Source organism: Ruditapes philippinarum, unplaced genomic scaffold (assembly GCF_026571515.1).
Source record: "Ruditapes philippinarum isolate M1 unplaced genomic scaffold, ASM2657151v2 ctg3035_1_1_1_1, whole genome shotgun sequence".
In the NCBI taxonomy this organism is placed as follows: domain Eukaryota; kingdom Metazoa; phylum Mollusca; class Bivalvia; order Venerida; family Veneridae; genus Ruditapes; species Ruditapes philippinarum.
In genome coordinates this window covers 136,012-195,976 of record NW_026856003.1, presented here as the reverse complement: position 1 = coordinate 195,976, position 59,965 = coordinate 136,012, and the positions used below count along the sequence as shown (strand labels likewise).

General features: G+C 31.6%; 2 protein-coding genes and 2 long non-coding RNA genes across 5 annotated transcripts; 3 read left to right on the top strand and 1 right to left on the bottom strand.

Annotated features, from left to right (window-relative positions):
• Positions 1-2,317: 2,317 nt before the first annotated feature.
• LOC132745081 (uncharacterized) lies at positions 2,318-6,255 on the top strand. Its single transcript, XR_009627787.1, has 3 exons — positions 2,318-3,657; positions 4,687-4,783; positions 5,120-6,255. It is a non-coding gene; the product is annotated as an uncharacterized LOC132745081 (long non-coding RNA).
• A 4,192-nt stretch (positions 6,256-10,447) lies between these two features.
• On the top strand, positions 10,448-17,699 carry LOC132745085 (uncharacterized). Of its 2 annotated transcripts, none has more exons than XR_009627791.1 (5): positions 10,448-10,608; positions 11,230-11,324; positions 11,706-15,557; positions 16,987-17,084; positions 17,496-17,699. It is a non-coding gene; the product is annotated as an uncharacterized LOC132745085 (long non-coding RNA). The 2 variants fall into 2 exon arrangements; XR_009627790.1 differs by having other exon boundaries at positions 10,449-10,608; positions 17,484-17,698.
• A 15,270-nt stretch (positions 17,700-32,969) lies between these two features.
• LOC132745080 (potassium voltage-gated channel subfamily B member 2-like) lies at positions 32,970-42,037 on the bottom strand. Its single transcript, XM_060733910.1, has 3 exons — positions 41,485-42,037; positions 40,794-40,968; positions 32,970-37,099 (listed from the first exon to the last, which is right to left on the bottom strand). The coding sequence occupies exons 1-3, from the start codon at positions 41,772-41,774 to the stop codon at positions 36,110-36,112; spliced, it is 1,455 nt and encodes a 484-aa protein (XP_060589893.1). The 5' UTR covers positions 41,775-42,037; the 3' UTR covers positions 32,970-36,109.
• Positions 42,038-55,401: 13,364 nt separating this feature from the next.
• LOC132745089 (potassium voltage-gated channel subfamily A member 7-like) lies at positions 55,402-56,223 on the top strand. The gene has a single exon (XM_060733916.1). It carries the CDS (start codon positions 55,402-55,404, stop codon positions 56,221-56,223), a length of 822 nt encoding a protein of 273 aa, XP_060589899.1.
• The last annotated feature ends 3,742 nt before the right edge of the window (positions 56,224-59,965 follow it).

The following is a 59,965-nucleotide window of genomic DNA, read 5'->3' as shown; positions in this document are numbered from 1 at the left end:
CATTGACTTCTTTCGTTGTGTTCTTTGTTTGAGTTTAAATGCAAACGACATATTACTTGTCACTTTAATTATTTAGCCTAAAGTGAGTAAGTACAAGTTATAAAATAAGCCAGATAAATATTACTTCATTTCCTATAAATAATCCTTTTAAACTCATTTAAAATTTATTAATGAAAAATATATTTATATTATAAACATAAATCCCCAATACCCCACCTCCACCACAATAAACCCAACAACAACAAACAACAACAACACACACACGCACGCGCGCACACACACACACACACACACACACACACACACACACACACACACATCAACAACAAAATTCACACACACAAAAACAACAAACAATACTAAAACCACACCAAAAAACAAACTCTCCCTATTTCATTGTTTATCATTTGCGAATAAATGACTATAGGAAATGTATCGACCATGATGACTAGGGAGACTTTTAGCCCTATAGGACCTTGCCTACTGACATTATAGTCCGTATGTCATAGAAAGGCGCCTAGAATTGAGGCTATCAGTTTGTGAAAAAGATATTTTAATGTACAAGGAAATACTGAAAACATGTGATATAGACTCTTTATAAAGCGTAAACCAACCCACCAACCAACCAACCAACCAACCAACCAACCAACCAACAAAGCAACAAACAACCAATCAATCAATCAATCAACCAAAAAAAATGAATAAAAACAACAACAAAAACAAGCAAACAAGACAAACAAACTATCTAATACAGTTTCATCAGATAAGATTGTTTAATTTCCGTATTTCGTTTGTCAGGGGAATGGGGTTTGACTAATGAGATGCCTGAGTACTGGATATTTTTTGTAAAAAACAAAAAACAAAACAAAAGCGAACAAAACGAACTGTAGTCTCGCAACACTTATAGATACAGTTTTATATGAGGCGTAATATTGCATTTTTAATGGCGTCATTTGAAATATTAAAAAGAAGCATCTGTTCTGTTCTGCTTTAAAACAGGGTAAATTAAATGGGAAATCATTTTCAAGAAACAATGACCTGGTAATTATGAGCCGTTTTGAAAACTAAAAACGTTTTGCCATTTTTACCCTTGTTGTAACTGAATTGTTGTCATCTGCAATTTTTTATGTAAATATCATAGGGTTCAATCTCTTTATCTGAAATCTAAAAGCAGATCAACACTAGTTATTTTGAAAATATGCCCTATTTAACGACCTTTTTGGTTCCCATATTTAGCAAACTTAAAACTATAAAACATATTCAGCATTCAATAGCCCATTCAATCAAAGAATCAGGAACCAGGATCTTTTTAACGCGATGAATGATGATGTTGATTAAACAATACCGTCAACTACTCCATTTCTTGATTCATATATATCTAAAATGTGGAATTATATCAAAGAAGAAAATAAGAGAACACCCGAAAGAATAGATATCGTGCCTGATAAAGCAGAAATCTAAAGAAACTAATAATTGTTACTTGCTACATCACGTGTGATTGATATGGAAATGAGAAATAAGATACTGAGCAAAGATTTACTGTACATGCGGCCGCAGGCATTGCAAGATAACATTATGTTTGGTAATATTGTTGAGCCCTCTTAGGGGGAATCTGAAAATACATAATTTTTTCTTCTGTCCGAAATGAAAATCGTTACTGATTAAGTACGCCAAACGAAAAATGAAAGAATATACAATCAGATAATTAAATAAGATCAAAAGTAACTTAAGATATTTTCAAAGAAAATGAGTGAGTAAGGAAAGGCGGGAAGCGGGGAGCTTTCAGATGGTATATACTATTTAATCCATGAACAATTAGTTCGCTAAAGCGGTTTCGGAAAAGTGTTGGGAAGTCATCCCGAAGTGAATGTGGGAGAATATACATGGTAGTAGAGAAAAGTGATGAGCAGAGGAACATGGTGTGTTTTCCTGGAATGTGAATTGATTTCTGTTTGCAGAATTATTGACACTCAGTGCCATTGGGCATAAATTCAAGGTTTCATAATTGAATAATTCTTGACAGAAAATAACATTTTTACAAAAAAGAAAACTACACTTCTGGGTGTCGTTTTATCAACGGTCGCACGCCAGGTCCTAGCTAAGATTTGGTCGTACGACCGATCTTACGGCTACGTCGCGTTTTATCAACATGGTCGTAGCTAAGACGTCGTAGATACACGTCGTAACTTTAAGGCTGCATCAGACCGGTCGTAAGTAGGCTTAAGATCTTAAAAATGGCGGCCATTTTTGCATAATTCCCGATAGGAACTTTCAGACACAAATATTTGAACAATTGAAGTTTTCATCTAACGTAGGTTTTTTTGCGTACATGTTTATGTACAGTGCTGATTCTATTTAAACATCCCAGGGACGCAACTATCACTTCCTGTTTAATCTCTGGATAATTTCCATGAAGAAGCTATGGTTAGTTATATTACTTTCATTTTAGTACAACCGACATATATATGTGTGTTTAAGATAACTCCTGTCACATCTGTAGCCAGATTAGCAAATGATTCTTACAATTTTCTATACAGTTTCCTACTTTTCTGTTCGAAATATTTTAGTACGGAAATTTCGGACAGTGCAGATTTCGGACAGAACATAGATCTAACAATTGTCAATAACAATTGTGTTAATTGTCAAGCTATAAAACCACTTTGATTGGTATTATTAGTTAAGTATGTTCTTTTGTAGACATTTCAATGAAGTTGCTACAGTATCTAGGTGAAAGACAAGTGTTAATAGTGTGAAATCAACATGGCAACATTATAAATATGTCATAACCAGAAACTCGAAGTAAGAAATAATCAGTTTTAATAGAGCAGGAAGACTCGTTATTAATTCACAAAGGTATAAAATGAATAATACACAAAATTATTATCCTAAATAATTCATACTAGTTACGACAATTATATTACGGTATAACAGATAGTCACATCATGAATAACATTACTTCATCGATTAAGTAACAGTGACCATTAACAGCTAGATAACTAATATGAATACTACGAATCCGCCAGAAAGAAAGACATATAAAAGACAATACAACCTATATAATACAAGACTATACAATTATATATGAAGGCAAGCATTATACACAGAAATGATTAACCCCTGCATATACGTTTAGCAGTATACATTGAAAGCTTAAACAAAGTCAACAAATGTACATGTACATAAAGCGGAAGACATTCATTAACAAAGGACATGGCAAAAGAAACAAACAAAATACAAGCATACAATACACACAAATTAGAAAAAAGGGTGGGAGGGAGTTCAAATTTTTCCTAAAGCGTCAATCAACAAACGTGACTAACAAAACTGTAACCAAAATAGCACCAAAAACGACTATTTATAAGAAAAGGCGTATTAATACAAATACTATGGAAACTGTCAAGCGTGAAATTTTAACCTAACAAGGACCAATGAGAAAGCCTGTTATATATCCATAATTAAAAGATTTTATTTAGCAACAAAATGCTTCAGTTAACCTACAGTACAGTGCTGTAATGGGAATGCAAATGAAACTGCAGCACTGTTGTTTGGTAAAGCATGTACATGTATGCGAAATGAGCATCTTTAGATCCAATTTGGCGGATCACAGTGACATGAAAAGAGGATTGTAAACAAAGGACAAGTAACTTGTGCAGACAGGTGAGTTTGATATATAGACAGTTTTAGAGTTCACTTCACCCCTCTTTCTATGAAATCTGATTAAAGCACTACACCTCCCTTTTTGGTTATGTGTTGTTATGTGCTTTACACAAATTAAGGTGGAACATGTGAAATGCAATCAATTATGGTGATTAAAATATTCATTGTTTTAACACATTTCTTGTTATATAAGTAAGTATGGACCAAATCAAAATAGAGATACTACTTTCCCCTAATATATTTATATGATATTAATGATAATCAATTAAGTACATTATATTTTTTCTAAAATATAATTATCACAATAAAACTTAAAAATAAGTTTGCATTTATTTAAAATAACTTATTTTGTCATTTAAAGTGGGTGATCTACTATCTTAGATATGAGATATATCTTTCACACCTCATTTGTTCTAACATTGATACTGGGAAATACATGTATGTCCTAGATTGACAGTACATTGATAGTTATGTTGAAAATCACACACAATATCTTTTATCAACAATTATATAGCAGATTTTTCTTTATTTTTATGTCACATTGATACTTTAAATTGTCTTTCATGTAATGTTTCAGAAAATGGTGTAATATATCAAAGTTCCATGTTGCAAGTTAACTTGTCAGTGTTAAAAATATTGACAATTGCCCGGAGTTAAACATTTTATTAAAAAAATCCAAAAAAGAAATTTAACAAACAAGAGGTTTATTTGTTGTTGAAATATTTATTCTGGAAATAATCAGGGATGATGGGTGAAGTGTCTTACTGATTTTTGGGTGTGTAGTGTCTTCAGAGGTTAAGTGTCTTGTTTCCACATTTAAACAAATACTATTGTATTATATTATATATTGTAGTAAAGTTAGATATGTGGGAATCATTATAAGATTAACTCATAAGTTTGTTAAAGTTTATGTAGATATTATTCTAGTAGAAATCTTTTCAGATATCACTTAATTTTCGTTTATACATGTACATGCTATAATAGAGTCTATGAAATTGTAGCTGAATTTTTATCTGATTTTCCTTACAGATATAAGGCAGCATGAATAGTTAGTACTTGGTGCATCTGCTGATCAATGTGTTTGTAAAAGAGGACTTTAACAATGATGAGGCTGTATACCACCAGGGTCAGTAGTGACAAACTTATTTTAGAAACAGTAATATAAAAGTAAAATGACCTTACATGTACACTGTCAGGGAACTGACAGTTATAGAGGAATATAAAAAAAAATCAACAGTAAGAACTTCTTTAAAAGCTCAATGACTGTGACTGACAAATTTACATATTTCAAAGACATACAGAATTATTGAATAAAAACTATTCACATTTAGTGTATAAGGATTTCATTTGAATTATACATTTTCATATTAATCTGTTCATGACATTTCATATGAGATAATTTGTAAAAAAATATTGTATCATTATTTGATTTTAAGTCAGATTATTATCTGTAATGTTTCAGATTACTGCTGAATGATAGACGGTTTACAGCTAAACTTTCCTATGATTGGAATCAATATCCAGGGACAGCTCTCCCTTACAGGGGCCAAGTGTTGTAACCTTGTTATATGGCCAACAAAGGATAGTTAAGAAGAAAGCTATATAGACTATTAAACATTTCATTAATTTACCAATATCTGTAAGGTCTTTATATTGAATAAGGTACATTCTGTATAATTTAATACATTCCATAATAACTTTGTTTCTACATGCACATGAATAAAAATAACACTTAAGTATGGTCACAAAGGGACAGTCAGTGATCTACAATTATTACCCTGAATGCATGTAAGAAGCTTTATATGAATGCTTTTAATGATTAATGAAAACATATACATAGGTTAAGGTCTTTAAGTTGTTTCTGAATATATACTTTGGATAGTACATGTATGTACTGACTGTATATTCACTTGTCTTAAGTGTCAAAACTATAGCTATTCATGTATGTCAAAATCAAATATCTATATTTCTTGAAGTGATAACTTTACTGAATCATTCTCTTGAATAACATTATGAAATGTTTGATTCATGTTCAAAACTTGAAAGGAATACACAGCAAAATGATGTTCTTCTCTGTATTCAATTGGATTAAAGTGACTTTACAAAAACAAAGATTTATGTGTTACAATTCATCTGAAAGTAAAATAACATGAGATAAATCAATGTAACATATGTGTTTATATTGATATTTATTGATTTATTGTTACTTGAATGCATTAAAAAATTTTGGGATGAATATTAAAAACACAAAGAAAATAACACAAAAAGGACAATAATTAAAATAAACAATTGTAAAGCTGTGAAACTTTCTACAGAATTCCCTGAAAGTGGCATTTTATCTTTAATGTCCTCAGTTTATAATCATCTTTGTCTTAACTGCTCTTGTCTGAATAGTACTCTGTGTCTGTTAAAACATAATGATTATTTTTATATTGTTATGTAGTTTCAAGATTGTTTTCTAGTAGATATGTACATTAATTCTCAACAGGTATCATAAAGAATTAATATGAATTAGAAAAATTTGTAGCATGTCATTTCAATGTCATAATTTACTGTCTTATATTTATTTATTGTCATACTGGAATAATAATAAATGACTTTGTAACATTCTAACACTTTCTGTTCTGTAGATACCTTCTTCACAAATAAGCCAGACATACTAGGAGGACAAAATATGTTTTTTCAGTGTTATTTTTTTTAAAATAATTATAAAAAGGATGGAATTTTACCAAAATAATTTTGGGTTTTTATAACACGTAAACATTACTTTATCGGACATAAAATTAAAAATTTGAACGAAATAATGTGTCTTTTAAGTAGGGCATTATAAGAGAAAAAATCGTGTAAACAGCTCAATTTACCGGACATTGTTTTAAAATTTTTTGAAGTCGTGAATTTAAATTTATCTTTAAATAATCATCATCGAAACTATGTCAAGGTTAAGATATTTTGAAGAACCCAGGCAGCCATGCTTGTTACGAAGAGGCCAATATTTGGGGTGTAATTGAAATTAACACTATTAATTCAATTAACGTATTGCGTCTTCATGATCCTTAAAAGTATGAAACATTTTGATATTCAAATGGAATTCTGTTCTTTGTTATAAAGTTCCCTTTTGGTCATCATGTAGCATGTTAAAAAAGCCATAAAATCTATTTTTATTTACATTTCATGTAGAGTTTCCTCCCTTGGACGTAACCCGTTTCCTAATATATTTTTTAATTTACAAGACAACAACGACATACTATTGGAATAAATTTAAAATTACTTTTAATCATTAAAATCTGTCACGATTGTCTCCTGAGATAACGGTGTGAAGAATTAAAAGTGAAATTTATCAAGGGCCTCAATATTCTGGTATGCGCAGAACAGATAATTAGCCATGAAATTACTGGCATGATAGTAAATAAGAAACTGAATCAACAATATTTACCCGAGAGTGGTTTTGTTGTTATTTTCTTTGAAATAGAAATAGTGTGTACGATTCAGACCGGATGATTTTTTAATCGAAACAAAAAATAAATTACTCGGCAAAAATAGATTTTGTCCGGTAAATCGATTGTCCAGTAAATATGAAGGAGCCCAGTATTGTTTTAGCTGAAACTGCTAAGAAAGACTTTTAGGATTTTTTAGTTTTTTGTTTCATTTTTACTTGACCCTGTAATTTTTTTTAATTTTAATTGGGCATGTAAACTTAAATTTCAAAATTATGGCCCAAGAAGGTTGAACCCTTTTGGGGTGGGTATTCAAGGGATCAACATCACTTTGTTCCAAGTAAAAAAAAAATCTTAAAACAGTAGCTATGCTTCGGAAGCCTTTTGCTTTTACAAGATACTGTACGGCTGAAAGATTATAATGATGAAAACTATCACATTCTTTGACTTTTATTCAGAATATTCTTACCGATCTGCGGTAAGGGATGTAAGGGATATATTTACATAGTCATTGGTGATATTTAATAGTATCCTTAGCCGTTTTTAAGGATGATCAGAAAGATGCTAAAGTATTTTTTAGAAGTAATGTGTCTAACACGCAGAAGGCATTTAAAAAATTTGACATCGTTTTGTAGACGGATATATATTATGTCCTCTTTTTTGATGCATCTCTATATTTTTTTCTTCGCGAAAGTACCTTTTTGTTTTTACCGTTTTTTATTAAATAAAGATCAATATACAATGTATCCCATGTAAAATATTTTTTTTAAATCTTCTATTAGAAAAGAAATAGCATTCTAACTCAAAAAGACTTATTGTGTTTTTTTGTACATTATTGAGTTAATTTGGAAACAAAACGTATTAAATGTCCTCCATGCTTTGCATCTATTATGCAGTCGTGTTTACATTGACAGGTGCGGGGGAAATCACGTGACCCGGAAACGTACTTTCAACTGTATGGTAACTGTTTATACGGTCGTACGACCGAAAATGGTCTAAGCTGCGACTTAGGGCGTACGACCGTGTTCATAAAACGGTATTGCGGAAATCGTAAGCTCGGTCGTAAGTATCGGTCGTAAGATAAGATCGCAGTTACGACCGTCTTTGTTGATAAAACGGCATCCTGGTTATTCATCTCCTTTATTTCTCAACATTAATTTTACAGAACAATTGATTTATAGTGAATCATGTATAGTGAAATTATGGCTTCTTTTGAAATTTGTATACATATGAAATATTTCCTCTATTTTGTATCAATCTACCTTTATTTTTTACGGGATTTCAACCAAATTATGTGAAAAAAGGATGATTATGTACTGGTTGGCTTTTGAAATTTAATTCTTGATAAGAAGATAATTTCTCTGTTGCCTTCAGTCATATATCAGTATTATAGGGACTCGACCGAGGTTTTGAATCAACTGACGTGCATATTTTCAGATCACTCTATCACGCCGTTTTTCCACAATAATCTTTTTTATTTTGCAAAATGGCTTAACATGAAAAGCGTTGCAAATGGGCTACTGATTGCTTTAACTATCGATCTGTAAATATATCTATATTATCTTTTGTATAGTTTTACATTTCAGTACTTCACTTGATCCATGTAATCAGCATTTCTGAAAATATTTCTGCCAGTGTTTATTTTCGAAAACATATTGTGTGATACTTTCTGTCTCATGTCTTTACGCTATTATCCTGAAAGTACTGGTAAGTATTTTGACAACACTGAAATATATAGATCATTATTTGGTCATTATTTATCTTAGTATGATGATTCTTAAAGAACCTAACTGCTCATAAGCAAAGTTCGATGAAGAGGGGGAAAGAAATCAGTCCTGTAGGAATGAGTATCTTATTTCTGATAACTATTTTCCTTACACTTCTTAATGTCTATGTAAAATCGAATGATACGACTGACCAATTTTCTAAAATCATTGTTTTTGCAGTGATTATAAACGTAGCGTTGACAGTTACTCGTATTATTGACTATAACTAGTTTTTTTCAGCTTAATCAACCAATCGAAAATCGGAATTATGTGTAAATATGTTTTTGCCAGTAAGCCGTTTTTGTTACACTGATTAAATTACCATATGTTAATCTTCACACCTATATTTTAATTGCAATTTAATTTCTTTCAGCATTAATATATTTATAGTTTATTTATCAAATTAAGATTCGGGAACATTGTATATACAGTAAGTTTTTGTATGGTTATTTATGTATCAAGATACGGATTCTATATTTAGCGACACTAAGCAATCTTTTTAATTAATTATTGCCTTAAACCTCTGCGGTTTGAATTATTATTTATCATATACTTAAAACATGATTCAAAGAACATTTTCAAAAATCTCAAGATAATACATTGTAGCTAACAGAAGCACTGTACAATATAAATAAGTCTTCAATGTACAACTAGTTTTGAAAAGGTATTTTTGAATTCTTCTTTGATGTCAATACTTGGTTAAAAAGTTTTTCAGTAGCTCGTGAGATCGTAATTGGTCCACTCATAATTTCCTTACATCTATTTTTAACACAGACCAATAGTGTTGTACCAGTTCGGAACAAGTCCTTCCAGAAAAAAAACTTATAACGCATGTAATGAACAATTGCAACGTTTTGTTGTGAATCCCGTAAGTGCTTATCCACACTGCTAAGGTTTCTTTTTAAGATTGAACACTTACTCTTTGGTACATGTAATAGAAATACTCAGGAACTAGGCAAATATGGGTATTCCCTATCTTATCCCAGGTTGCAAACAAAAGGTCCCTAGCATTATGGCAGCACACTTATAAAAAGTAGCATGAAGCACGTACTAGTATATTCTTATATTCTGTGTAAATATACATTCTTATTATGCCTTGTCACTTGGTTGCCATTTTCCAAATTTCTGTCACTTGCAGGTCAAATGGAATAATTACATGGATCAATATTAATATGCCTTGCTCTTTCTGTGTTGCAATAAATGTAGCATCATTCTTGAACATTGCTAGTATGTCAGAAAAGCGGATCAAAGACAGCAATCTGCATAATTTGGTATATATCTATCTATTTCCAGTTTTCTGCTATGTTCAATTGATCAGATGAAATTGTGATACGTTACTCAGCAAATTTAAATTTTAATTTGTAGAATTCAGCTTTATTGACATTTACAATATGCAGTAATTTGAAGTTTTTAATATAATTCTATCTATCAAAATACGTATATATTATATGCATGATCTTCAGTCATTTATTATTACTTATTGCTTTTAACCTCTGCGGTCTGGTAACTCATCAATTACCCAATCGACAAAAATGTATTCAAAGATAAATTTCGCAAGGTCATGGATATACATTATGACACAGGTACAGTATATATATATATATATAAGTCTTTAGACACTCAATATTGACACATAGCATCCTTGGACTTTCTACGTATTTGGAAATATTTCGTAAGAATGGCTAAACTATTATTGCTGTTATTTCTTGTTGGGTTTTTGGCGATTTCAATTCTGCCTGAAGTTGCTGAAGGTACGTAAAATAAGTAATTATGTTAGTGTACAAAAGTACATACATTATATTCTTATTGATAATGATATTTTGATGCATTGGTTGTGCGTATATCAGTTCTTGTTTACAATATCCGCAACATTCATTATGCGCCAAGGCACTACGTCTCTTACTTGCTATGAGTTCTATATATTAAAGGTATAGGAGTTGTTACGAATTTTGTTTCTTCAAAAAGGAAGGATGTAGAATATGAATTCTTCTTCACTGAATGGTAATGGCCCCAATGATGAATTGAAATGCAAACTATAGAAACTTCATAAATTATAAAACTATGGTATAAAAAACTGAATAGCTGTTTCGTGTTACTGTGCCACATAGTACTTAAAGGTAACTTACTGTATTTCTGCTTGCCATTAGCCGATATTTACGTCCGAAGATGTCAAAGTTTCAGACGAGCAGTGAAGGTCTTTATACTGATGTCTGTCGCTGATCTTGGCTGTCGCTATTTACTCTACAATTACTATAAAACGGACAATTGATCATATATCTGAGTTTATTATGTTCTATTTAATTTATTTGATATTTTTTGTATTTACCGGAACTTAGCTTGAAATGAAGCATAACGAATCATTATCTCTTCAGCTCAATATGGTGATTGTTATTACGGATACTGTCCAGGTGGCACTCGTTTCTGCGGGTACTGTAGCAGTTACCCTGTAATAAGAAGATGTTGTCCGGTGAGTTAATCTGTCTTTTATAAATCTTTTCAAAAAGTAAATACAATTTACGTGATGATACAATGTTAGTACTTTTCAAAATGATACACATGTTTAAGAGAAGTTATCAACATTGATGAACAAACATGGCAGACATTTATTCAATAAATATGCAAAGCATTTATAATCTATTAATAATCATTAACATAGATATACAAGTTTGTTATAAAAACACGTTTAAAAAAACATTTACTTGAATTAAATTATTCAGCCGTTGCAATGTTTTGTTTAAAAAACTCTATAATTGTATTTAATACTTTATTTCAAACTCTTATTCAGTTTAAGATAAAACTCAATTTAGCTACAATTTGTTAACATATAGTTTTACTTGAATTTATTTAGCTGTACCCATACTAGTACCAACGGATTTCGTAAAGGACACTTAAACAACAATTGACCAATACCAGTGTTACCAACAAAAAGGCGTCAGCAAAGAACCTAGATAAAATAAGCAATTCATTTTAAATCTACAACTTTCTTTATTTTTTCTTAACGTTTTACCATTATCATACATAAAAAACACAAATGAAATGAAATTTGGTAATAAATATGATACAATTTGTTTTTTGTTATTGTCTAGGATAAAAATCTACACGACTTTTTAGTCTTCATCGATTTGAACAATTTTACATTTGTGTGCAAGAGCAACTCTATTAATCTAACCATCTTTTATGAGAGAGCACATACTTCGTAAATGCAAGCCCACATAACCAGATTCACATTTGAACAGGTAGAGGAGAGGAGTTGCCCACAGAGCACAAAAGCATTCGATCTGCAATCATACAACACGTTTTTCAATCGACCATGGCAAGGCAAGGCATAACAACAACATCTTTATTCAATTGAATAATTAATAATGGTTAAACATTAACACCAAAGCAAATCCCTTGTCAATGAAAACTGGCAATTTCAAAACCTGTGCAGGTATCTTCTTGAGCTGTAGTGGTTAACTGTACAGAGCCTACAACCTCAAGCATAAGTTGCATATGTCCAAGCTGTATTTTATTCGTCAATATAAATATTTTGCGTGCTTGCAAGTATAGAGCAATGCGAGCCTGATGCACACTCGTTCCCACGTTCTATACGGTTGCTAGCTCTACTTTGAATCCATTAATTTTCAAAGGAACGTTTCAAATCTTAAATTCGAACAAATACATTAACATTAGGTTAAGGGTTAATAATATCTAGATAAACAGTTGATATTGTATTGTAAAGTTTACAAATATTCGATTTCATTTTTCCACTAAAAAGGAGATGCAGACTACTCTTCTTGATAAAGATTGCTTTTACTTTTTGTTGAGGGTTTTTGTTTAAATAAACACAAGATGAGTTAAAGCATTAGTAAAGTTTTGCTGCTGTGTTGTCTTTCTACCATTAAAGATGAGAATAAGAAAGATTAAAGCTTAAATAAATATAGCCTGAACTTAAAGTAATATTAGTTCATAAAGGTACATTTATATGGATTACATTGGAAATCACATTTGTCCATTTAATCTAATTGGTTATGAAATAACAATCTTTCATTCATGCAATTCATTAGAGGTAACAGTAATATTATTTTTTTGCAAATACGCCAGCCTGTTAAGTAAAATGATTGCATTAATAATAATAATAAAAACACAGACATGGTAATTAAGCAACTGACATATCATCAATAAAAAGAAAGTTAACAGTAATACGTTTTGCAAATTCGCCAACCTGGTAATACACATAGAATAAAGAAATCATTTTAAGTAAAATATTTGCCTAAATAATAATAAATAAAATACAGATCTGGTAATAAAGCAATTAACATATCATCAATGAAACAAATACAAATCTCAACACTCTGGAGCATTGACTTCTTTTGTTGTGTTGCTGGTTTGAGTTTAAATGCAAACGACATATAACTTGTCACTTTAATTGTTTAGCCTAAAGTGAGTAACTACAAGTTTTTAGAATAAGGTAAATAAATATCAGTTTATTTCCTCTTAGTAGTTCCTTTAAATTCATAAAAAATTATTAACGAAAAATACATAAATTGTTATTTAATAATAAAACCCCCGATAACCCACAAAAACTTCAATAACTACATCATGACAATACCAAAAATTTATGAACTGTGCCACCAGAAAATATACAATATGAGAACATCACTGAACAGTTTAACTTTTAATGAAGATGAATATTTACAAATAGACAATAACAATTAAATCAAATTTCAAAATTAAATGAAATGTCTTTCACTTATATTCATATTAAAACGTTCTTGTCAGCAGTTTAAAAAAATATTTGTAAAATAATTAAAAACGGTATCCCTTAAGAACACCCAAAACGACAAAATTGATAATGTTGCAGGCTCGGTTTATTTGAGCCTGTTCATAACTTCAAAAATTTTGTCCCGCTGGGGTACTTCTTCCAATTAACCTTTAAACAACACCAAAAATAAGATTTCCTGAACTCAGCGTTTCATCCTAGATGAAAGTAGTGTATATTGACTGGTTCATGTTTGGGTCATCCAGCAATTACGCGAATTACGACAATCAACGTCCAGCAAAGAATCTTGCCTTAAATATCATGACAAACAAATATTTACAGACATTTTAAACCAGCTTCTATAAATAAACATCACAGATAGATCCGGTGTGACATTAAATTTTGACCCTGTTAAAATTGACCCATGGGCCTGTTCATGGACGGAGCTATCAAGTGCAAACAACCGTCCAAGCCCGTAACACAGGCTTAAGCAGATATCAACATTTTAACATGAAAATGGTTAATTTTTGAATTAAGAAACATCTTCAGATGTGTTCAAACGGCGGTTATCATGGAACCTTCAATGCGACACTTTAGCGCCATTCCATAAGTTGTGTTTAAAAATTCATTCCTGGCCAAAAAATAACCTAACAGTATACATAACACAACAATAAACAATGCATAACACAAAAATAAATAAACAGTGAAGACATAATAAACTAAATCTAAGATTGATAAGAAAAAATGAAAATACCAATGTATTCAATGTTAACCACAACAATATTCAGAGTCTGGCTTTTAGTGTTACCAATTAGGCGGAAATAAGGTATTAGCTGTTAAGCTGAGCCCGTCATTCCCATAAGAATATCTCGATGCAAATGTTTTTCAGTTAAAAAAATAAATACAAATGATTGGAACAACAACTAATTAACACAACATGACATAAACTGTAAATAATAACAGCATAAAAAGGCATTCGATTTGAGACTACGCCATGCACTGGCGTCGCTAAATAGGACAATAATTAAACATTTGACTGATTTAATTATTCCTTAATAAATCTTAAATTAGATCACCAATAAACTTTAAAAGATTAAAGAAAAAAAAGAGTGTATTTCTTTCTTTTTGATCAATTGACTTGGACATCTAAAATAGTTGAGAGAAACAGAATGTCTTAAGAATGCCCAACACAACAAAATTGAAAATGTTGCAGCCAACCTGTTCATGGATCGTACTGGAAAGTGCATCTTACCGTCTACGCTTAAGCAGAATTCAACATTTAATCGTGGTAATGGTGAAATATTTAATTTAGAAACGTAAGTTACATGCACTGATGAATATTGCCGATTAATTTATTCGTCTGCATTTCAAAGCATATCAACGTCGGTGTTATTTCGAACTGTAAACATTTTTTTTTAATTTTCAAAGAATGCGATGTTTCTTTAAAAAATCCTCAATTATAAACGATAAAAACATTCTCGTGCTTACAGGTGTATATGACGTTAGTGCACATTTTTTTGTTCCGCGGTTTTCTCTCGTCGTGCCTCATAATTATCTTAATTGTGTTTAAAGTATATATTTAAATTTGATATGCATGTATATACAGTAAGTTTTTGTATGGTTAACTATTTATTAAATTATGCATAATAAATTATATATTCAAAAATCATTGCCATTAATTATTGTTTGAAACCTCTGTAGCCAGATAAATCATCCATTACTAATTTTAGGAGAGAAAGGATTCGTAGAAAATTTTTGAAAGATGAATGATAAACATTATTATTAATATCAGCCAAGTATAGTGTATATAAGTCTTGATGGGTCTAATTTTGATACATATCATCTTGGGGTTTCTATTTCTACGTTGTTGAAAAGCACTTTGCCGGAATGACTAAATTACTGCTTTTAATATTTTGGTAGGAGTTTTGGCGGTGTCAATTTTGCCGGAAATAGCTGAAGGTATGTGAAATGATTTATATATAGCCATAACTATGTCATTGTAAAAAAGTAAATGAATTTAAGAATTTTATTTTTATTGTCAATGATTTTTTGAGAAATGCTCGGTGTATGTCAGTTATTGACTTGAATATTCGTTTCATGATGCTTAAAGTCACTAGCTTCAAAATTTTTTACTGCGGCCGTTGTGTTTTCTGAAATGGACAAAACAGTTCATATGATGAAGTTTTGTTAATACAATTTTTAATATACAAACGGAAGGAATGAAAAACATTCATTTTCGTTTACTGCAGTTATGGCAATGCTGTAATTTATTTAAATGCAAACTAAACAAACTTCATAAATTATAATAAAAAAGTTGAAAAATACTGAATCGTAATGTGATGTTACTGATTCATTACAACTACAATTACAACTACATACCGTTTCTGTATCCAATCCGCATCACGACCGTTTACATGTAATAGCAAACAGAGAAAGTTTTTTTATACGTTTGCCAGTCCCTTTTTCGTTGTTATTGCTCTTAACATTAAAAAGAACCCGGACAATTGTCCATTGAAATATATCTGACTTTGAATAGCACTTTTAAACATCTTCCGCGTAACGGAGAGGGGATTATGGCAATGGCCTCCGTCTGTCAGTCCGTCTGTAACACTTTTGTGTCCGCTTCATAACTTTTAAACCGCTGGAAATATTTTTTAAATTATTTGGCACAAGTGATCAATGAGACGATGTACAGAGCGCAATAACGGGGTTGCTACCCCAAGGGTAAGGTCACACTTAATGGTCAAGTGTAAAAAGTCTTTATTTCGTGTTCGCTCCATATCATTTTAAGCACTGAAAAGTTTTTTTAATAACTTGACACAAGTGATTCATTATGAGACAATGTGCATAGCGCAATAATTGGGTTGCTGCCTCCAAGATCAAGGTCACACTTAAAGGTCAAATGTTAGAAAGTCTACATTTTATGTCCGCCTTATAACATTTAAACCTTTGCAATGTTTTAAAGATAACACTGCAGAAATGATCACCATTGTAGAGCACAATAATCAAGTCACAAACTTCAACGTCAGGGTCACACTCAAAGGTCCAATGTAAAAACATCTAATTTTCATGTCTGCTCTATAACTTCTTGATAGTTTTAAGGTTTAAAATTACACAAATGATCCCCACCATGACACAATCTGCAGGGCACACAACATCCAGGTTGTGGCTACTTCTAAGGAATGGAAGATTTTAAATAACTTGGCACATATTATCACCATCGTGAGACTATGTGCTAACGATATGCATGACACAACATCAAGATCATTGTTGTGATTTAGCTATCCTTCAGACTGCCTTGTTATAAACTGTATTGATGCTGTTCTTTTATTTGTATTAATTACAATAAAGCTTAGTAATTAATAAAAACGAATCGATATCTTTTCAGCTCAAAATAGCTGTTATGTCGGTTACTGCCGACCTGGTACTTATTACTGCGGGATATGTGGTGGATATCCTGTAAGACTCAGATGTTGCAGGTGGCCAGTGAGTTTCCTTTTTTCTTTTTACTATTAACTTAATGGTAATAGTGGCAAAATAAGGACAAACAATAATATAATCGTGATATTATATTAACAGTTAGAAATGTTTACCATCTTAAGCAAAGTTTACCACATTGATGAACAAATATGACAGACTTTTATACAATAAATATACATAATGTCTATTATCTTTATAATTATTAACATGGAAATTTAATTAAGTCATTTTAAATTCGTTAAAAAACATTAACTAGAACTCACTTATTTTGGAGTTAAATAGCACTGTTAACAAAAACAATAAAATTTGATTTAAAAATTTATTTCAATGTCTTATTCCGTTTAAGATGTAAACCATTTAGTTAAAGTATGTTAATTTATATTTTTACCTGATTTTATGTACCAGTTTCAATACTAGGACTAAAGGACTTCAACAAGACATCTAAACAACAATTGACCAATACCAGTGTTACCAAAACAAGATTGTCAGCAAAGAACCAAGATAAAATAAGCAATTTGTTATCAATTTAGTATTTTCTATTTCTCTTCTTTACACTCTGTATTTCCTTCATGCATAAAAGTCATCAATTATATTAAATTTGAAAATAAAAAAATACATTTTGTTGAGTTATTATTGTCAGGACAAAACATGTTTTGAGTTATTATTGTCTAGGACAAAAGTCGTAAATTAATTTTATAATCTGCGCTTCATGACCTTCATAGTTTCAGCGAATTGCGTGTACGTACAAGAGCAATTCTATAGATCTAACAATCTCCTTTGAGAGATCATTCATTTCGTAAATGGTAGTCCAGATTCACATTTGAAGAGGTAGAGAATAAGATTATTCACAATATCATTTGGATCCCCAGTCTACAAAACACCTTTCAATCGACCATGACATGACTCGTATTTAATTCTGAAGTACTGATCTTGTCTAAACTCAGTACAATCTATGCGCCATTGTGGACATACCAATTTCATATCATATCAAATAATATGAATAAAAAAAGTGAGCGTGTCATAAACGGTTCGATTGGCTTCTTGAGCTGTAGTGGTAATGTACAGAGCCTACAACCCCTTGCATATGTTCAAGCTGTATTTATCCGTCATTATTAATTCTTTGCTTGCTTGAACATAAAACCGCAAGCTTTTGTCATCAGAAGGTTTAAATAGGCTCTATCTTAGTAGTTATGTTAGATCACGTAAATATATATTATATACGATCGTTAGAGGTAAAATATGTGTTTTTTTACAAATGCTACGAAGATGTGTATTGCAAAACTAACATACCACAATAAAACGAAATAAACCAATCACTTTTCCGTTTTGTTTGTTTGAATGGGTTTTAATGCCTACCGTAAGCGCAAATTTGTTATATGTCTAAGTTAAAATCTATAATAATTTCCTGTAAGTTTTCCCAGTGCACATATAAAATTCAGTTACGAATGAGATATAACTATTTCAAATTAAACTCTTTGTAGAACTCTTTCAATGTATTCTTCACTTGCGAATAAATAACAATAGGAAATTTATTCTTAGTGATGACTGCTGGCGTTTTAAGTCAACAAGACCTTTCGTCAGGAAATTTATACATGACTTTAAAAATAAACTTTTTTAGATATTCTATTTTCAAATTAAATACCAGAAAATCTTAGACCCATGAGAAAACATACGTAAAGAGAGAGCAACATACTGACCTAAGTTACATACATAAACATCAATTTTGTTTAAACATCTTAACATTATTAGCGGTTATAATTCACACAAAAGAAATCCTGACATCCCCTTTTTGTATAAAAACACTTAAAAATATAATTTGTTAAGATTATACAACAGTTTGTAGAGATTATTTGTTTGAAAAGAAAGCAAAATGCTGTGTTTGGATAATTTCATTTAACATTTTATAAATATATAAATTCTAATATTAATTAATCCTATATATGGTTTCAAGTGAATGTTTGTGATAAATTTTTCCTGTTATGATAAGCTAAGCCTGCTTTCCCAATTTTATAATAAATTAATGTTTTATTCTTTGCTTATTTAGACTGACTTAGGATTACGGTTTAGTGTCTAAAACATTTTGAAAAATTAAAAACTAGGCATCATAAAATTCGTACATTTGTTAATAAAATACAGAGAAAAAACTTCCTAATTTTAATCATGGTTGTTAGAAACTACATTTTTTGTGTATTATGTAAAAAAGAAACGTCTTGCTATTATTTCCATAAGCAACCTATCATTAAAAGAGTTTAGTTTTAAGTGTTTTATGATAATTGCACATAAGATATAAATTATCACTTGAATCTTTAATTTGTTTACTTTTCTCAAAGTTTTAGTAATTTTTTTCCAAGTTTAATTTTCTTGAAATATTTTGGGTCATCTGGAGGTATGCAGCTTTAAAGTAAATTATGATTTTATTTCTTTGCTGAATAATATTTGCAATTATTTGTTTGACACTGTATTTATTCAAACTTTGATGAATATATAAAAGTAATGGTACTGATACTTAATTACTTCACCAAAAAAAGTACTGGTACTGCAGTACCGAGCTAAAATCTAGTACTGGTACTGGTAATGGTACTGCATAATTTGCCAAGTACTGGTACTGGTACTTAAGTACTACACCCTTGGTACTGATGCAGCTCTGGTTTTATCTCAAATGTGGACTAATATGAGAGGTATTAAAAAGTTTGGAAACTTATATGAATCCCAAATTACACTATTTTAATACATTAAATAAATAATAATATGAATAAATAAAACAAATAAGGCTCTGATAATTTTTATCCAATTTCATCCAACCTGTATGATACAATAAGTTTGTAATAATGAATTATGGTGGAAATCAGGTATTGCCTTTTCCTGTTTTGTAATAAAAATTTGTTCTGACCTTTGACATTAGAAAACTTTTAACAACACAGCTCTGCATCATTTCTTCAAATTTGTTTGTTTTAACCCATGATTATTATTAATGCATTTCTTATAACATACTCAAATTTACATAAAATAATTTTTCAAATTTAAAGGAAATATGCTAAGATACGACGATATTTTCATAATAAATCAATCATAAAGATAAATTGACACTGTACATAACTATGACCTTTAAGCCAGAACTTCATCTTATTGAGAAAGCTTCGTGTCATAAATGTTTATTTTATATATTTTAAGAAAAAAGATAAACATTTGTTTCAAGAAAGGGAAATAAATATAATTTTATATATTAAATTATAATAATAATAACAACAAGAGGGCTACGATAAGCATAAATTAAATCTCTGAACGGCAAATTAGCTCAACATTTTAAAGCAAATTTAGGGGTTCATTAGTAGAAAATAATATAATAAAACACTACAACAAATTTACCCTGTGCTGCTACAAAAGTAAATCATTCAATACAAAACGCCATACAAAATGTTTGTTAAAATTAACCACATTCCTATATATGATGGTATCTACGCCGTCTAAATAATCAGACATATCCCCTTGATAAATTATAAATTTACCAACAATTTGATACCCATGCATATTTGTAAGTAAACTATCAAAAATATCTTGTACATTTACACATATAACTATAGTAGGCGGAAAATTTGAAATACATGTTATCGTAAAGCTGTTTTGAAAAGAAGCGATCCATCAGATCATAAAAGCAACAACATATTAACATAAAAGGTTGCAGTTTATTTATGAGACATAATTAAAAGTGCAACATTTCTAATAAGTTTGTGTATTGTAATTTAAAATACGATTATATTGTATGATGATCATCAATCATTATCATATATTATTACTTTGTGTGTCTGTAGTCTGGTAAATCATATGTCAACCACTTTAAAATGGGATTAAAATAAACTTGTCAAAAACTTTCAAGGTTATACATTATAGCTTATTCAAACCCTATGCAGTATTAACAGGATACCATATATTTACATTTTGTATGACAGAAGCTTCTTATTCTGCCTAGTGGAAAAGCACTTCACCAGAATTGCTAAATTACTGCTCATTTCATTTCTGGTTGCAGTTTTGGCGATAAGAATAATTATTCTGTCAAAAGTTGCTGAAGGTATGTGAAATAATTAATATATAACCAAAACTTTGTCAGTGTTAAAAACTAAATGCCTAAAATTATTACTTTATTGAAATGTTAACAGTCACTGACTTCAAAATATTTTCCCATTTCCGCTTTGAGTTCTATAAAGGGAAAAAAGTTTATAGGAACTTTTGTTTCTATAATAAGAAAGGAAGAAGCACATACATTTCCCTTCCTTGTGGATAATGAAACCTGTTATTCAGAGAAATACAAACTATAGAAAATTAATGAATTATATCGAAAAAAGTACTAATTGGCACTTAGTTTAAGTTGGACGCTGTAAAAAGTCGCCCCGTACATTCAATCACAGATGTTATATTTCCGATCCTAAAAGATCGTTCTGCACGACATTATTGTTGTGATTGTGGTAATTTAGTTATTTCTATTCGGCTATTTTCTTGTTAAGTGGTTCCAGTATTCCTCACTTGAATACTGTTGAATCACCCTTAGGATATCTGGCCTGCTTTTTTAAATTTGTCTTTTGACGTCTTATCTGTGATATGCAGGCCTCATAACCTCTGATCCCCTTTCAAAATTTCATTTTATTTAGTTCCGCCCATTGTTTTTTCGTTTACGGCACACACATTTTTTTACATGGGGACCATATGCCGCTTTTCATGGAATGGCACTTACGTGTCACATTGAAGGTTCCATGACAACCGCCATATGAACACATCTGCGGAATTGTACCAGTTCATGTTAAATGTTAAATTCTGCTTAAGCCGGTGCTAGGGGGCGCGGACGGTAGTTTGCACTTGACAGTACTGTCCATGAACAGGCTCAATCAAACCGAGCCTGCAACATTTTCAGTTTTGCCGTGTTGGGCTTTCTTTAGGGATTCTTATTTTCTCTTATTCTACAGTATTCAACACTGACTAATTGTATTACGGCCGATAAAGCGAGCAGCAAAAAACTTTAAAACCAAGCATGACGCTTACATTATATTCCACCATTTACGAATTTTAAGAAACCGACACTTGACTATGTACACATTTAATAAAACAAAATAAGACTATAAAGATTAAAGTATTTATGATGATAATATTCAACGTAAATTGTTCTTTGTGCCTGTACTGGCTTGAGTTCACGACATTGATGAACAACTGAACATTTTACATTTTTAAAACAAATATACAACAACAACTGTTAGGAAATTTACTCGCATTAACAAAGATATCACTTTTATCACATTGCATTTGAAATTATCAATTAATCGTTCTCTTGTAACGTAATTATTTCGGCGTTACAGAACGTTGTTTAAAAAGCCGTAAACAATTATGATATCATTAAAATTTTATTACTATTCTTATTAAGTTACATATGAGAACTATTAAATGTTGATGATTTTTAAGTTAATGCTATGTCATATGTCAAAGACTATCGGCCTCTGTTACGTCGCTGGTAGTAAAGTTGCTACGGAGGACTTAGTTTAATCGCCTCTATACGTCGCTGGTAGTAGAGCCGCTATGGAGGACTTAGTTAAATCGCCTCTATACGTCGCTGGTTGTAGAGCCGCTATGGAGGACTTAGTTAAATCGCCTCTATACGTCGCTGGTTGTAGAGCCGCTATGGAGGACTTAGTTAAATAGCCTCTATACGTCGCTGGTTGTAGAGCCGCTATGGAGGACTTAGTTAAATCGCCTCTATACGTCGCTGGTTGTAGAGCCGCTATGGAGGACTTAGTTTAATCGCCTCTATACGTCGCTGGTTGTAGAGCCGCTATGGAGGACTTAGTTAAATCGCCTCTATACGTCGCTGGTAGTAGAGCCGCTATGGAGGACTTAGTTAAATCGCCTCTATACGTCGCTGGTTGTAGAGCCGCTATGGAGGACTTAGTTAAATCGCCTCTATACGTCGCTGGTTGTAGAGCCGCTATGGAGGACTTAGTTTAATCGCCTCTATACGTCGCTGGTTGTAAAGCCGCTATGGAGGACTTAGTTAAATCGCCTCTATACGTCGCTGGTTGTAGAGCCGCTATGGAGGACTTAATTTAATCGCCTCTATACGTCGCTGGTTGTAGAGCCGCTATGGAGGACTTAGTTAAATCGCCTCTATACGTCGCTGGTAGTAGAGCCGCTATGGAGGACTTAGTTAAATCGCCTCTATACGTCGCTGGTTGTAGAGCCGCTATGGAGGACTTAGTTAAATCGCCTCTATACGTCGCTGGTTGTAGAGCCGCTATGGAGGACTTAGTTAAATCGCCTCTATACGTCGCTGGTTGTAGAGCCGCTATGGAGGACTTAGTTAAATCGCCTCTATACGTCGCTTGTAGTAGAGCCGCTATGGAGGACTTAGTTTAATCGCCTCTATACGTCGCTGGTTGTAGAGCCGCTATGGAGGACTTAGTTAAATCGCCTCTATACGTCGCTGGTAGTAGAGCCGCTATGGAGGACTTAGTTTAATCGCCTCTATACGTCGCTGGGTTGTAGAGCCGCTATGGAGGACTTAGTTAAATCGCCTCTATACGTCGCTGGTTGTAGAGCCGCTATGGAGGACTTAGTTTAATCGCCTCTATACGTCGCTGGTTGTAGAGCCGCTATGGAGGACTTAGTTAAATCGCCTCTATACGTCGCTGGTTGTAGAGCCGCTATGGAGGACTTAGTTTAATCGCCTCTATACGTCGCTGGTAGTAGAGCCGCTATGGAGGACTTAGTTAAATCGCCTCTATACGTCGCTGGTTGTAGAGCCGCTATGGAGAGACTTAGTTTAATCGCCTCTATACGTCGCTTGTAGTAGAGCCGATACGGAGGACTTAGTTTAATCGCCTCTATACGTCGCTGGTAGTAGAGCCGCTATGGAGGACTTAGTTTAATCGCCTCTATACGTCGCTGATTGTAGAGCCGCAACGGAGGTCTTCTCAAGCAATTTGTCGTCATAGACATCTTCTACCCAACACCAGATTCTTTGCATCGTTGAACGCAGAAAGACAATAGTAGAAAGGCACATCTTCCCGGAGACAACATCATTTTTTGAGAGCCACATCTTCGCCGTTAGTTAGGTTACACCTGCAAAGTGACTTAATTAGATCATCCGTCTTGTGTCACCTATGTAATCCGAGCGACGTGCATGCCGCGAAGGGATGTCGGTGTAAAAAGTAAGTAAACTTTGGATGTACATCAATACAATTGTCGGATTCTACGTCATCGCGCACCTGCAAAGTGCTCCCTATCGAACTGTTTTTGTCGACTTTCAGATAAATATTTTTTATTCTTAAAAAAAAAAACGCATTAGAATATCGAAACATAATGTAGCGCACCAAAGATATACTTGATATAGTTTTAAAAAACCCACAAAAATAACGTTTTACCCTTTAGCCTGAAAACGGGATAAATATTGTTTGGGAGTCCGAGTGAGTGCGACGAAACAGTATCCTACCATTCCTATATTACCTAATCATATTTCAAAGTCTGAATATGAGTACCAAAGAATTCGTCAAAAGACATCTAAACAAAAATGACCATACCAGTGTTTGGCTATTTCATGTTTAAATATTGAATCCTGCTTTAGCCGGTGCTAGAGTGCATGAACGGTAGTTTTCATTCGAGTGCACCGTCCATGAACAGGCTCAATGAAACTGAGTCTGCAACATTTTCAATTTTGACGTTTTGGACTTTATTTAGGGATTTTTATTTTCTCTATTTAATTGCCACATCAGCGTTGTATGTGCTGTGTGGAGGCTGTAAATAAAATGTCGCCCCGTACATTAAATCAGAGATGTTATATGTCCAATCCTTAAAAGACGTTCAACACGACATTATTGTTGTGTCTGTGGTATTTGGTAATTTCTTGTTTTTTTTTTCAATTTGGGTGGTTCAAATATTCTTACTTGAATAATGTTGAATCACCCTTAGGGTATGTTGTCTACTTTTTAACTTTGTCTTTTGACGCCTATCTGTGATATGCAGGTTTCATAACCTCAGATCCCTTTTCAAATTTTTATTTCGTTTAGTTCAGCCCATTGTTTTCTCTTATAGGGCATACGAATTCTATAACTTGGGGACCATACACCGCTTTTCATTGAATGGCACGGAAATGTCACGTTGAAGGTTCCATGTAAACTGCCAAAACTGAAAATTTAATAAATATCGGCAAATATTCTGTTACATAATTTGTAACAAAAACTTTGATTAAACTTAAAAAAATACACCTTGCCTCGAAGATAAATGAAACAAAGCTATAACTAAATCAAATAAATGAAAGCGATGCATTATGCGTTTAATTCATTCCATTTTACTACATCATATACGACTTTGCAAATCTTTGAAAAACCCATGCACTTTAAGAAACCGCAATGTTTACAAAATTGGTTAGATGAATAATATAGTGGATTAATATTAAGACCTTTATGTCATAATTTACTAATTTATCGAGAGACTAAATGTTAATTCAAAGACAAACAATATTGTCATTTTAAAACTTTGTTTTTCAAGCAGCCACATGCGCTTATTCACTTCTTTTTATTTATTTAAGATAAATATTTTGGTCGTTTACTTACCGTGTTACTCGTTGCGGCCATAGTGACACAGATATATGGCGTTAATTTTACGTTATTTGCACATTACTGACTTACTGGATATACATTCCGTTGTAGTATTTTGTTAGAACAAAAACTTAGTGCCCGTTGATTCATTGCAGCCAAACACCGTCAATCTATCAACATTTAAAATGCAGCTTTTTTGTTGTAATTGTGAACTTTATTTCATGAAATAAAGTATGATTTCGAGTAATCATTAAAGCAACATTGTTCTGTCATAAATTAAAAACATTGCTATGTTGCTTTTATCACAAATTTGTTTGACATAACATTTGTTTTTTTTATAGCAGGTGATTAGTATTGCCTTTGACTGCTTCCTTATTGATAAGGGGCGTCCGTGGCCGAATCGTTAAGGTCGTTAACTTCAAACCACTTGCCCCTCACTGCTGGGGGTTCGAATCTCGACAGGAACTTTGAATTCTTTCATGTGAGGAAATTATCTAGCTAGTTTACGGAACACCGATGGTTCTACTCAGGTGCCCGTTGTGCCTGAAAAAATTCACGGAGTGGCACCCGAGGTCTTCCACCATCCTGTATTTAATCATTGTAGGAAACATTTCAAAGTATGTTTTTACTATTCGGGTTGATTTGGTTTGCACTATTTGCATGTGTATATTCAGTTGCCTCTGGCAGGTATATGTCTAGTATGAATAGATATCGAAATGTTGCTATATAGATTTAATATGCCTATCTCTGATGCATTTAAAGTGTATATGTAAACATACTTAAAAAGTTAGTTCAGGTTATGTTGTAATGCTGAGTCATTTTGATCTATTTTAAACCTGGCTTTGTGAAAGAACACAATAAGGTTGGCAAGTACGCATTATTTTATTTGGACCATACGCAGCTTTTAATGGAATGTGTCACAATGAAGGTTCCATGATAACCGCCGTAAGGACACATCTGCAAATATTTCTAAATTCAAAAGTTCACAATTACCATGATTAAATGATAAGTTCTGCTTAAGCAGACGAGGACGGTAACTTGTATGAACACGCTCAGACAAACCGAGCTTGCAACTTTTTCAATTTTTGTCTTTTGTGCGTTGTTTAGGATTTCTTTATTTCTCTCAATTTTTTGACAGAAATGCACTAAATTTCTGAATCTCATGTCGTGTAACTACAGATATATAATTAAGTTTTATTAATTTTTGCTCGCCAGTGCACAATAATGATGGGTAAATATCTATAAAACTCTGAGGGCTTTTCACGCTTAAAGGCGAGATAGGTAAGTATTAACACCAAGCTGGACGCTAACATTGGTTGCCTCCCTTCTAAGAAATGAACTGTTGATTATGTTGATTATGTTAAACTGGCACCAAACGTATGGCGCTTAATCTTTGTTTGATAAAATGAAATAAAGCTGTAAACGTGGCATTTTTTTTCGTTGTTTTACTCATTTATTTGTGTTGATAATATTAAATGTAAGATATTTATGTCTGTAATGGTTTTGATTATGATTTCCTATTTTGAATAATTTACAATTTCATCCCCTTTGTGATTAACCCTTTTGCCCTGTCCTGTGTGTGTCCTGCTGGGCTCTTGCTGGTAGTCCTGTGTTATTTACGTATGTTTGGGGACGCGTTCTTTGAATGCCACCTTTCCTTGTTGGTTTTATTTCTCATATTTGATATTGTTAATTGTCTGATTATTTGCTGTAGGTCGATGCACATCAACTCCGGATGACTGAAATGTATTTTTTGATGAAAATATTCTTTGATGCAACTTCATTCTTAACGATGCAATGACGTCATCCTAAGCACACAACTCATACATAAGGTTGTTGTAATAACGTCATATTGAGGCATGCGACAAACCTTACAACGTCGATAAACAATAATATTTTCTCAATCTGACTTAAGTTCAGATATACTTAAAACTTTCATGTAGCTTTGCTTACACCTTCGCCTTCTATAAAATTTAATTCGGATATCCCGAGAAAGCTATTTTAGTCATTCAGTCAAACCTTTTTTTACAGATAGTCATTAGAAGAAGTATATTTGAAGTAATCTTTAACAAATTAACTTGAAAAAATAGAATCAATTCTAAATGGCCAGTTTATCTGTCGGCTATATGGACAACGCCAAGTTTGATCCTGAAATCGTGAAAATTACCTACTCAATATTGGTTTTCCAAGGGCTAAAATTAGAAACGCAAATGGCATTTGTTGGGAAAAGCGCCCATATGGCACTTCAGTTTTGGTAGAGCTGTATGGTGGCCGATTTGTGCCACGTCACACTTTCACTCTGCGGGGCGAAAAGGTGAAAAAACTAAAAAAAAAAAGACAGAAAACAGTTTGTCGTACTTTCGCACTGCTTAGCGCGAGGTGAAAACACGACATTATGACAAAACAAGCAATTATCATAGTATTGCAAGCAATCCATAAGTCCCCTACCGGTAAGAGCCCAAGCAACATTCTGAAGGGCCATTCACTTATGTTCCTATTTTAAGTTAATTTGTTGAAAAAGTTCTTTAAAAGTGATCACAGGAAACAGTTTTTATGTACAGACAGACGGACTGAAGGACACTCTAAAGTTATTTTTTAAACATCCCTGTTATCAAAATATATCATTTTTAAAATCCTATCATGATTGAAGAAGTTGGAGTAAAAATTACCAATTTCTCAAAAAAAAGTCTAAGTTCAAAAAGGGGCATAATTCTGGAAATAGTCTTGCTAGAGTATTGAACACTCACAAATGTTGAGTGACAATAAGAAACATTTATATGAAGTTTGAAGTAGATATATTTAGAAAAAGAAGTTATTAAAAAAAACAATGTTTTTTTTCATGAAAATTTTAAGTTCAAGGAGGTAATTCTGATAAATTTTGTACTAGAGTTGTAAACCTTGCCACATATGATATGGTTGATGACAAGCAACTTATATTTAAAGTTTGAAGAAAATACCTTAAGAAATAAAGAACTTATAGTGAAAAAACTTAAAAACTAGAATAAGAAATCTTGAAATTCAGTCTATTTGTTGCCATAGCAACCAGAATTTTCAACATAGGAAGATAAGAAAAGGATGTGCATAATTTCCATACTGCCATCTACCCATATGTCAAGTTTCATAAACATAATTTCAGTACATTTGTGTTATCACTGGATCCAGGTTATGTGTAAAATTTGCCATATTTTCAGTCTATTTGTTGCCATAGCAACCAGAATTTTCAACATAGGAAGAAAAGAAAAAGACGTGCATAATCTCCATACTGCCATCTATCCATATATCAAGTTTCATAAAAATATTTTCAGTACTTTTTGCGTTATCGCGGGATCCAGTTTATGTGTAAAATTTGTCATATTTTCAGTCTATTTGTTGCCATAGCAACCAGAATTTTCAACATAGGAAGAAAAGAAAAAGACGTGCATAACCTCCATACTGCCATCTATCCATATATCAAGTTTCATTAAAATATTTTCAGTACTTTTTGCGTTATCGCGGGATCCAGTTTTGTGGACGGACGGACTGACGGACGGACAGACGGACTGACGGACGGTCAGACGGACAGACGGACGGAGGGTAAACCTAAAGTCCCCTCCGGTAAACCGGTAGGGGACTAAAAATGGTCGTATTTTCGTGTTTTCGCCTTGCACAAATCAGCAACCATACAGCCGAGAAAAATACCATATGAGCAACAATGCACCAACAAAGCAAGTATGCATATAAAGAGTGCAACAAAAGCTTTAAAAGTTTTCTTCTGAAACGCTGCAAAGTTTTGAAATTATAACTATTTGTTTTTAGTTTGACTTACAAGAAAACATTCTTTTACAACTCGTTTTTGGTATGTTAGTGTTTTGTAAATTTTAAATTCCAAAGAGAACATGCTTTACAGATTACACTTTTTCCCTGTATTTACTGTAATTTTGAACATATATAAGATATTTCAAATTGTTTGCATTTCAAATTTATTCTTTGATTACTATTTTGTCATTATAAAGTTTACAATAAAAGAATTTGTTTTGAAAAATATTTAAAAGTAGTTTTGACATATTGTCCTTTTTAGACTGAAATTAATATTTGAAAGTGTGATGTTAACGTGTAAAATGAATCAAGATTAGATTGTCAATCTTGAATTGTCAGATCAGTTAAAATTGTTTCAATTATCGAAATTATTTTGAAAAAAAAATGTTACAAACAGAATAAGGTATAGGCTATAAAATTTGAACTGATAACCGTATCTTCAAAATGTAAAGTAGCCAAATAACTTATTCGTAAAAGTAAAGTAAAGTAATTTTTGACAAAAGTGTATTCATGTAATTTGACAGAGTATTTTTATGAAAAGAACTTTACATTAGTATTTGTCTTTTTTTTGTCAATTTAACAGTTTAAGTAAGCTTACGGGAATACCGAATTAGTACTTTGTTCTTAGATACATGTAATAGTATTCAACTTGGCAATAGAGTTTAACATATTTTTAATTTAGAAGATTGTCATCATAAAAAGACTGAATGTGTTTTTAAAAGAATGTTTATTGTTTTGGTCAAAAGTAATGAGCTGCTTTAAAAAAATCCTCACAAGTAACTTGATACCTGAACAACAGTCGTATACATCTTGATATTCCCAATATCTTCTCCCTCGACATTGTTTTAGAAATGGTTTGCAAGATCGCCAAGAATGACCTTTATATAAAACAAAAAGGGTATTTATGCCACTATCATACAGTTCATACAGCACCTTCTAGAACATATGACTCTTAGCAGATCATCCTATAAATCCATATATGCATAAGATAAAAATGGACTTTCCGGCTTGTGGATTCTTTCAAGGTCTGCCTACCTCAATTGCTTTGACAGCATAAAACTCATTACGTTCCTTTGCTCTGACGAACACTTTCGGAATTTTATATAACAATGTTTCACTCTGTGCATATTAATTATTTTCTGTAACAAATTATACCACTTACATTTTCTTGATGAGTTAATGTTTATCAACATTTGATTTTATTTATGCAATAATATGTGATTTTAGAACCAGTGTATACTCTTTGTTAGTCTCGGAATATTAGAAGATAATTTTCTTGGATCTGTAATAATCTCTTGACCAATTTGCAACGCTGGTGAATTCTTACTATATGAGACGAAGTACAGTCTCTCCACTTGAAGACTAATCATCTCGCTCAATATTTGTGGAATGTAACAATGCGATAACACATATTGTACTGGAGTTGCATATAGTTTACATGTCATTGGCATAGGGCATTTGACCTCAATACCTGCTAAATTTTATTTATGGTTCTGACGCTGCAATGAGTTTATTTTCTGGTCCAATTAACGCTGTAATCCTCACATGTTCTGGATCCAGATCTTTACTCTTGCTTTCAAGATACGTTTTCTGAGGTTTCACACATTCCAGTCCTATTGCCTGGTTTATGTTTCCCATCAATACACAATTTTTCAGGAGTAGGCATGTCTTTAATGCAATTTCAGTTTGATAGATGCTTGTTCGCAAACTGCTGATAATATATGAAAACACACTTGCCTTTTACACAAAGCAATATCATTTTCACTTTCAAAAAATCGATTTTTTATCATGTTGCTTTAAAGTTTTATGGAGATGCTACAGTTGTCCCTCAGATCGACTTTATTTATGTCAGAGGGTATAATTTCAACTTCATTTGTATGTCATTTTCCTCTCTCTCCTGAGGTAGGAACATCTTCATATCCCCATAGATCCATTTCACCTCTATAACTGGGATTTATTTTCTTTCCATCTACACAAATCTTGTCGATTAACAACTGATTTGGGTCGTTTTGAGAAACACTGTCTATAATTTCTATGTTGAATTCCGGTGTTTCTTTTTAATAATTTGATTCTGCTGCGCGAGAATTTTTTTATCTGGAATTACATAATTTACTTGTTGCTTTATGAATGACTGGTCTCTGTCAATAATGATTTGGGCCTCCCATTAATTGGAGGAAACGGCCATGAAAAATCTCAATCCAGTGCGTCAAAGGGAATTGCATTCTTCATTGAACCTCATAAACGAGGTAGAGTAGAGGGCAAGTTCGACATTTAGACCCATTGACTACTCGACCTCTTACAATATTAAGATGACTTCTAGACCCCTTGACGCTTAGACCCCTTTTTACATGTCTTTTTGACCCCTAGTGGATAAGACATTTCGACCCATATCTCAATATTTGTACTTTAAAATTACAGATACTTCGAGAGAAATAATTTAATTAAAGGAAATGGCAGATATTTTAATTATTTTCATAAAAGTATCCGATAAAATATTGAACGCCGTAATTACTACGAGTTCGTCGTATTCAGTTAAATCATTTTCGGATGCATCTTGAAGAATTTCTGAATCCTCTAAAAGTTTGCCTTCTATCTCTACGCCGTCGTTCTCCCGCTTTTCTTTTTTTATATAGAAGGTTTCGTCTGGAAACGGAAAAGTACATTTGTTCTCGACTATTTTAATTGATCTGCCTTGTTCTCTGCACAATTCCAGAGTACGTTTGTAAGAAAATACTTTAAAGGCCTTCTTAGCATTGTGCTTGCATTTTATTTCTCTAGGTTATTAAGATTTAATTAGATGATTGATCATGTCGCAATTAACAGCCGTTGAAAACGAACAGTAAAAACATTGATATTTCATAACTAGCAAAACACTATGTATTACTTTCATTTGTAACCTTTAGAAACAGGTATGACAGTGCCTTACATATAAAAAGGTAGTAGGTTAGAAAAATACACAAATGTACATAGAGTACTGGGTTATAGTAAAGAGAAAAATACACTTTGAGAAGAAAATAAGTTGAGATTTCTACTTTCTTTTTCATTGCTTTTTGATAATAAAATAAATGTTAATTTGTACAAGAATCATTTTTATTTCACACCAAATGAAATGTTACAAATCTCCAAATATAAATCACTTTTGAATCAATGTCTTTTTTTCAATTCATCCTCGTTTCCATTTTCCGAGTGGTGTCATATTACATTGTTGAATACTATTCTGATTCTATTGGACTGTACATAGCTGCAAAACGTTTCAAAAACTTGAACAGAACCTCGTTCAATATAAGTTTGACAGCTGTGGGATCGAACAATAAAATGCAGAATTGTACTCAATAATTTATAATAACTTCTAATTATCATATTTAACTAAGTACAAGAACCTTATCTCGAAGTAAAAAAATAATGATCAATATTAACGTTTATAAATGGAAATTGGAACGGGTACGACAACCTGACTGTAGCAAAAGATCGCAACTTTTCTTCGAAAACGTTGAACTAAAAAGATATAATCATTAGAAACTATATGTGAAAAACTTTATTTAATAAGGGTGTGTGTTTCATTTACATGATAAAATATGAAGAACCTTTACAAGTTATAATACTAAAAAGGATTATACATTAAGACTGTAGATGGTTGTGTGGAAGTAATCGTAAATGTTAAATTCTACAATATATAAAATTGACATTCAGAAAATGTCTTTTCATACTGATATCGACGAAGTCAGTCGGCATATATTTGTAAGAAGTTTGTGTGACTCATAGGTGTGGAGCAAGATATATCCAAGATATATCTATAGTACAGCTAAACACATCAATGGTCATGTGGAAACTGCCAATAGTTATCAAACTGGTAATAAGTGTAACAATGCATTATTCTACTGACTTAAATTTATTACTTACAAAGAAATTTAGAAAGTTAAACTAACTCTTCTGAAACATAATATTTCCAATATATTGTTTTATTTGACAAATAAACACACAGTCGTGTGGCAATATGAAATGTAGACTGGAGATTATGGAGTTACATGAATTGTAATTATATTTAGTGTTGGAAATTAATTTTTGTCAAATGCGTGTGCCGCGCCTGACCAATTTAATTTTGAAAGTACGTACTCATAAACTTTAACCTATACATAATAACATAACATAACATAATTTGTTTATTTAACATAAAATTGTAAACATACAATATATAGTCAAATCATATTCTGTATAGTGTAAAGTGTTACAAGTTACAATTAGCCGAGAAGTATTGTTAACCAGTATGAACAAATGTTATGATATATGTAACAGAGTTTGCATAAGAAATACTTATACATGTAAGAAACAAATGTACTTAAACGAAGAAGAAAAAAAATATTTGTTAGCGTTGTCGAGAAGTATTGTTGTCAAATATAAACAAAGGTTACGACATAATTGCATAAAAAATACTTATATACATGTTCACAGTAGAACGAGATTTGTTCACGTGCCGAGAATTATTGATGACAAGTAAAAACATAAATACACTTAAATATGTAAGAAACTAAGTAGAAAGATATTTGTTAACGTTATATTATATCGATATCCACAAATCAAACGGCAATGGACCATGTAAAAAGATACAATTTTATTACATGTTTTTCGGTGGTTAATAGAAATATATTAGTGATATAAAACTGGTAATTTCACTGTTTTAAACGGTGAAATTATCAATTTGATAATTTCACTTTTTTGAATTTAAGCCCCGTACGTTGTTTCAGTGAAATACTAGCGTGCACAGTACTGGGAACCACTCGTGAAATATACCTTTTGATGCTCACTAGGTGAAATATATTCCGATCTTACACTGAACTAAACAAATATCCTGTATTTAAAAGTTTTATTGATAATTTTCAAAAAATGGGATACAGGCCCCTGAAGATTAGTAACAAATCACTTAGACACTTACTACAAGATACCTACTCTATAACACTTATACGGTGGCACAAAGGTGACATGAGTGTGTTTTTATTTATCTCGTGGCCACGAGATACTATGTCGTGGCCAAGAGTTACTAAGTCGTGGCTACGAGATAGCTTAGTCGTGGCAACATGATACTATGTCTAGGCCACGAGATAGTATGTCGCGGCTACGAGTTACTAAGTCGTGGCCACGAGAAAGCTATGTCGTGGCCACGAGATACTTTGTCGTGGCCACGAGTTACTAAGTAGTGGCCACGAGTTACTAAGTCGTAGCCACGAGATAACTTAGTCGTGGCCACGAGATACTATGTCGTGGCAACGAGTTACTAAGTCATGGCCACAAGATACTATGTCGTGGCCACGAGTTAGTAAGTCGTGGCCACGAGATAGCTAAGTCGTGGCCACGAGATAAATAACCAATCGGATTACACCATTTATGTGAATTTCCCTAATTAACTAGACATGTGCTATAGTACAAGGATGCCCCTACGTCACCTGCCTGTAAAAGTGCCATTTATACAACTTATTGACTTGTCAATTATTTTAAATTTAACGTCACTGTGACCCTGATTTTTGACCCAATGACCTTGAAATTATTAGATGTCATCTACTGATCAGGTGCAATGATCTTTCTGGGTTATATAAACCATGGCTTATTCCTTCTAAATTATTCATCAGACAAGGATTTTACCTTATAGGCTATCTTATGTCCCTAAAAAATAAAATAAACCAGGACTTATTCCTTCTCCTCATGTTATCGTGTAAACAAGGTTAACAAGCCGTCATACGTACAAACTGACAATATTGTCCCAACAAAGAGCTATAGTCAAAATTATTGTCTGATTGGTATTGGAAAGTGACATTCTAATATGATTCCAAAGACAAGTTCAAAGTCACTGTGAATATCTTCAGTATTTTCAAAGATAAATGTTGCATGTAGTATATATGTAGTGTATTCTGATTGGTTAATTTTCACGTGGCCACGACTTAGCTATTTCGTGGCCACGACTTATTCACTCGTGGCCTCGACATAGTATCTCGTGGCCACGACTAAGTAACTCGTGGCCACGACATAGCTATCTCGTGGCCACGAGATAAATAAAAACACACACATGTCACCTTTGCGCCACCGTACACTGACAATAAAAGCTAATGCATTTAATATCAAAACAAACTTTTGAATTGCAAAAAGACCTTCAAAAACCGTAGAATTCTAAACTAAATTAGTAAAATTATTTTTCCATTTTATATTTGTTATAATAAATAAGAATGGTGTATATGGGAGGTACAGCGAGGTAAAAAGACTAATAGATAGGTACCAAAAGCACACTTGATCTAACACTTTTGTCTGTAAGAGGTTTTGGACAATCATCTCTTACGCCCTCGTTCAAGCTTAAACTGCAATCCATTATTGCAAAGGAAGCCGAACAAATGGATTATCAGCAACATTTCAAAGCTGCCGCACAACACTTGACACCGGCGGTTACATACTTTATCAACAATAAGGTGATAGCAACTTAAAAATCAAAATACAACAGCATTATTTACACAGATCAAAACAATGTTCATAGAACATCTGCACAAGTACTTAAGGCCGTTTTTTCCATTCATTTGCATAAAACTACCGTGTCATATTTCTTAGTTTTTCTTTGTTCTGCTAACATATATTGTTTAGCATAAAAACGAATTGTTTCATATTTGTTCACAACTGATGTGACATTCAAAAGTCTTTCGTTGGTATATTAGGTACAGGCATAATTTGAGAAGGGTCTTTCTTTTTATTTTTTGTTCGGCTTTGTATATTGTCTTCAACACAAGAAAATTGGTATAACATAAGAAAATTATTAACAAACATAGGAAGAGTAATTGCCAGGAAAATAACTGCACATATTGCCAAAATTGCTGCAACAACACGACCGGCTCCAGTTTTTATTGTTATATCACCATACCCTACTGTTGTTAGGGTTATTATTGCCCAGTACCAGGCCTCAGGTATAGAGTCTATAGTTTCTCTATCCTCTATAAAGTAAATCAAACACGCCGCCGTACTCACTTCAATCATTACCAGTAAAACAAGCAATGTCATATCCCGTCCATTTTGACGTAAAGAGAATGTAAGTACACGGCTGGCACGTACATTCCTCACAATACGGAAAAGCCTCATTACCCGGAAAATTTGTAGATAGTTAATGAATCGTATCCAACTTATGCTATATCTGTGCTCCCTTTCAATATTGATCACAGTGAGGTGGACATAGAAACCTGCAACTGCCAAGATGTCAATAAGATTTGTTATTGACTGAATGAAAATTTTGAGGGAAGGACACGTTACCAGTCGGAGTAACAAATCTGTGGTGAAGAAAGCGGATGTAATCAACTCCAGAACGTCAAAGACGAAGTACGGTACCCTCTTAGACGGTAGCGTCACGTTTGTTCTATATGTTGTTAGTTTCCCATCAACATAAATTTCATTAGTCTGTTCCCATGACAGTTTGTCGTCTACTAAATCGCTATTGTCTTTGTAGACAGATTCCGAACAATCAGGGTCGCCTAGTTTAGTCTTGGCTTCTTCGGCATATTGATGTTCAGAGTGTTCAAGGAACTCTAGAAGCTCGCACTTACTCAACTTTCGCTGGAAGGCCGGTACTGTACTAAAACCAAGTGTCATTATAGAAACAAGTACCATGGTGAACACCAGAGTGAGGTATATCTGGAAAATATTTACACATTATTTATGGGTATCTCTAATGGAATATTTTTATAAAATGTGTTACAGAAAAAACTTTGTTGTTTCAATAAGTTTGTGGTCATTTTTCGTAACAGAGATTGTCTCTGTTATCAAAGCACATACTTATTTTCATAATAAAGTACAATGTTTTGGAGCACATTATAATACAGCTAAGTAATGTTAAAACTGTACACCAATGATTTCATAATGTGTTGTTTGCTTTAAAGTATGTTTAGGTATTTAAACGGTATAATTTCTATTGTTTCTAACTATAAATTGATATTCTATAGGCAGCAAATAAGTTGCTTTAAATAATTTTGAAACAAAGTATTATCAAGTATATAACAAAAATTGAAAAGCTATATAAAATTACAAGGTCAAATCTGTATTTTATATATACAAAATATGAAAATAATGTAGAGAATATGTGTTTGTTTGCGTGTAAGATGATATTTTATCACATACCTACGCCGCTTTTACGGCTCCGTTAAAATGATTTTGCACAACCGTGTATATATTTTCGTGACGTAATTTTCGTTATATAAACATAGCGTTAAGACGCGCTAAATGTTAGCGTTATTAATGACGCGTCAATGAAAAATGGTTCTTTTTTATTACTTCAAACGGTCTTTATTTTTGGTATACGATACTATGTGATAAATAGAATATTAAATTCGTATAAGTTTAATACTAAATTTATTGAACTCGTTCAATAGAATAATATAATGCTCGCCAGAGGCTCACATAATATTATTTTATTCAACTCGTTCAAAAAATTCACTGTTAAACGTACACTTATTCAATATCCTCTATATTCATCTCATTAAGTGAACTATAAAAAACATTATTCTCACGAGAAGTAATTAATGCAGTTGTATTTTCATTTTAAAGCTGCTATCATCTTACAAAACAAACAAACAAATTTTCTTTTTATTTTATGCTTAAATATGGAAAGATTTCAATGGAATTTCCTCAATATTAACTTGAATATTAAAATACGTTTTCCCCACTAGTATTCTCAATTTTAGACCAATTTCATAAATACAAGAATGCTTGAGCTGACAAATAATTTCTAAAATCAACGTTAAATGGCGATGATATTATTGATTTTAAACAAAAACATGAATGATTGCTTGTTTAAATAATTAAAACAAACATTTAAAAAAGGTGAAAAGTCTCACTGTGTCTAACTTAATTATGTTATAAAGCGGAAGGATATATTAGTCCATATCATCATCTATCGACTGCCATTTTTAAAAGTTGTTTATTTTAAGGGAGATAGAAACAACATTTGCTTGATATGAAGAGATTTCATTTGGATTAAGTAATTTTTCATCTATCATACGAAAGAATATTTACTTGTTAATTGTTAAAGACACTTATTAATTATTGACATATTCATTTACATTAAAGAAGCGGCTAAGAATTTGGAAAATATAAAATCTTTTAAATCTTACGAACACGTTGTTATTTACTTATCTTTCGGACAGATGACTGTTATAGTTATTGCAATATGCCCAAATGTTACCAAGAGCAGTTTTGCATGATGAAGGAAGTGTAATTATCAGGCTGTTAAGGAATCGAATCAGTGGAGACGGCTTTGGTGATCGGTAAATGGAATGAATTGAAGAAAGTTTTATCTTTGTGACTGCTCTTGAAATTTAATGTATTTATCAATTAAAGCTTTGCTTTGCTCTAAGCAGTCCTAGATCAGTCGGAAATGTAACCATAAATTAAAGTGAGGTACCGCATTGGGAAAAATCTTTAAAAAAAGTAGTCTCTGCTTTGAAAATTGTGAAATTTAATTTGATAATTTTCACTATGAAATTATCAAATATTATTTTCATAATTAAATTAGTAATCCACACAAAAGCATAAAATTAATTTGATTCTTCAAATTTCGTTCAAGGTTGAAAGTGCATTGAAGAAAAGAAAAAAGGGAAAAAAAGAAAAACTAACATAAAAAAGATATGTGTTGAATAATTAAAAAGATAAACTTGTTATTCTTTGTTATCAAGGGAATGAAATAATATAAAAAAAATTAAATATGTCGAAACTTGTAAATTCTCTGTAGGCATTTAAAATTTCATTGATTTCTTTTGCCTGCGTTTTAATAATTTAGATTAATTACTTAATTAGTTAATTATGTTTAGATCAAATATGAATCAGTTTTAAATCGTGCTATTGATTTTCGTTACATCTTATTTTTCAATGTCTGTTACTAGTATTATTATGTTTTTTATGATCTTTATATTGAAAATTTCTGTTGACCATTTACAGCGAGGAAATATTTATTGCGGCAATAAAGAGATATCATTACACGAACTAACAGATATTGACAAAATGAAAATTTATATTATATGACAGAAAAATAATAAATATATTTTTATTATATTGACTAAAATATAATGCTGAAAGCGAAAAGCTGAATCTCGATATCGATATAAACAATAAAACATTTCCTTATAGTGCAATTCATTTAGGTCTGATATTTGAAGGTTAATATAATATAAACTATCAAACATGAAATGTCATATTTTATCTCCAAAGGGAAAATGTAAATTATAATGAATTTGAAATATTCATCAGGAAAATAATGTCAATCAGTTCATTTGCATAAACATTCTACAAGTAGATATTAAGGACGGGAGTTTAAGTTTAGATATACATTGTTACATTTAGATTGCATTATATGTTTACATTTGTAAACAAATACATGTTCAAAACACACAAAAAATATCTTCCACGGACAAAGATATTTTGATACTTCGTATAGATGTAATGCTTATCTGTAAAGGACAGTTTGACTGCATGGCTAAATGAAGCTTTCTTAAGAAATCCGAATCAAAACGGAACAAATAATAAGTGATTTCGAGTTTAGCTTACCTATAAGCAGAAAATCTAAATATTGATAAGGATTTCCTAATGAATGTTTCTCATTGCCAATTTTATTAAAATACTTAACATAACACTAAAAAATTTAGAGTTCTTTAAAAAATTCTAATTTTCGAGAGACTTTCTGTTCCGCATACCAGTTTTGCATATTTTGATACTTTATATGTTGTTAAATATTATCTCTTTGTGAGTTGCTGACTACCAAGTTTAGAGTCCATAAATATTGGAAACTACAATGGAAATCAATAAACGGTTTACTTTTATTGGTTTAAACAATGTCATCCTTCAGGTATTTTCAATACTTGTTTTTATACATCAGTACGGTTTTCCAAATTAAAGTTTAAAAATTCAGTATTCCGATAATAAGGATGACTTAATATATCCAATTAGTTGTTGTGTTGCCGAACACCAGAAATTCGTTTACCTGACTTTACGAGCTCAATATCCGGACTATTATTACAACTTCAGATTTCAAATTTATGTGCTAATATTGGCAAACCCATCGATTAGAAAAGTTGAATTTGAAGTAACATCAAAAGAGAACATAGATATAATGTAATAAATGGATAGTGTCTTTTGAAATTAGTGATAACTTCCATTTGTTGAACAAGTATCACCCAAATATGTTAGGTTTGGCACAAAATTATATTTTTTGGTAATCGTTTCTGTAAATGATGTTAATTATTTTAGTATAAACAAATAAATAAAGGTAGTGTGTTGTGTTTAGTGAAGAGAAAAGGTTTTGCTCAAGTTATAGTTTAAGTTCAAAAGTATAGAATACCTTTGCTATTACAGTTCTTTCTTTGAAATCGATCACTCGCCACAATTTACGTCTTAAACACTTTATCTTTCTCCCTTTATCAGGAGGTATATGCATACCATCACTTATTGCCTGATTGTACGTCGCCTGGCGAAACTTTTCATGCGTATCAAGAGTATCGAAAAATGAAAAGTATCTGAAATTGGAATATAAAAATTATTGTGCTCAATTTGTTTTGTATTTGTCTCGATTCATACCGTAAAAACAATTGAAAAATATATATAATGGTTTATATAAGTTGATACAGTGTGGATCAATATCAGAAAATTATCACTGTTGCCCTTAGAAACTAGAACATGAGCAGCAACTGCATTTCTGTGAATCATTTAATATAGGAAAGAAGGCATATACCTTGTGTAAAGTAAAATATATCTAAAACGTATTTAACATTTTACGTTTTATTGAGCAAATTCATAAGACATTCGTAACTTAGCATAAGTGCACTACCACTCAAATATAATATCTCACATTAAATGAACAATTTAACACGTGGGACAAAATTGATACAAACTGGAATGATAAATTTGGAACACTGAGAAAATTTGCTTTTAAACTAAACAAATCATACGTCTTGGATCGCCGTAGTTAAAAAAGATTTTTTCTAAAATCTTGTTTAAAATTGCTTACAAAAGTTCATATTGCTTATAATTACCTGTATCGGCAGCACTTGTCTAATTCTGTTTCTGAGACTCCCCAGTATATCAGCTCCTTTTTGAACGCTTTTGGACACACCGTTGCTGGCATATGCAATTCGCCAGTCTGGTAAAAACTTAGTACTGCTACAAAGCAATCCGAAGGTCGGTTAACAAAAAACTCCATTGGCGCAGCATTTTTGTCAGCCTCATCACACATTTCAACGAGTCTGCTTCTTTCTCTATTTTCTAAAATTTCACGATCAAATTCAAAATGAGTTCCAGACAAATTGATTTTAACACGCGTCATATTTCACAATTACCGAAAATTGCAAAAAAAAAACAAGTGATAAAAATAAAATTGTCTCCAAAGTTTAATCCGTATGCTCTTTTTTAGTATAACCCAATGTATTTTCAGCGTGCGTATCTTGTTCAAATGTTAAAATCGTTAGTGAAACCAATACGAGTGTTTATTCTCGTTTATTATTGCTGACATTTCCATTGGTAGAAATTTATGCATCAATAGTCGTTACTTCAAAAGTGCAAAATATCGACATCGTATAAATTATCCTCCTCTCTGGAATTGTTTTACATGTATATCTATGCATATAACTAAGGGGAATTAATTAAGTGGTATACATTAGGAATGTAATTCGAGTCAATTATCAAAATAATGTATGATTATATAATTTATTAACAACACGAATTTGCTCATATTGAATGATTTACCGTACGTTATGAAAGGCAAAATCCACATCTATACCTGAATTTTATAAAAAAATATATATACATGCGTGAAATATTTAAGTCCATAAATCAATAAGTGTAACAAAGCATCGTGTTTGGTAAATTATGGAACGTATTGAAGACTGTTATAGTAGACATTACTAATGTAATGCTTACTCTGATTCTAAAAATATGGTGTAATTTCAGAATCAAAAGGTTTGTTTTTTGTTTTGTAAATAACTTATTCAATAATTATTTACAGACTTATGGACCTTCATAGCATAAATCAATTCCAAATATGTTTTACAGGAGGGATTACCATTTTTGACGAGAGTTTTTGCAGTATATACAATAGTTTTCCGACGAACTCCTTGACAGTTATCACAAGAACTCTTTGACAAGTTATCATAAGAACTCCATCTCTCGTGTATCACTTTCTCCCCCGTGTTTATGTAATACATGCAATATATAATTTATCGCTGTTTGAAGAAAATAATAATTCTTTATCAACAGAGTCTTAAAATAATAATTCTTTATCAACAGAGTCTTAAGGGTATATTTTATAACCAATAGAATTAAATTCAGTCCATGACAAACAGAGCAGAAAAAGTTTAATTCAATGTTGGTTTTTAAAATTAATATAACATTGGCTGAAAAATTAGCAAATAACAAACCCGAATAGTATAATACGTTATAGCTTAAAATAAGGATAAATATTTAAAGCGGTTGCGTAGTAAGTACTGGGTTTGTATCCTGCTGGGGTCACGGCCACGGTTTATATCCGAATGCCTTTGCTATTATCTTTAATTCATCGGATATTTATAGCTATTAAAACTATATAATCGAATATTAACTATTTTCTGCAACGAGACTCTATAATATTTTGAAACTTTATCGATAACGCTAGAATTATAATTTTAGAAATTTCTTTTCTTAAGGAATTGTATATAGATTAAGATATTTATTAAGAAAGGTTGTTAGTGACAATATTTCATCCACTATATTAACTAACAATAGCAGATTATGCATAAAAAGGCAACAAAGGTCAAGACAAAAAATAAGATAAATTCGAGAAATCTGATCGCCATTTAACCCGAATCCTAAGTTAACCGAAATTTTCTGAGTCCTGCTATCTATTTTGTTTCATTGTATAACAATCGTTATATAGAGGATATTTGTTTAGTTCAGTGTAAGATCGAAATATATTTCACCGATTGAGCACCAAAAGGTATATTTCACGAGTGGCGCAGCCACGAGTAAAATATGAACTTTTGGTGTTCACAAGGTGAAATATATTTCAATCTTACACTAAACTAAACAAATGTTCTTTTTATTACATGCAAAGAAACGTTTTAAAAAGACATTAAACCTTATACTGAATTTAATGCGCGCCAAATAATAATACAACGTGACGTCATTTACGACGTCACGTCATTAAGTTGGTACCCAGTACTGTGCACGCTTGTATATTACTGAAACAACGTAAGGGGCTAAAATTCAAAACAGTGGAATTATCAAAGTGGTAATCTCACTGTTTTAAACAGTGAAATTACCAGTTTTATATCACTGATATATTTCTATAAACCACCAAAAAGTATGTAATAAAAAACAAAAACGGGAAAAAATCAGACAAGAAAAAGCGAAAGAAGGGAAATGTCAATTCAATTTTACCTGACACGCATTTGGTTGCGATGATTATAACATTGCATCCTGATATATTGCACGTGTTGAAGAAACTATTTGATTATTGACGTTGAAATTACACGATAATGCTAATTTATTTGATCATTTAATCAAATGGCAATTAAATTGGTTAAAAAGAGAAGTAACTGAGCAATAAGTTCGTTTATTTGCAAGAAATATTGGTCTGATTATTATATTAAACATTTTGAACAAAGATAGGGATTTATAACATTTTTTCTTTTATGCCTTCAATAAAATAGCGTTCGTACACATTTTGGTATAATTTACATTTTGATATATTATTCTAAATTTTGACAATCCGTACATAATGCGTTGAATTCCTATTTAATTTTAAATCGCACGGAAATTAATAGAATACGCAATCAATACTTCTTGTTAAATATTTCATTCTATGCAAAATAGTTTGTAGCTGAAACGGATTGTAATGACATCTCTCTCTCTCTCTCTCTTTCTCTTGGGGAATGTAAACCAAGAGCACCGCATGCGGTAATAATCAATGCATTTTTTTGTTCTGTGTTCTGTTTTTTTTATTTTATCCATATATAAGAGCGTCTACCTTAATTTTAAAGCATTTTAATGAAATCAATTACCAATAAGTTAAGTTGGCACACGCATAAATTAAAACACATATGAGCCGTGCCATGACAAAACCGACATAATGGGTTTGCGACCAGCATGGATCCAGACCAGCCTGTGCATCCGCGCAGTCTAATTAGGATCCATGCTGTTTGCTATCAGTTTCTCTACTTGTAAAAGAGTTGGTAAGCATACAGCATGGATCCTGACAAGACTGCGCAGATGCGCATGCTGGTCTGGATCCATGCTGATCACAAATGCACTATGTTGGTTTTGTCATTACGCGGCTCATATTTCTTCAGAAGACAAGATAACAACAAAATTATACATATTGTGACAGCCAACAACATAATTTTGTAAGTATAATTAATAAAAGTAAGTATTTTGGGACTGTGTGTCATCTGCAATAAATGTTGATCCACACTTCATTTTATTGTTTTAAAAAAAGAATCTAGTTTTTCGAGAGGATTTAATTAGAACGTTAATGCTGAAGACTGAATATTGCCTGAGACGGCACTAGGAGCATAATACACGTTTAAATTATATCTCATTAACTGTTTCAATCAAACTAAATATGCAATCATTTAGATTTGTTGTCTACAGTTCTTCCGAGGGATTACCTTTCATTACAAATTTCAAGGTGTTACTAGCATCTGACATATGAAATATACACTAGATATATAAACATATAGACATTCTGTAAAAAGATAATACCGCAGGCACAGTAAAGTGAAAAATTGGCAATGTTGTAACCGCGGGATTACGAAAAAATATGTCAGGTGACTTTTAACGTGATCAGATATAAAAGAAACAAGCGTGATACATGTTCTTACTGCTTGTACATATCAACTTAACTCCTTCAATAATCAATAACTTTTGCAATCACTGTTGATCATTTCGTGCTTTTCGTGGACAGGTCATCAGCAATTTAAAGTTTCTAACAAACCGGCGAGCTACACATACCAGCTGTAGTGTGTCCAAAGGCATTTAGAAAAGAGTTAAACTATTGAAGACACAGATCCAGAGACAGATCTTGAAAAATGTTGTTTTTACAAGTAAGTAAGTGGTCAACACGTTTCTTTCATACTTTAAAGGTGTTTACCCGACTAAAATGGGTGAATGTTTTGAAATTATAAAGTATTTTGTAGTACTATTGTACTTTTGTAGATTATGCAACTGCTATCAAGCTTAAGAAAGACATTTTGTCGGTTTTTGCTTTATCTATAACCCTTTTGTCCTGTCCCAGTTTTCAAAATGTGTTCAGTATGTGCTATGCCATATTGTATTCAACCATTGTTGTCTTTGTTCTGACTGAAAATTACATTAGAACTAATTATATGTTTCATGATATAATGGATTTAGTTACTTCGTTGCATAGCTTACTTTTAAGTAATGATCAGATTTAACCTCTTTGCCTTGTCATTATTTATACATTTAAAGTGAATTGGTCTACAATGGGCACATATTCTATAAGTATTTCAAATATTGATAAAACCTATATAAATGTATCATTTGGATATTCTTATAAAATATTGCTTGAAAGAAAGAAAAATGTTGATAAAGTTCTACATGTTCTAAGTGATTTTGTATGAACATTTTAAGATGAAGAATAATAATGTTTTGTTCTAGAACAATTCATTATGTGCCAAATTTTGATGAAATAAAATGCGTATTGTTTCATTTTCCGTATTTTCACTGTCACAAAACAATTTTTTACTGCAATAAAACGTATTTTGTAGTACTATTGTACTTTTGTAGATTATGCAACTGCTATCAAGCTTAAGAAAGACATTTTGTCGGTTTTTGCTTTATCTATAACCCTTTTGTCCTGTCCCAGTTTTCAAAATGTGTTCAGTATGTGCTATGCCATATTGTATTCAACCATTTTTGTCTTTGTTCTGACTGAAAATTACATTAGAACTAATTATATGTTTCATGATATAATGGATTTAGTTACTTCGTTGCATAGCTTACTTTTAAGTAATGATCAGATTTAACCTCTTTGCCTTGTCATTATTTATACATTTAAAGTGAATTGGTCTACAATGGGCACATATTCTATAAGTATTTCAAATATTGATAAAACCTATATAAATGTATCATTTGGATATTCTTATAAAATATTGCTTGAAAGAAAGAAAAATGTTGATAAAGTTCTACATGTTCTAAGTGATTTTGTATGAACATTTTAAGATGAAGAATAATAATGTTTTGTTCTAGAACAATTCATTATGTGCCAAATTTTGATGAAATAAAATGCGTATTGTTTCATTTTCCGTATTTTCACTGTCACAAAACAATTTTTTACTGCAATAAAACATATTTTCCGTACTTTCACTGGTGTCTTGCCGAACTTCTTCCTTCTAAATTCAGCCAAAACACAAAATTTAAAGGGAAAATTTTCAAATTTTAGTCTAATTTCAAAAACGAAAATGTATATAATAAGCAGAAAATTCAAGTTTTTTTTTTATAAAATTTTAATACACGATTTATTTTCATCTTTTGGTATCAAATTTATCATATTTCACTAGTGGCCACCGCCACTCGTGAAATATTTCTTTTCATACCACTCGATAAAAATAAATCCGTTTTCTTTAAAGAAAACACTTGAATATCCACCTTTTACTGTTGTTGTAAAATGCAAATTTTTATTTTAAGATCTTTACTTATATATTTCAAAGAAAACGAAGATTTGCAATGCCATATTATTTTTCTAATGCTGTCAAGTTTTTTACATTTATTGTTGATTACATCAGTATTTCAAACTGATTTTTTACGTGGATTGTGTTCTGTTATTTTGTAAAAATGATTATGTTCTTTCTAAAAGTTAGCTATTTTCAATATTTGGTAATGTTTGCTGATGTCCAAAAAATACATATGATTTCCTGTTAATAAAGATAATAAATAATTTCCTTAGTTGATTCTGATGCTGTATTTTTACTTAAAATCGATATTTCTTTCTCACCGCTATAATGCTGTGAACTATGTCACCACGGTTACCTACCGATCAACGAAATAACCGTAATATTTATTTGAACAAAGCAGTGTAAATGAACGCATGGAAATTTATAAGATTTTTTTATCAGAGCTGATACTTAATATGCAACACATTATATATCTATGTTCGTAACTGTATATTGTATTTCGTAAATATTGTAATCAATTTCTTTTTAAAAATCGAACAAAACACATTTGATATTCCCAGAAAACGTATTGATCAGTCTTTCAATTTCTGTTATCAAAGTCATTTCATCAAACAGATATGAATAATTATTGGTTAAGCGTCGTGGTATAATAAATATGCTGTTCATTTTCAGAAACTAAAGACTTAGGTAAATAATATGCTATCAAATACGTTTTAGACAATTAGCTTGAAGTATCTAAATCTAGAGAAAATTACAGTGCTTAATCTGAGAATCATATAGCTAACACTATGTTATGATCTTTATTGAAATATCACCTGATATCATTCAAATAATTTATCATACAAGTCCATTCTGAGAAAAGGTTACAATAGAAACGTATATTTGTTTAATCGGTCGTTACCATTGTGTCATTCATGAGTTTGCTGAGTATCAAATAGAAGAAATTGAAAATGTTGCGGACTCGGTTTGATTGAGCCTGCCCATTGACGACAGTGGTAAATGCAGTCTACTGGCAATGCACGGTAGCGCCAGCTTAATCAAAACACATGGGGGTCTGACATTTTCTTCGGAAGAAAGTGAAAATTTGACATGTTTAAATTAACTTGATAACAATTTTTTTCATGTTGAACCATTTTAAGTTAAAATAGTAGTTAGGGCTTGACAATCACTTTTTATTGTAATACATGTTTTTCTATTTCTTAGATTTATCTCGTAGTGGTTTTTCTGATGGTCCTGTTATGTATCTCCACTCTTGTCTTCAGTACAGTACCAGCTTTCCAGCGTAAACTATACAAATGCGAACTTCTGGTGTACCTTGAACACTGACAGCACGAGTATGCTCAGAAGGCAAAGACAAAGCTTGATGATCCCGATTATAGAGGATAATTGTATGACAATAAGGATAACCTTGAAGATTCTGACCTTTATTGGGAGGAGGTCACTGAGCATTATATTGACGGTAACTTAACAACATCTTTACGTGGATTGTGTTCTGTTATTTTGTAAAAATGATTATGTTCTTTCTAAAAGTTAGCTATTTTCAATATTTGGTAATGTTTGCTGATGTCCAAAAAAATATACATATGATTTCCTGTTAATAAAGATAATAAATAATTTCCTTAGTTGATTCTGATGCTGTATTTTTACTTAAAATCGATATTTCTTTCTCACCGCTATAATGCTGTGAACTATGTCACCACGGTTACCTACCGATCAACGAAATAACCGTAATATTTATTTGAACAAAGCAGTGTAAATGAACGCATGGAAATTTATAAGATTTTTTTTTATCAGAGCTGATACTTAATATGCAACACATTATATATCTATATTCGTAACTGTATATTGTATTTCGTAAATATTGTTATCTATTTCTTTTTAAAAATCGAACAAAACACATTTGATATTCCCAGAAAACGTATTGATCCGTCTTTCAATTTCTGTTATCAAAGTCATTTCATCAAACAGATATGAATAATTATTGGTTAAGCGTCGTGTTATAATAAATGTGGTCTTCATTTTCAGAAACTAAAGACTTAACAACAGTAGGGGTTAGTACGGCGGCTTGTTTGATTTACTTTATAGAGGACAGAGAAACTATAGACTCTATACCCGAGGCCTGGTACTGGGCAATAATAACCCTAACAACAGTAGGGTATCGTGATATTGCAATAAAAACTGGAGCCCGTCGTCTTGTTGCAGCAATTTTGGCAATATGTGCAGTTATTTTCCTGGAAATAACTCTTCCTATGTTTGTTAATAATTTTCTTATGTTATACCAATTTTCTTGCGTTGAAGACAATATACAAAGCCGAACAAATAATAAAAAGAAAGACCCTTCTCAAATAATGCCTATACCTAATATAACAACGAAAGGCTTTTGAGTGTCACATCAGTTGTGAACACATATAAAACCATTCATTTTAATGCTAAACAAAATCTGTTAGCAGAACAAAAAAAACTAAGAAATATGACACGATATTCTATGCAAAAGAATGGAAAAACGGCCTTAAGTAATTGTGCAGATGTCCTATGAACACTGTTTTGATCTTTGTAAATATTCTGTTGTATTTTGGTTTTAAAGCTGGTATCATCTTACTGTTGATTTAGTATGTAACCACTGGTGTCAAGTGTTGTGCGGCAGCTGTGAAGTGTTGCTAATGGTCCATTTATTGTATGTCCTTTGCAATAATTGATTGCAGTTAAAGCTTGAACGAGGGCGTAAGAGATGATTGTCCATTATCTCTTACAGACAAACTTGTTCGTATCAAATCTGCTATTGGTACCTATCTATTAGTCTTTTTTTACCTCGATATACCTCACATATACACACATTCTTATTTTAATGTGTAAATGTAAAATGGAAATAGTTTAGTATTCTATGGTTTTTGAAGGTCTTTTTTCAATGCAAATGTTTGTTTTGATATTAAATGCATTAGTTTTTACTGTCAGTGTCATAGAGTAGGTATCTTGTAGTAAGTGTCTATGTGATTTGTTACTAATCTTCGGGAGCCTGTATCACATTTTGTTGAATTTATTGATAAAACCATTGAAATTGTATCGTTTTTTTACGTGGTCAATTTCATTACATGTATATATAATTACAATCCATGTTACTCCATAACCGCAATTCCCATTATCCACCCTACATTTCGTATTAACTATTTACCAACAATGCCATTATTCTATCATGTCACCTGTAACTTAATCGCCGATGGTCAGTGACAAATGTATGCATCGATGCAATTATCACATGGCTATGTGTTCAGTTGTGAAAATATAAATATATTAGATATATCTTGTTTCGAAGAGTGCGTTTAACTTTTTAAATTATTTTGTAAGTAATAAATATATAAGTCAGTAGAATATGCATTATTACACCTATTACCTATTTGATAATTTTTGACATTTTTGTTTAATTACTTTTGAATAAGTCTGTAATTGAAATTCTGTAATACAATAAATAACCACGTTGATAGTTTTATTGTATCACACATAACAACAAACATTTATATTGTTGGAAAGTGTGAGATACAGTATTTCATATATTTATATAGGAGATAATTAATTGTTCTAGAAAAAAATATTACTATTTATCATAAAAAAGTTCATAATAAATCTTTTTGAACTTGATCAATATTTTTTCTTTCAAAAAATATATTTAAGAATATCCAAATGATACATTTAATATATAGTTTTCATCAATATTTGAAATATTAATTAACTTTATTGAACCCTTCGGGATCATTGATGCAAGCACTCTTAAGTGTTGAAAATTGAGTACCGCTCAAGCAGGTGCTAGGGGCGGGGAGAATGTTGCACGTATTCATTTTCCCTCATGTACAGACTCAATCAAACCGAGTCTGCTATTTTCTTGTAATTTTGTTGAGATTAATGCTTCCAAGGGATCACTTTGGTTCGTCCTCAATTGTTTTATTTCAGATCATTTTTACCTGCAATTTTTCCCCATTTATTGTCATCTTAGATTTAAACGATATTATTTTTAATCAAAATGGAATTTCACTTAAATAGGAATTTATAATAAAGCAAAGATTTAGTAGATACTGTACACTAATTCCACGGAGAATTTTGAAACTGTTAATTAGCCGAAAGTTCGTTTCAATCGTCTTATGCCAGGTAGGAGAAGAGAACAGCTTAGAAGAGAAACCCAATCGAACGCAAAAGTATCAAAAAGGCAATCTGTCATATTTAATTTCATATATTTATTGAAAAGCTGTTAGAAATATCTAGAAAATGACATTATTGTGTTTTTATATTTATTCTAACTTATATTTTTTCCAATACTTCTTTCCATCGCGCAAATGAGCAGACCTCTACCTTTAACGGAAGCTCTTCTAAAGTATCAATCGAACAGGCTATTAGTTTTTAAGTATGACCAATGAAAATTCTGTCTATATTCATTTCTTTACTGTTAATCAAACGACATTCGGCCGTAAAACATATAATTAGTTCTAATGTAATTTTCAGTCTGAACAAAGGCAAAAAGGTTCAATACACTATGGCATACCACATATTGAACACATTTTGAAAAAAACTCCGACAAAATGCCTTTCATAAGCTTGATAGTAGTCGCATTATGTACAGAAGTTCAATAGTACAAATGACTTAATAAATTCCAAAATTATAACCCATTTAATCGGGTAAATTGCCAGCACCTTTAAAGTATGAAAGAAAAAACGTCTTGACCACTTACTTACTTGTAAAAACAACATTTCTCAAGATCTTTCCCTGGACCTCCCCAATAGTTGAACTATTTTGTAAATGCATTTGGACACACTACAGCTGGTATGTGTAGCTTGCCGGTTTATTAAAAACTTAAAATTGCCGATAGCCTGTCCACGAAAACCGCCGTTTTCGTCTTCCTACCACATTTTCGTCAGTATGTGGTACTCTCGTTTGTCCAAGATATTCCGCGTACATTCCAATTGTGAACTGGAAACATTGACTTTAACATGCGTCATCACTTTTGTTAGTTTCTTAATTTCAGTTCATAAACATAAATTTAACAAAACACATTCAAGATATTTACTTTTTTTAATATAAAATATTTTGAAGACAAATATAAACATTTGGCTAGTTTATGATCAATCCTAAACAAGACATATATGATATCAAATAGCTGATTCCTTTCTATGAATATATCAAATAAGGTCATTAAGTTCAAAAACGATTTATTTATACACTGGTTTAATGTCTTCCCTTTCAATCGCTGTATCAATATTTATGAATACCTTTTAGTTATAAATGGTTTGAAAATTTCCAATAATTACAGGTGGCAATTAACGCGAACATGATCAACAGTGATTGTATAAGTTGATTATTGAAGGATTTCAGTTGGTATGTACAGGCAGTAAGAACTTATCTCACGCTTGTTTCTTTTCTTATCTGAATCACGTTGAAAGTCACCTGACATTATTTTTGTTACCCCGCTGTTATATCATTGCCAATGTTTCTCTTTTCTCTGCCTGAAGCTTTATCTATATGTTTATATATCTAGTGTATATTTCTTGCGTCAGATGCTAGTTACACATTGAAATTTGGAAAAATGTGATCTTTTGGAAAATATAAAGATAGTATGATTGCATATTTGATTTGATTGAGTCTTTTAATGAGAGATGATTTAAACGTGTTATATGCCACTTGATCCGTCATAAGCAATATTCAATTTTTAATAAACGTGCTGAATTAAATCCTCTCGAAGAACTAGATTTAGAAAAGAAAAAGAAACACTAAATTGAAGTACGGATCAACATTTCTTTGCAGAATACACAAACCCACACACTTTTATAAAGTATACAAAGCTGGAAAAGAGCTTATCCTTCGGAAGCAATAAAAGTCTTTTTAAAGTAACGAAATTATGTTGTTAGCTGTCACAACATGTATGATTGTGCTGTTATTTTTGTTTTCCGAAGAAATATGTGTTTTAATTTATGCTTGTGCCAACTAAACAGTGATTTATATCATTAAATGTTTTAAAATTCAAGAAGGCGCTGTTTTACATGGATACAATGAATACAGAACACATTTTTTTAAAATGTGCATTGTTTAATAGACGGGCTTTATTAACGCATGTGGTGCCTTGATTTTACATTTCATTAGAGAGAGAGATGGCATGGTAATCCGTTTCAGTTACAAAATAATTTTGTCATAGAATGAAATATTTAACAAGAAGTATTGATTGCGTATTCTATTATTTTCAGTGCGATTTTAAATTAAATGGAAATACAACAAAATATGCTACTATACCAAAACGTGTCCGAATGCCTCTTGTTGAAGGCATCAAAAAAATGTTATTAGAAAGGGAATCAATCTATGTTCAAAAGGTCTGAATTATTATTTGATGTATCAAGGACTGAAACAATTATATATTTGAATGTTAAACTTATACATAACATAACTTGTTGCAATCAATATTTAATAGAATAATCAGACCAATATTTCCTGCAAATAAACAAACTTATTCCTCAATTATTTTTCCTTTTAACAAATTTAATTGCCATGTGATCAAATGATATAATCTACAAGCGTTATCGTGTAATTTTGCCGTCAATAATCAAGTAGATTCTTCCATTTTATAGGTGCAATATATCAGCATGTACTGCTCATAATTATCGCCAGCGAATGCGTTTATGTCCAGTCCTGCAAGGTAACATGGAATTGACAGTCACCCGTTTTTCATTTGTTTTTTTTCCCTGTCTGTTATTCGATTTTTGTCCTTTGTCGATTGTTATACAATGACGAAGTATCAAAATATCGTTGTCCGTGGAAGTAAAAAAATATGTTGAATTTTGTAAGAAAAAAAATGTTTCAAATAAACTTGAAAAATATACTAAATTTTTTATGGGCACGATTGTTTTTAAAGTGTACCTGCCGGCTTTATTGAAAATTCCATGTTTGTTCTCGAAATAGTGAACATTACCTACTCAGTATTGATTTTCCAGCGGTCAAAATAAGAACCTCATCACTTTCAAAATCGTGACAGCTCGCCAATGATTGGCTGTTTTAAAAGTCACAAGAAGGTGACAACCTATTGGTGGTCGTCAAATCCCAATGCGTAGCTTAAATTAGGAGCTGATTTTAATAAAATTGATGATAAAATTTGCTAAATGTATCCTTTTATCTTTTAATAAATGAATAGTTTCTAGTATTCTGTCAAGAAGAAATTTGTTTTGAACTTGTATTTCTTTTCAAATTAATACATCTACAATGTATATGTAGACTGAAACTGCCATCCTTAATATTTATATGTTAAATGTTTATGCCAATGAACTGTTTGACTTTGCCTTGCTGATGAATATCTCACATTCAATACAATTTACTTTTTCCCTTTGGAGATACAAATGACATTTCACGCTGAAAAGTTTGAATTATATTGACATTCAAATATCAGACCTAAATGAATTGCACTATAAGTAAATGGTTTATTGCTTATATCAAAATGCTGTTATTCGCTTTCAGCATTATATGTTAATTAATATTTTTAAACAAATTATTCTTTAACTGTAATATTATATAAATTTACATTTTGTTAATATCTATTAGTTCGTTATTGCTGCAACAAAGATTTCCAGGTTGTATATGTTCACCAGACATTTTCAATATAAATCATAAAAGATATAATGATAACAGAAATTGATAAAATTGATATAAAATGTAACGAAAATCAATAGCATGATTTAAAACTGATTCATGTTTGATCAAAACATAATTAATCTAAATTATTCAAAAGTAGGCAAAACGTTCAATGAAATTTTAATGCCTACAGAGGTTTAACATGTTTCGACACATTTAATGTTTAATGTTATTTCATGCCCTTGATAACAAACAATAACGCAATAGTTTCTTTTTTGTTTTGTTCTTTTTTCCGATGTTCAACTTTGAACGGAATTTGAAGAATCAAATATGATTTTGTATATATAGAATATAGATAGTATCTGGTAATTTTATATAACATTGCCATCTTTGTTAATACTTGATGACAGTTGGTTTCAAAGTCGTTTTCAAAATATATATCTGCTGCTTATAGATAATCAATTTATTCAATTTAGTGTTAGAAACTTGAGAAATATTACAGTTTATATACATTAACATACTTTAAAGCAAACGACACAGAGACATTTTCTGTTACAATAAAATGACCACAAACTTATTGAAACAACATAGTTTTTCTGTAACACATTTCATGAAATATTCCATTAGACATAGCTTTATACCCTTTTATAATTTTTAAATATTTTCCAGATATACCTCTCTCTGGTGTTCACCATGGTACTTGTTTGTATAATGACACTCGGTTTTAGTACAGTACCGGCCTTCCAGCGCAAGCTGAGTAAGTGTGAGCTTCTAGAGTTCCTTGAACACTCAGACCATCAATATGCTGAAGAAGCCAGGACTAAACTAGGCGACCCTGATTGTTCGGAATCTGTCTACAAAGACAATAACGATTTAGTAGACGACAATCTGTCATGGGAACAGACTCATGAAATTTATGTTGATGGGGAACTAACAACACATAGAACAAACGTGACGCTACCGTCAAAGAGGGTACCGTACTTCGTATTTGACGTTCTGGAGATGATTACAGCCGCTTTCTTCACCACAGATTTGTTACTCCGATTGGGCACGTGTCCTTCCCTTATAATTTTCATTCAATCAATAACAAATCTTATTGACATCTTAGCAGTTGCAGGTTTTTATGTCCATCTCACTGTGATCAATTTTGAAAGGGAGCACAGATATAACATCAGTTGGATACGATTCATTAACTATCTACAAATTTTCCGGGTAATGAGGCTATTCCGTATTGTGAGGAATGTACGTGCCAGCCGTGTACTTACATTCTCTATTCGTCAAAATGGACGGGATATGACATTGCTTGTGTTACTGGTTATGATTGGGGTTAGTACGGCGGCTTGTTTGATTTACTTTATAGAGGACAGAGAAACTATAGACTCTATACCTGAGGCCTGGTACTGGGCAATAATAACCCTAACAACAGTAGGGTATGGTGATATTGCAATAAAACTGGAGCCGGTCGTCTTGTTGCAGCAATTTTGGCAATATATGCAGTTATATTCCTGGCAATAACTCTTCCTATGTTTGTTAATAATTTTCTGATGTTATACCAATTTTCTTGCGTTGAAGACAATATACAAAGTCGAACAAATAATAAAAAGAAAGACCCTTCTCAAATTATGCCTGTACCTAATAGAACAACGAAAGGCTTTTGAATGTCACATCAGTTGTGAACACATATAAAACCATTCATTTTAATGCTAAACAAAATCTGTTAGCAGAACAAAAAAACCTAAGAAATATGACACGATATTCTATGCAAAAGAATGGAAAAACTGCCTTAAGTAATTGTGCAGATGTCCTATGAACACTGTTTTGATCTTTGTAAATAATGCTGTTGTATTTTGGTTTTAAAGCTGGTATCTTCTTACTGTTGATTTAGTATGTAACCACCGGTGTCAAGTGTTGTGCGGTAGCTGTGAAATGTTGCTGATGATCCATTTATTCTATGTCCTTTACAATAATTGATTGGAGTTAAAGCTTGAACGAGGGCGTAAGAGATGATTGTCCATTATCTCTTACAGACAAACTTGTTCGTATCAAATCTGCCATTGGTACCTATCTATTAGTCTTTTTTACCTCGATATTCCTCAAATATACACACATTCTATTTTAATATGTTAATGTAAAATGGAAATAGTTAAGTATTCTTTGGTTTTTGAAGGTCTTTTTTCAATGCAAAAGTTTGTTTTGATATTAAATGCATTAGTTTTTACTGTCAGTGTCATAGAGTAGGTATCTTGTAGTAAGTGTCTATGTCATTTGTTACTAATCTTCGGGAGCCTGTATCACATTTTTGTTGAAGTTATTGATAAAACCATTGAAATGGTATCGTTTTTACGTGGTCCATTTCATTACATGTATATATAATTACAATCCATGTTATTCCATAACCGCAATTCCCGTTATCCACCCTACATTTCGTATTAACTATTTACTAACAATGCAATCATTTTATCATGTCACCTGTAACTTAATCGCCGATGGTCAGTGACAAATGTATGCATCGATGCAGTTATCACATGACTATGTGTTCAGTTGTGCAAAAAATAAATATATTAGATATATCTTGTTTCAGAAGAGTGCGTTTAACTTTTAAAATTACTTTTTAAGTAATAAATATATAAGTCAGTAGAATAATGCATTGTTACACCGATTACCTGTTTGATAACTTTTAACATTTTTTAAAAATCAATTTGACATATATTTCAATTGTTAAGTGAATAAGTCTGTATTTGAAAGTCTGTAATAAAATAAATAACCACGTTGATAGTTTTTTTGTATCACACATAACAACAAACATTTATATTGTTTGCAAGTGTAAGATACAGTATTTCATATATTTATATAGGAGATAATGAATTGTTCTAGAAAAAATATTACTATTTATCGTCAAAATGTTCATACTAAATCTTTTTGAACTTGATCAATATTTTTTCGTTCAAGAAATAGTTTTAAGAATATCCAAATGATACATTTAATATAAAGTTTTCATCAATATTTGAAATACCAATTCACTTTATTGAATCCTTCGGGATCAATGATGCCAGCACTCTTAAGTGTTGAAAATTGAGTACCGCTCAAGCCGTTGCTAGGGGGCGGGGAGGATGTTGCACGTATTCATTTTCCCTCATGTACAGACTCAATCAAACCGAGTCTGCTATTTTCTTGTAATTTTGTTGTGATTAATGCTTCCGAGGGATCACTTTGTTTCGTCCTCAATAGTTTTATTTCAGATCATTTTTACCCGCAATGTTTTTCCCCATTCATTGTCATCTTAGATTTAAACGATATTACTTTTAATCAAAATGGAATTTCATTTAAATAGGAATTTATAATAAAACAAAGATTTAGTAGATACTGTACACTAATTCCACGGAGAATTTTGCAACTGTTAATCAGCCGAAAGTTCGTTTCAATCGTCTTATGCCCGGTAGGAGAAGAGAATATAATGACTAGAACAGCTTAGAAGAGAAACCCAATCGAACGCAAAAGTATCAAAAAGGCGATCTGTCATATTTAATTTCATATATTTATTGAAAAGCTGTTAGAAATATCTAGAAAATGACATTATTGTGTTTTTATATTTATTCTAACTTATATTTTTTTCCAATACTTCTTTCCATCGCGCAATCGAGCAGACCTCTACCTTTAACGGAAGCTCTTCTAAAGTATCAATCGAACAGGCTATTAGTTTTTAAGTGTGACCAATGAAAATTCTGTCTATATTCATTTCTTTACTGTTAATTTTAGCGGAGGTCAGGGTGAAATCAAACGACATTCGGCTGTAAAACATATAATTAGTTCTAATGTAATTTTCAGTCTGAACAAAGACAAAAAGGTTCAATACACTATGGCATACCACATATTGAACACATTTTGAAAAAAACGCCGACAAAATGTCTTTCATAGTAGTCGCATTATGTACAGAAGTACAATAGTACAAATGACTTAATAAATTCCAAAAATATAACCCATTTAGTCGGGTAAATTGCCAGCACCTTTAAAGTATGAAAGAAACAAACGTCTTGACCACTTACTTACTTGTAAAAACAACATTTCTCAAGATCCTTCCCTGGAACTCCCCAATAGTTGAACTATTTTGTAAATGCCTTTGGACACACTACAGCTGGTATGTGTAGCTCGACGGTTTATTAAAAACTTAAAATTGCCGATAGCCTGTCCACGAAAACCGCCGGTTTCGTCTTCCTACCACATTTTCGTCAGTATGTGGTACTCCCGTTTGTCCAAGATATTCCGCGTACATTCCAATTGTGAACCGGAATCATTGACTTTAACATGCGTCATCACTTTTGCTAGTTTTTTAATTTCAATTCATAAAGATAAATTTAACAAAACACATTTAAGATATTTCCTTTTTTTAATGTAAAATATTTTGAAGACAAATATAAGCATTTGGCTAGTTTATGATCAATCCTAAACAAATCATATAATATCAAAAAGCTGATTCCTTTCTATGAATATATCAAATAAGGTCATTAAGTTTAAAAACGATTTATTTATACACTGGTTTAAAGTGTTCCCTTTTAATCGCTTTATCAATATTGATGAATACCTTTCAGCAGTAAATGGTTTGCGACTTTCCAATAATTACAGGTGGCAATAAACGTTAATATGATCACAGTGATTGCATAATTTATTGATTATTGAGGGATGTCAGTTTGTAGAGCACACTTCACGCTTGTTTTTTTTATTTATGAATCACGTTATAAGTCACCTGAAATACATTTTAGTAACCCCGCTGTTACAACATTCCCAATATTTCTCTTTCCTCTGCCTTAAGCATAATCTTTTGACAGAATAGCTATATGTTTATATATCTAGTGTATATTTCAGATGCTAGTAACACGTTGAAATTTGAAATAACAAAGGTGATCTCTATGAAGAAATGAAAACAACGGATCTATATGATTGCATAATTGGTTTAATTGAGTTTGTTAATAAGGGATTATTTAATTATTTAAGCGTGTAATATGCCCCTTATTTCGTCTTAAACAATATTCAATTTTTAACATTAACGTGCTGATTTCAATCCTCTCGTGGAACTAGATTTTTTTTCTTTTTTGTAAAAAAAACCCAATAGAGTGAAGTACGGATCAACATTTTTTTGCAGCTGACACACAACCCCCACACACTTACTTATGAATTATATGAAGTATACAAAGCTTAGAAAGATCTCATCCTATGGAAGAAATAACGATCTTTTTAACGTAACGAAATAATGTTGTTAGCT

Excerpts from the sequence above, each read along its gene's own strand:
- LOC132745080 (XM_060733910.1), bottom strand. The coding sequence starts at position 41,774 with ATGACGCGTGTTAAAATCAATTTGTCTGGAACTCATTTTGAATTTGAT. Across the intron at positions 40,969-41,484 it reads GACAAGTGCTGCCGATACAG|ATACTTTTCATTTTTCGATA; the intron begins GTAATTATAAGC and ends TTCCAATTTCAG. Across the intron at positions 37,100-40,793 it reads AAAGAACTGTAATAGCAAAG|ATATACCTCACTCTGGTGTT; the intron begins GTATTCTATACT and ends AATATTTTCCAG.
- LOC132745089 (XM_060733916.1), top strand. The coding sequence starts at position 55,402 with ATGGTACTTGTTTGTATAATGACACTCGGTTTTAGTACAGTACCGGCC.